General features: G+C 36.5%; 4 protein-coding genes across 4 annotated transcripts; 1 reads left to right on the top strand and 3 right to left on the bottom strand.

Annotated features, from left to right (window-relative positions):
• Positions 1-2,362: 2,362 nt before the first annotated feature.
• LOC129754521 (signal recognition particle subunit SRP72-like) lies at positions 2,363-4,844 on the bottom strand. Its single transcript, XM_055750646.1, has 3 exons — positions 4,624-4,844; positions 4,130-4,379; positions 2,363-4,073 (listed from the first exon to the last, which is right to left on the bottom strand). The coding sequence occupies exons 1-3, from the start codon at positions 4,730-4,732 to the stop codon at positions 2,447-2,449; spliced, it is 1,986 nt and encodes a 661-aa protein (XP_055606621.1). The 5' UTR covers positions 4,733-4,844; the 3' UTR covers positions 2,363-2,446.
• A 451-nt stretch (positions 4,845-5,295) lies between these two features.
• LOC129757196 (zinc finger protein 12-like) lies at positions 5,296-8,768 on the top strand. The gene is made up of 6 exons (XM_055754330.1): positions 5,296-5,528; positions 6,870-7,646; positions 7,703-7,922; positions 8,018-8,175; positions 8,289-8,347; positions 8,430-8,768. Exons 1-6 carry the CDS (start codon positions 5,421-5,423, stop codon positions 8,689-8,691), a joined length of 1,584 nt encoding a protein of 527 aa, XP_055610305.1. The 5' UTR covers positions 5,296-5,420; the 3' UTR covers positions 8,692-8,768.
• Positions 8,754-10,233, bottom strand: LOC129757197 (uncharacterized). The gene is made up of 3 exons (XM_055754331.1): positions 9,339-10,233; positions 9,079-9,282; positions 8,754-9,001 (listed from the first exon to the last, which is right to left on the bottom strand). Exons 1-3 carry the CDS (start codon positions 9,423-9,425, stop codon positions 8,792-8,794), a joined length of 501 nt encoding a protein of 166 aa, XP_055610306.1. The 5' UTR covers positions 9,426-10,233; the 3' UTR covers positions 8,754-8,791.
• A 17,646-nt stretch (positions 10,234-27,879) lies between these two features.
• On the bottom strand, positions 27,880-46,085 carry LOC129758002 (thialysine N-epsilon-acetyltransferase-like). The gene is made up of 3 exons (XM_055755422.1): positions 45,965-46,085; positions 45,670-45,884; positions 27,880-28,215 (listed from the first exon to the last, which is right to left on the bottom strand). The coding sequence occupies exons 1-3, from the start codon at positions 46,040-46,042 to the stop codon at positions 27,903-27,905; spliced, it is 606 nt and encodes a 201-aa protein (XP_055611397.1). The 5' UTR covers positions 46,043-46,085; the 3' UTR covers positions 27,880-27,902.
• Positions 46,086-63,009: the final 16,924 nt, after the last annotated feature.

Raw genomic sequence — 63,009 nt, 5'->3', positions numbered from 1 at the left:
TATTGATGTTCGCAGTTCGCACTATAAAATCCGAATTAAGAATGACCTTTCTGCACGAGCACTGTGTTCGCGCATTTCGCTGAAAATATGCTACAATCTAAGCAGTCCGTGCTTTTTTCATTTTCTCTGTCCGTCATATGGTCCCAGAACAAGGGTGCCCTCGATGGCGATTGCAACACACACAAAATTGATTCGCAAAATTCGAGTTTTCATCCGATTGCCATCAAATTTTCAGGGATTGAAAAATAACTATTAAACTTCATTTTACTCGTATTTTATTTGCAGTCCATTCGCAAATGTCCGCACCTTGGCCGCAAATGTCCGCACCTTGGCCCCGGTCATAAGATTCTGTTCAACCTGTGAATCAACCGTTTACTGCACGTAAACCTATACGGGGCGGAGCTCCGGAGTGTTGGAAGGGTTGAACATTTTCGGCACGAAATTGACCTTATATTGTCCGCATACCATTTCAGCACGTCCTTGGAGTAGTGGCATGAGGCCAAATCCGGTCAGAAGATTATTGGGACGTTGTGGGCCTTCAGGAGAGGAAGCAGCCGCTTCTGGAGGCACTCTTTCATGTACACCTGTCCGTTCATCTTGTCCTGGGTCACGAAAGGTGCACTCCGCTTCCCGCACGTGCAGATGGCTTGCCAAACCAGGAATTTATTCGCAAGTTTGGACATCTTCTGAGTGCGGACATGCTCCGGAACGCTGAACTTATCCTTGGCCATGGAAAAACGGGTTGCCGGGGATCTGTTTGAAGTCGGCCTTCACATATGTTTCGTCGTCCATGATGATTGTATACCGATTGGCATAAAGTCATTTGGCATAAAGCCGTTTGGCATAACGCCGTTTGGCATAAAAGTCGTTTGGCATAAAGTCGTTTGGCATAATGGCCGTTTGGCATAATGGTCGTTTGGCATAATGGTCATTTGGCATAATGGCCGTTTGGCATAATAGCCGTTTGGCATAAAATGATGGATAAAAATTTCGAGGAAGCCTACTCACGCTTCGCGTTCGAACTAAAATAAAATATGGTCCTTACGCTTCGCGTTGCGGACCAAGCTAGGGGATTGTCCCTAGCTTTGGGTAAACCTAGAAACACGGGACTTTCCTAGGGCTTTGAATTAACCTAGAAAGACATGGCCGTCCTAAAATGATGGATCCAAATTTCGAGGAAGCCTCCTCACGCTTCGCGTTCGAACTAAAATGAAGTATGGTCCTTACGCTTCGCGTTGCGGACCGGGCTAGGGGATTGTCCCTAGCTTTGGGTAAACCTAGAAACACGGGGCCTTCCTAGGGCTTTGAATAAACCTAGAAAGACGTGGCCGTCCTAAAATGATGGATCCAAATTTCGAGGAAGCCTCCTCACGCTTCGCGTTCGAACTAAAATGAAGTATGGTCCTTACGCTTCGCGTTGCGGACCGGGCTAGGGGATTGTCCCTAGCTTTGGGTAAACCTAGAAACACGGGGCCTTCCTAGGGATTTGATTAAACCTAGAAAATTGGTAAATTGAAAAAAAACTTACGTATTTTAATGTTTAGCAACATTTTATGTTACCTTATAAATTTTTATATTTTTATGCCAAACGGCCATTATGCCAAACGGACATTATGCCAAATGACCATTATGCCAAACGTCCATTATGCCAAACGGACATTATGCCAAACGACTTTATGCCAAACGACTTTATGCCAAACGACTTTTATGCCAAACGACGTTATGCCAAACGGCTTTATGCCAAATGACTTTATGCCAAACGGCGTAGGATCGTCCATGATGCAGCATGCTACATTCAACTTTTGTCAGCATGTTGAGGTACAACTTCCAGGCACGGAATTTTGAAGACTTGTTCTGCTTCTTATCGCGATTAGAGGCCTTTTGTACCTTGAACGTTCGAAGCCCAGCCTTTGTTTTGGCCTTCTGGACAAAACTTCGGGTTAGGTGCAGCTTCTTAGCCGCATCTCGAACGGAGGCGTTTGGGTTTCGGTTGAAGGCCCCAACTACGCGGTTGGGATTTTTGGTGCTGTACGGAATACTTTTTCCTTCACTCAATCATTCCTCGAACTTCGAACCGCTTAATCACTCGCGACACCGTGGAATTCGTGATTCCCAACGTTTTAGCGATGGAACGATGCGAGAGATCCTTGTTCTCTCTTGGACTTTAAAACTTGCAGGATGTAGACAATGCACTATGAACTAAATCCACCCAAATTTCCATTAAATTCTACCCAACGGTAAAAAATAATACTTACTTCCTAATTGTATACATATGTTTTTTTTATATATATATGTTTTTTTCTGTTGGTTAAATGCCTAGTTTAATAAGTCACGAGGGTCATCGCTAATAACCGGAAACCACTGTTATGCAAATATTTATTTGAAAAAGCTAAACTTTGAAATACCATTTCCGAATAAATGCTGTCCGGCGCGCAGAATCCACACTTTAGTGTTTGCCCTTCTTTTTCTTGTGCTGGCTCTTGCGCGGCAGCTGCCGAGGTGCCGGTCCGGAGGTAATCATTTCGTGTGCCGCCGGGGTGGCCGGCGATTGTTTGCTCTGGTTGTACGATTTGCTCATATCATACTGGTCGGCCTGGCCGGAAGCCGTACCCTGGCTTCCCTTCATGACTTCCTTCACCCTGCGATCGCGCTTCTTCCGGTAGCCGGTCCGTTCGTATCGGGGCAACCAGCGCTCCGGATCTGGAACCGAGCTGGCATCGTAGTTTTTGGGAAGTTTTCCTTTGCGTTTGCGAACGGATTTTTTCTTCTGCTTGGTAATTTCGCTGCCGGGAGTTCCTGGAGATTGGTCGGTTTTTCCGGAGGTGGGAATTTTCTTTTTGACTGCCTTGGCAATCATCATCCAGTTGGTGGCCTCGAGGGCATCGATTTCTTGGCTGGTTGCTAGGGTTTCTAGGGCAGGTAGTTTTTTGCTAGCTTCCTGAGCTTTTTTGGGGTTGTATTGGGCATAGGCGATGACCAGCTGCGCCAGGATTTTCATGTCGTTGGGATTGTTCTTGAGGAGTTCTTCCAAGCTTTTTGCGGCAGTTTCCGGTTCACCTCCACGCAGATGGAAGCTGGCTGCTTGACGCCACATATCGGTTAAATCGCCTCCGGCAGTTGATTTGTTCTTTTTGTACCATTCGACGGCATTTTTTAGTATGTCAGAGGCTGCCGATTTGTTGTCTAAACCAAGATATAGAGTAACGAGGGCAGAAACGACTCCAGCACGGTATTTCGCTTCTCCGAAGCTTTGAAGAATCTCCACTGCAGCCTTTCGATTGCCAGCTAAAAGGTGCAACTGCACAATCGCAAATTTCACTTCCATCTCCTGTTTGGGTTGCTTTTTCAAGTAGGTTTCGAGCAACTCGATACCGTCCTTGAACTTTTTGTCCCGGGCAAGTTGACTGACTCGAATGAGCAGTGATTGAAATTCTAAATCCGGGTAAGCATTTCCCAAACGACTGGCTAGCAGATGGCAATCGGATTGATTGGTGAAGAAAGCCAACAGACAATTGTTGAAGGCAATCAGTTTCTTTTGCTTTAGGGTCAGTTTATGTTCGGCTTGTTCTGAAGTTGCCGCCTTCATCTTTTTCTTGGAATCGAACATATTTTGGTCTTTGTTGATGACCACCAAATTGTTGCTGGCGACTGCCGTCAAAGCATGATCGTTGGTTTTATGCTTCAAAACATCAGTGTAAATAATAGAAGCTTCCTTGCTCTTGCCCTGCATCTGCAGACAGTAAGCCAGTTGAACTTTAATGATCGCCAGCTCATCCAGGATGTCCTCTTCCGTTGCTCCATCTTCTTCCAGAAAATCGCGGCACAGTTTTTCGCTGGTACGCAGCTTTTTCTCTGCCTCCGAAAACTGCTGCTTTCCCGCCACGGCACAAGCTGCATTGTATGTCAACTCATAGGTATCCTCGCGCAAAGCTGGAACCTCCTTCTTCGAACCCTCGATGCTCAGATTGGCGGCCACCGCACTCAAATTGGTGGTCCTTTCGTCATCGTAATCGTCGTGGGTGTTCTTGATGATGTCCTTGTACATATCGAAGCATTCCTCGAACTTTTCCAAACTATAAAAAAAAATTAAAATCATTTTTAACTGAAAATGAATCAATAAAAAACCCACCGATAGAGAATCTGGGCCTGCAGTTCCTTCAGATTCGGTGGCAGTGGTTTGATGCCGCTGTTCTGGATGGTTTTGAAGGCCGCCTCCGGCTGGTTCATCCGGTATTCGCAGTAGGCCCGCTCGAAGGTACAATCGTGCGACGGTTGGGTCCTGTCCAGGAACTTGATCACCTCTTCGAACTTGTTTAGCTGAATTAGACAAACTAGCTTGCACTGGAGCGCCTTCTGTTCGTTCTGTTCTAGGGCCAAAACTGTTGGAAAACATTTTGCAAAAGTTTTTAGTAAAGTCTCAATTATAGTTTTGTTAAGTTTAAATTATTATTTGTTGAATTTGAATATCATTTGCTAAAGTTATGATATATCATTCGTTAAATTGTAACTATCATTTTGTTAAATTTCAATATCCATTCAAATCAAGGTAACAAAATCAAGCACACCTTGTATAAAGAATAATGAACATTCAAATTGAGTCAATGATGATGATGATCGACTTACTTTTGTTGGCCGATTTGAGTGCCTTCTCATACTCGCCATTGGAACCCTGCTTGTTCAGCTCCGTGTACAGCTGCCGGATGGTTATTTCGCGATTTTCCGCTTTCGACATGTTTTCTCCGAGTCGCGGAACCAGAAATAGATCAGAATATTGCTTTATTCAACGAAATACAATCACAATTCACACCACTTTTGCTAGTCGATTTCCACCATGCACGAACTTTTCCGATGATGACAAGCTGGCAGGGTTCGGACTTGAAACTATAAATTCGGTTGCTATAAATATGTATCGGTTGAAATACACGCTGATTCTGAGATGTTCAAAACTGCACAAAAAATTTATTTCACCAAATTTTGGTTTAGTGATGCCCGTTACTGTAGAATGAACCATAGAAATTGTATAGTTATCCGGTTTGAATTCCTAACCAAAAGAAGCAAACAAAATTTGTTTGCATACTGATGCCCTTTGAAGTTTCTTTTGAAGACGGTGTTAGGTTAGAAAACCAACAATTCCTGAAAAAAATAGTACAATCGTTCGAAGATGCTTTGCATGTTTTGCTGCGTAACATCCTAATTTTTCAGTTATGGCATTTGGTTAAAAATAGTAATGTTGTGCTTAATCGTCTTTTGTGGTGTAGCTTTGTTTATTGTTTACAAAATAAATCAGTTGCAAAAACGTAAACAAGCCAGCAGAAATTTCGAAATGTTAACATTAAATTGAGTTTATCTACAGTTTCTGGCACAATTTTAAGTAACTAAGCCTAAACCCCAAAAAAGTAGATCCACATTGAGCCGGAATCATGGAAAACGGGACGGAAAAGTGTTTCATATGTGTCGAGGAGACGTCGCTCTTCTTCAGGAACCTGTTGCAGATTACGACAAAATATTCGGGAACTACCATTTATAAGGTAAGTTGAAATTTTCGAATATAAATTAGTTACCAGTTAGATATACAATGATTTTAAATTTATGTTTTTTCAAAAATTGATTAAAAATTAGTGGATTCAAAATTTTGCAAATAGATTCTCTTTTTTGCAGTCAATCAAAAATTGAGATTTAAATCCATCCAATACAAACTTATGTGAATAAGAAAACAATAGAAATTACAATCAGCAAAAAACTATTAGGGGAAAAATTTATATTTTTGGAATATGCTGAAACCTTGCATACAAAAAGGCGTTTTGGTTACATGCAGAAAATTTGAGGTTGTTTAATAGTATAAATTAAGGCGCTTTCCCAAATTTTCTTAAAGTATTGAACAAAAAAAAGCCACATTTTTCACACTTGCATTAAATTATTTGTCATGATATTGTTTTTAATCATATGTGTGTTTATTAAGGCGTTTTACTTCAAAAGATTTATTCAGCCGAGTGTATAAAAATGTTTGACAAATATTCTGCAAAATAAATGCAGATTTTTGAGCGAAAATATTTCAAGTCCCATACGTTAAAGACAAATTCCGTACCGCGTGAAAAAATCAGTCAATTTTTTAATATTTTTCAATTTTGTATTTTTTTTAATTTAGTCAATTTTGATAAATTTTTAAAATTTTGTCAGTATTGTAAATTTTGTCAATTTTATTAATTTTTTCAATTTTATCAATTTTGTCAAATCTAGCCAATTTAGTAATTTCTGCCAATTTTGTAATTTTTTTTCCATTTGACCAAGTTGGGCATTTTGATAATTTTTGTCATCTTTGTCAAATTTTTCATTTTTGTGTATTCCGTCAATTTTGTCAACTTGATAAAGTCAATTTGATCAATTCGGTTTATTTTTTCAATTTTGTAACTTTTTGAATTTTGTCGATTTGGATTTTTTTTGTTTTATCTATTTTTATTTTTAAAAATTTTTGTTAGGTTTTTTTTTCAAATTTATGTAATATTTTTAATATATAATTTTTTTTTTATTTTTGTAACGTTGGTAAGTTTTATAATTTTTGTAAGTTTTGTAACATATTTTTAAAATTTTTATGATTTTCCTTTTTTGTAATTTTGTATTTTTTGTTATTTTTTTAAATTTTGTTACTGTTGTAGTTTATATAAAACTTTTTTGTCATTTTTGTGATTTTTGTGATTTTTGTCAATTCTATCATTTTTGTAATTTTGTGACATTTTCTGAAACTTCCTCATGTTTGCCCTAGTTACCTTTTTTGGTATTTTTTTTTATCAATTTATATTTTATCATTTGGCTACTCAAGATTTTTACGATGAAAACTATAATAATTATCAAACAATAATTAATTATTTCAGGTAGTGGAACGTTTCCTGGAAAGCGATTTGACCCAGAACGAAGCCAGTCTGATGACAGCAGTGATTTGTCACGAGTGCATGGTAAAGCTGAACGATTACGATGCGGCCTACACCAAGGCGGTGATCATCCAGCAGGAGTTTACGGATTTGCTGCGCAAGAGCTTGGCAATGGCCGGGAACGACAGAGTCGTGCTGGATTCAGCAAGTCTGAAGGAAGAAGAAGAAGAAGAAGAACAGCGCAGTGAAAGTTCTTCGGCCGATTATCTTGTTGAGCTGGAACAAATTCCTGAAGAGGAGGATGAGGATGAAGCTTATAGTGAATCGGCAAAGGACGAAGACACAGTTACCGATACAATGACTGATAACGATACCAAAAGTGTTGGAAAGTTTGTATCCATGAAATGTAACACTTGTGGGATGAGCTTTTCGTCTATCGATGAAATGAAAGAGCACTCTCATCGAAAAACGAGTACATCCAGTGATGATCTCCACCTGGCTGTCCTTGAATATGAGGAAGTTGAAGACAAAGAAGCAGGAGAAACGCGTGAAGATTTTGTCGTTGACGATATTGAATATATAGATGAAGAACGACTGGAAGACGATGAAGCCGAAATCCACGAAAATTTTCCACAAATTCAAAAGGATGATGTGGAAGACATAAATGCGCTTCAGGACAAGTCGGAAGTAGTCAACAAAATTCCAAAGAAGCGAATTTTTTACAGGATTGTCAAGTGTTTGGAATGCAACGTTCAATTCAGCTCCAAAGTTCAGTTGAAGGTATCTTCGAACGTTAACAAAATTGTGGACTTTTCACTGAAATCTATTCATTCCAGCGTCATCAAAATGAGCATCACTTGAAAGAGGCTGATCTCGCGGACTCCGCGTTGCATGTTTCGCACACATGTGATATCTGTGGCCTAACAGTTAAGACCAAATCTGCGTTGGCATCCCACGTTGCCAAACATAATCGAACGTCCAACTTCGATTGCACGTTCTGCGGGAAAAAGTTTAATCACAAGGGAGCACTCACCAGACATGTACCTATGCATACCGGTAAATATACAAATAAACCATACGTTAAAGCGATATTCTACAAAATAAAAATTGAACGTTTAGAAAAACTCATTTCTACTTCCCATTTCTCGTAGGTGAAAAACCATACCAGTGCGATACGTGTGGCAAACAGTTCATTCATTATTCCTCGTTTCACATGCACAAACTAACCCACGGAAATATCCGAGAGAAGAAGTGTGAAGTTTGCGGCTACATGTTACGGTCTAGTTCTCATCTGAAGCGCCACATGCGGGTAAGCTAATTTCTCCTATAAAACCCATTGTAACAGAACAGTGCCAACTTTAAATTGTCTTTTACCGGTTTTAATTTTGCATAAGGTTTAACCCGCGCTCTTTCTTTCCAAAGGTACATTCCGGTGAGAAACCTTTCGCCTGTCCCACGTGTGGGCAAAAGTTCGCCCAAAGGTATGTGTATTGTTGTATTTAACGGAATGTTCGTGCTAGATACCTAACCGATGTTTATTTTTAATTTTCATTTTATTTCTAGGTACAATATGATGACCCACCTGAAGGCCCACCAGGGAATCTACAGGGAGTATGCCAAGGAGTACAAGTGCCCCCTCTGTGATGAGAAATATCAACGTAAACTCGCTTTGCAGGAACACTTAACACGTACACATAACACCGTGCTCGATTCTGCTTTTCTGAAACCAGCAGTCAAACCGCCTAATAAAAAGCCAGAGGTTAAGATTGAAATGGTCGAGTTCGTTAGTCCAGGACTCGAAAGTGATGGCGAAAATTTCGGATAGTTTTAGTAGTTTTAGGCATAATAGTTAGATTGTTTGGTTGAATGTTGTAATAAAATATTCGATTTGAACTTCAATTAGACGCGTTTTGTGTATCTTAAATTTATGTAACAGATCGATTTCTGATATTGTTCACAATAATTTGACATTTTTCTTCGGTTTCTTTCAAACTAAGCACGTTGAAGATCAAATTAACGAGATATACCAGAACAACCATGAACAGCGAAGTATTGTACAGACAATTGAAACAGCTGTCGGACAGTGGCGAGCTACAGCGAAGTCTTCCGAACAGTCCCATGAATCCATGGATACACTGAAATGGTCGACGTGATTTGAAAAAAAAAAAAGATAACATAAATCGATGAAGGTAAAACGATATCAGCCACTTACCAGCAAGAAAAGAGAAACGCCCAACAGTCCGAGCATTATGTAATACAGTATTCCCAGTTCAGGACCCACCTTCAGAATGTAACAAATTTGACAAATATTGATCGTGATCAAGGTAAGGTCAAAAATGCTTTGACTGAACATATTACTTGATCCATTTCGTATTCTGTGAGGTAATTTCTTTTCAGCATCTTGTGGGTTCTTGGTCTGAAAACAACAAATACCATTAGGTTTGAAAAATAAAATATAAACTTTTCCCTTACATCCTCTGCCAGTTCCATTTGGGGTACCGGTCGGTAGGTTTCGTTTGTATTCCAATCGGGCAGATTGTTGTGCTCCATATTGCTCATATTTCTCCGGAAAAAAAGGTGCCTAAATCGCTCCTAAATGCTAGCCGCGCCGACGAGTTTCTTCGGTATCGTATTTGAAACTGAACAAATGATGAAGAGAGCCTTTTCTAGCTCTGTCTAATTCTTATCATAACATCTAGATAACATCATTATCAGCTAGAGCACGTTCGGGCCGCTAGAAAGATTGATAGCTGAAAAATCGCAATGCAATTGCACTTGTCAATACATCGAAATCGCTTCATTCTGGGAATTGCATTCCGTAATTTTAGCAAGGAGTGATTCCATAACTTTTAATCGTCTTAGCGCTGAACGATCGATAAATGAGTGGATATGGGAAGAATCACGAATTTCCTCCATTACAATTTGACCTTTCAGATAACATTTTGTAAAGAGACCTGCAACAATGCTCAGGTACAGCAGATTGGGACTTCTGGTTTAATCAACAGTTGCTGTTAAGTATGTGGGATGCCCGAGAAGTTGGAGAACGGTTGCCATGGACGAAATGAATTTGAGGAATATTTTTTCATCAGGTTATGTCCTGAAACGGAAAACCATCTAAATAAAAATAAATAAAATAACTAACAGCATTAACAACTGATTGAGCTGGTTTTGAAAAAAAATGCCTTTCTGAAACTGCGACTGGTGAAGAAGTTAAAGAAGGATGGGACTTCTTCGTTCATTTATGTATAAAAAATAACCTCAACTTGTGTTAGTCGTGATTGAGACTTCTGCTTAAGACTTTTGGTTATTTTGTTAAAAAACGAGAGGCGAGTGAAACTTCTGCTTATGTAAAAAAACTGAGGTGGATTGAGACTTCCACCACTTCAAAAGGTTTAGATTTCTGCTTATGAAAAACAATCATCAGTAGCATTAGTTGTTTACTTTAGTTAATAAAAAAGTGATAGCTAATTTGTTAATTTTGCTTATGAAAAAGAAAGCTTTAAGCTTCGAGAATAAGTTACAATGAGGCACTGAATTGCAAGTGAGTTTTTTTATTAGTTGATTAATTCTTTTTAGGGATTGCATTCCAAAGGCGCGACGATCCATCGCGTCTCCCCAGTATGCTACTCTGGGTCCATGGGTGCAATTGGTCGACTCTAGATATTATGAACCCCTACGCCATAAACTCTACCTGGGCGATAATTCCCATCCGGACCTAGAACGAAGGCTATACCCGTGATGGGAGACCAAGTCCGCGCTTAAACGCTCATCGGCTGACTCGGTTTCAAGTCAAAACTCCTCCTTCTTCGAGTTCGACTGCGGAAAAGGTAAAGTCTTATCCCCGCAGCTTCCGTTGTAGGGAGCGCGTTTTACTCAGATACTCCGCAGCGATGGAGGTATCCTACACAACGTTCGCGACGCACACTACTCGAAGACTCCCCGCCGAAAGGGCATTCTATTACGACCGTGTTCCGGTCTCCCTCCATCCTTTGGTTGTGCCCGCCGTGTGCCGAATCGAGAGCAACTTTTCTTAGACTCGCGCCTGTCGCTGCAAACGTACGGGTGTTTTACGCCTACGACTCAGATGAATCCCGACGGTGATGTCATCCTACCCGGCTCGAGTAGCTCATCCAACGGCGACGTCAGACCACTCTACCCGAAAGTACTCTGCGACGTGAATACTCTACCCCCTACGAGTTCGACTGAGGAGAAGGTCACGTCATGGCAGCTCGGCATACGCAGAAGGTAAAGTCTTATCGTATGCTTTACTGCTAGGTTTGGTCACAAACTACTCAGATGCTTCCCGGCGAAGAGACACCATACACTGGTCGCGGACTGGTGCTGGCTCCAACTCCTCTGCAGGGCAGTCATGATCCAGGTGAACCCATCGCTGACCACGCGCCAAGTGTTGGCATCCTCACACATCCTCCGCACGATGTTGTCGGCTGTCGTGTCTGGTCCACTGAGGGCAAGAATGTTAGTGCGTACCCTTTCGAGCCTCGGACAGTTGAACACTACGTGCTCTGGTGTTTCAACTGTGTCACCGAAGGTTGGGCAGAATGGCGAGGCCACATGTCTAAACCGATGATCATGGTACTGCATGAAGCATCCATGACCAGTCAAAACTGCAGTTTTGCAGGCGTAGTCGACGTGGGTTGTAAAACTCAGCCGGTCGTCGATCATCACCCCCAGGTACTTGCGCACGGTCCAGCTGTAATAGTCCCTGATTGTGCTGAAATCAGGTTGGTTATAATAAGCACCTGCTCGGTCTTGTGTGAGCCAGACGCAAGCTCTTGGAGCGCATCCAACTTGGCACCTTCTCGATCGCTACTGTGACCTCTTCGGTTGATGGGCCCGATTCCAGGAAAATCACGTCGTCTGAGAATTCCACAAGTCCACTCTCGTGGGAAGACGCAGTCTCAGCAGTTCGTCGTAAACGATGTTCCACAATATGTAAGCGTCAAATAACACTTCCATCGAGGTTGTAGTGATTTGTCGCGGGTAATTGTAGTTTTTAAATATCGCAGTGAGGGAAAATGATGGGTGATGGTTTTCCCCGAATTATGTAGTCTTCAAAGCCGACGACAGCGCCACAAGCCACCAGTATGCAGCCACGAAGCTTCAGCACCTGACAACCAGAGGGCCATCTATGGTAACCCGCGCTGCTTGGTAACCATCCCGATCGGTAGCGACGCCCGACGAGTTCACGAAGGCGAACGATCGTGTCCGCCACAATGGAAGAGCAACGACCTATACTCGCGGTTCAAGGCCGGACAAAGGCGGCTTCCTGGTGCTGGCTCACTTCGATTAGTACTACGAAACTGTGAAGTACAAAGTGCACGACACCTCCAGCACACAAAACCCATATCTAAGTGATAAAAGCCAGACACCAGGTAAGCCAGGAGACGCCGAACCGCCATTTTGTTCCTTTCCGGAACACTAACGCCTGATTCATCAACAGGACCCCTAAGTTTTGGCCAAAAGAAACCATTTGGCGGGACAGTAGCCAACCTTTGTCCCTGATCCCTGGTCCCTGAATCGGCCTTGGTAGTTAGTCCCGGTCGTCACGGATAGCAGTTATCCGCCGGACGGTCCCACGTCGAAGGGGGTTGTCGATTCCGCAATACGAACCCTTCGGAACGACCAACCAGCTCTCCAACCCGCTAATTCGTCTTCGCCGTAGAGATTCACGGAAGGAAAATCCCGGTTGCCGGCCGGAATTGGACCGACAGAGTTGTTGGTCAGCAGTATCGTCATCATCGCCGTAGATCCGCCAGTTTCAACAGCGACAACCAGGGCTTGGCCCTTAAAGGTACCGTATATTTCTAGTCATTACTAGTTTGCGCATTGCAATTTTCAAATAAAGGTAGAGAAGTGCATAATTGGGGTTTTCCTGATCTTAGAGTTCGAACTCCCTGCGATTTCTTTTGGTAAGCGAGCCGCCCTGAGGCCTAATAAAGGGAGTCCCTGTAACGCCGGTGGGGTGGTAGGTTTTAAAACTTACAAATACCGGGCTAAGAATCGATCTTCGTGGAACCCCTGCCGAGACACTAGCTGTTTCCAGTCCCTCACTATGGTAATTATACTGTAGTTGGCGATTGCGGAAGTAACACTCCACCATCCTACAAATATATGCCGGAATCCTCATACGGATCACTGCCCAACTGAGGCTGTTGAAGGCGTTCTTAACGTCAAGCATGTCCACTGCGCAAAACCGGTCTCCAGTGAGTGTGACGAGATTCGGATAGATTTCCCACGTACCTCAGAAATAAAAAAATAAAAGCTTTGTGTGGAAATGGAATATTCGATGGATATTTTGGACTAAAATCAAGAAGTTGAAAGATTGAAACTTAAATGACCATTATTTCAGATTATCTCAGTGGTTCATTTTTCATCAAGTTTGAGAAGCATTGAGCGCTTTTGTTGTTTTCCGTACTAATGTTTGGTATGTTGGTCATATTTGTGATTTTTGTCATTAATAAGGCTGGAACAAATATCATTTCCTTCTTTTGTCACCCCCCTCCCCCCCTTCGAAATTTCCATAACTTTTAGATATTTTATAAATTATCCAACATCAGTTGAAAAATTTGAGAAATCTGTTTTTGTATAAATTTGAAAAAAAAAATAAATATTCGGCCTATTCGGCCTATTCGGCCGAATATCTAGCTCAACTATTCGGTGAGCCGAATATTCGGCTTAACGGTTTTTTGGTGGTATTCGGCGCCGAATATTCGGCCAACCGAATATTCGGTACATCTCTATTCTGCCCCTACTTCATAACGTCCCATATGCAAAAAACAAGCAAGCGAAAAAATCAGCTTTTTCTGTTTTGAAATATATTTTTTAATGATGACCACAACTTTCACCATAAACGAAAATCGTTTGATGGAATGTGTTCTAGGTGGTCATAATAAATCGTAAGACCTGAAATTTTAGAAATTGGGCCATCGGTATCGTCGGGAGCACCATTTTATTCTTTATGGGACTGTTATGCGAGCATATTTGAGACCTTTTTCAAATCTACTCGCATAACAGTCCCATACAGGATATGTTTTGCTAACCAAGCTTTTTTCTAAGACTTAAATTTGATCATTTTGAATTTATAAATGCAGTTAATCAGAAAAAACACACTTTTGGAAAAAATATTGTGAATTCTACATTGCTAAGTTGAATCTTTTTACGATTTTGATTGCAGTTAATTTTTTGCTCAGGAAGACATTCCTTCCTTCTTACTGACCTGCCTTCGAGAACTAGTGTGCATAATTCGACATCAAGTGAGTTTAAATCTTTTTTAAATGATTCAAAGCAATAAATCAAAGACTATTTCGCCGAAAGAAGCATTGAAAAGTAACCAAATCCGTGGTATTTCACATATGGGACTGTTATGCGGGTATATTTCATATGGGACAGCCACGAGTTGATATTTTTTTCGAAATTTCTAGAACAAAATCTCTTTTTTATTTTTTTATATTGAAGCCCTATGTTCAAAATGACGAACTGTCAGGTTAGATAAAAAATGACGAAAATTTAAACGGGACTGTTATGCGAGTAGAGGCAGTATTTATAATAGAAGGCACGTTGTGATTAATGTGTATAACTCTATAATCTATAATTAAAGCTATTTAATCAATATTTTCTTCAGAAATTGGTTGAACGTGCTTCAAGAACACTGAATCATAATATTTCTGTGATGCTAAGTTCTTTAGAGTTATTCAGTATGGCTAGACTAGAAGCGACAATATAAGGCAAAATAGTTATTTTTAAATCAAATTAGAGCAAAATAAATGACCACATCATGTCAAAAATTATATCAATAGAGACTTCAAAAATAACAACCAGAGGGTTGAATAATCAATTTGTCAGCTCTGTTTAAACAAAAACAGTTTTTTTAAAAATGCGGATTCATAAGCTCCTAGACTGACTTATTTTGAGTCATTATTTGTTTTTTCAGGTCCTGAGATTTTTTATTATTTTTGGTTTAAGTTCAAAACAAATCCATATTTTCAGCAAATTTTAAAGTAACGTTTTCATGAGAAAATCTCATCATTAAGGTTATAACGGGATTTTTTTTTAAATATCTGATAATAAGCATAATAGTTTTTTCTATTGTGGAACTGAGCTATCTAATCTTATACCTAACTTAGTATCTTTTAGTTACAAAAACTAAAACAAAAAATGTTGTACCTGAGGACCCAAGAAATTCACGAAAAACATTCATGAAATTTTTTCGAAAAATAATAAATTCAAAACCCGTATTGAAACCCTATTCGTGTGTGGTAAAACGTCCAAGCTCGAGTGAAATTTACGAAGCAAAAATGTATGAGGTCCTCAGAGTCAAAGGGGTAAAAGTGTAAACATGGTCGATTTTAAGTTAATAATCTCAAACTATTCTTTATATTTTAAATTATATTTGGTAAGCTTTTCAAATTTTTAGGATTTTAGTACTCCTACGTTCAACAGAAAAAAAACAAATTTTCGAGAAATATGTAGGTACATATATGGAAAATGGCCAAACATAACAATTTAAAACGTGTTTTCTCGACATATGCTTTTATGCATTTATATCCCTTAGACTTCAAGGGCCTCATATGAGACTTTAGAAAAAACCCTTTTGGAACAATTGATTATTGGAAAAAATCAAAATGTTGTATCTTAAACAAATTGATGTTCCAATTCATTCTCCTGAACATTAAATTCCACATTTTAATGTGTAAGCTCGTAATCTTTATTTTCAACTAAACTTCACTTTATTTTAGTTATTCCACTTTAATGTAATTAAAAAAAAACAAAGCAAATTGTAATAGAGCTTCATCGAATAAGATGAAAAATAAACGTTGATAAAAACGCGTTTTTATGAAAGAAATTGTGTCCTAAAATACGAATAATCGAATCAGCGGATAATCAAGTCCGACCTGTGGAATACAATTTAAAAAAAAAACATAGTTCAGATAATTTAAGAACCTACCTACAAAATTTGGATGATTTTTTTTTAAATAGTAACCAAATTTCAAAAAAAGTAACTGGTGAGTGACCACTGGTGACTGGACGATTTGTGATGCCAATAAGAAGATTCACCCTCATTCTCTATCAAAAGAAAGCTACAGCTTATATAATAAAAACGTGAGAAAAATGCAAAAGGACCTCTTTTCGAAAAATTATCATTTTATTGCCATCATAAAACCTTGGTCCATGTGTTTTTCGATCTAAAAAAGATTGTTGGCGGTTGAGTCGCCCAAATGTGGAAATATGTACAATAGACTGCCCCAAATTTGTATGGGAAATTCAGAACCTGTGAAATGTTATGCGCTGCAGGCTAAAATTGATTCTAGTCCTAGTACAAGATCTCATGCCAAATTTGGGCCAGATCGGATCACTGGGAAGGGGTTGCTCAACGAGCTTGAAGTTTGTATGATATTTCGAGACATTTTGCTCGGAAGAAACATGAAAAACCTGTTTTCATCAATAACTTTGGTTCTCGTTGGCCGATTTCTTTCAAAAACGGTTTCTTAAAGGATGGTATTCATCACTGTCAATGAATCGGGGCGGTCGAACATATTGACGCCTCATAAACAGTAATGAATACCACCGTAAAAAAGTTAGCGCATTTTTGAAGCCTAATAACTTTTTTATCTTAACTCTTATCGAAATGCAGTCCTCGGATGAAATATTTATAATAATTTAGGCTTTTAGAAAAATTGTTTTTGAAAGAAATCGGTCGACGGAAACCAAAGTTATTGATGAAAAACTAATTTTTTTTATTGGCATCACAAATCGTCCAGTCATGTTCCTAAGCCCCTGTGGATATGCAATTTTTCTTTTAAATTGTCAAGCGTTTTTCCGCCCTTACTTCTTTCCGAACTATCAAGTGTATATCATTCAAACTCAAATATTAAAAAAAAATTAAAAATTGCAATCGAGCGCAACATCAATGGTTAAAATCGGTCATTATTTGACGAAACGGCATGTATTTCAGATTGAGTGTCCTGGTCGGACATTTAGTCGCCTCATTAAAACAGTGATGAATATCACCCTTAAAAAAGTTAGCCAATTTTTGAAGCTTAATAACTTTTTTATCTTAACTTTAATTGAAATGAAACCTTCGGATGAAATATTTGTCATAGTTTAGGCTTCAAGAAAACCCGTTTTTGAAAGAAATCGGTCGAAGGAGACAAAAGTTATTGACGGAAAACTGGTTTCTCATGTTCCTTTCGAACAAAATGTCTCAAAATCCCATACAAACTTCAGGCTCGTTGAGCAACCCCTTCCCGTGGTCCGATCTGGCCCAAATTTGGCATGAGATCTTGTACTAGACCCAGGATCAATTTTAGCCTGCAGCGTATAACTTTTTCAAAAGTCGGGTCATTTGAGGCAGTCTAGTGACCAGCTTTAAAAAAGTGACGAATTTACCAAAAGTGACCAACTTCTAGCTATTGTTTAAAATGAACTTTTAAAAATGCTACTCATTTTGAGAAAAAGACGTATGTGGAAGATTTCTGTTCATCACAAAATTCAAATTAAGATTTAAGTTTGATTTTTTCCAGTGTTAGTGAGTTAATTTAGTAAAAGTTCTCCAAGAAAAAAAGCGAGACATTTTGAAGAAAAAGCGGGACAGCGGGACATGCCCGCTTTTGCGGGACGGATGGCAACGCTACGTTAAGCGGAATCTTGGATTTGAAGATGGCGTCGAGCAGTGATATACTTCTTCTACTCGTTTAGCCCTTTCACTCAATATCTATGTTGTGAGGCTTCCATAGGATTTTCAATCATTTACAACCAGGGTTGCCAACATTTCTTTTAAAAAATCAGGGAACTGGCGAAATAAAAATCAGGCAAAATCAGGCAACGTTAAAGTAACGGAAATTTCGTTCAAAGTGATGACCTTTTTTTTGACATTTTCACTCTAATATGTGTAGTTAGACTATTTCATTGAATAATTCTACTGCATAAAGCAATCGAAAGATTCCATTTAGAGCAAGTTCCCTGGTGTTGGGGAAAAGTGATAGAAATTTTGTCACTTTTTGAATATTTTGAAAATTTTGCCATTCAAAATCATTTTTAAGATCTGTGGCCTTCAAGTTTTTCTACAACACGTGTTGTATTTTCGCATGCTGTGATGCAAAAATAGCAATATTTCTATCACATACGGCTGAAATAGAAAAAGTAGGGGAGAGTGGGGATTCTTGATCCCCTTTTCTTATATTCACCATATCTTTTTGAAAAAAATTAGCAACTCGCACTCTTTTACATTTTCTGACAGCGTGTAACTTCAAGTTTCTATGATCCTAAAATTAGAACGATACTTGAACCCGTAGATGAACTAGAAGCATTTTCGTGGGAGTAAAAAAAAAGCGATATTTTTGAAGTTAGGGGAGACTTGATCCTTTATTCAGGAAGCCCTAATCCATGGAAAAAAATCAAACAACACTCCAAGATAGAATGTTAATTGACTATTTTGGTCATGTTTGTTTTCATTTCACAATCTATAATTGCCAGAAAAAAAATTCTATAGCTTATTCTCAACCCTTATGACATTGCATACTTACGGGCGCAATTTTTCATAAACAAGAAAAAATCAATTACCTTCTCTTCAGATAATTGATGGATGAATATTAGCTATTGGATAAATATCAGTAATCTCGTAATCAGCAATGACCACGATCCATTGAGAAGAAGAATATACCGGGATCATTTGTACCCATATATTAAAAACGTTCACACTCACATAGGATCTCAGTGAAACTTCATGTTTCTTTGAAGAGATCTTCTTTCCTTAACTCTAAGCGTACATTTTTCGAAGTTATGATGGCTAGCATTTTACAAATGCTAAAACCGCCAGTCCACAGAAAATATTAGGGATCAATTGTACCCAAAATCAACATTTTAGAAAACTTATTCTGAAAAAAGTTGGGAGTTTTCCATCGCTTTGAAAATATTGTATTTTGAAGTTCGTTTTACACTCGAAAGATTGATGTATTGGAATAAATATTTTTGTTATAATATTTCCATGTAAGGAACATTTTAAAATGATGAAAAAAAGATCTTCAAGTCACATTTTGTGAAATATTTCAAACAAAGTTCAATAACCCAAAAACTTATTTTCTTAAAAATTTTTGAGATTCAACCATTGCTGTTTTGTTCCATTTGGCACATTTTTCTAGAACATTTGATCTTTGTACGACATTCCAGTTTGGAGATATAGCTAAGGAATCAAGTATCCCCAGGGATCAAGTATCCTCATTCTCCCCTACTGTAAAAAAATACAACGTCCAAAGATCTTGAACACATTTTTGCATGGTAAAATTTTCAAAATCTTAAAATTTCTACCACTTTTTCCCAACACCAGTGAACTTGCTCTTAAATCTCTTTTTCAAATAAGAATTAACGGGAATGTTTCGATTGCTTTGATTCAGCCACATTTTCACTTTTTCACTTCAGCTATGGTACCAAATCCAGGTCCTCACTGCCCGTTTTTCAAGAAATTCCCAAAAATCAGGCAAAATCAGGCATATTTTCGAAAATCAGGAAAATTCAATGGCTTATCAGGTTGTCAGGCAGAGCCTTGAAAAATCAGGCAATGCCTGAAAAATCAGGCACATTGGCATCTCTGTTTACAACATTTTACAGCTAGGCGGAACCTGTCACCTTGGATTTAAAAATAACGTCCAAAATCTATTTCCGGGTGTCTGTTGAGGCAGCCCATAGCCATGTGTCAATTTAGAATGACCATCAAAACTTGATGGCAACTCTGGGTAGAAGTAGAACTAAACAAATAACAAGATAGATAGTTTGAGTGCTGAAAATCAACCACCTGGTGCAAAAGGCTTGCGATTTAGATTAAAATATAGTTAAAATCCTTAAGATTATCAGTGGCTTTAATTGCAAAGTGCTTTACTTCTAGAAGTATCATCCACGGTTAGTAATAATCACTTTCAAATAATAAAAACATAAAAATATACCCTAAAAATACTTACGAATATAGGACACGAGGAGATCGAATTGGCACGTTAGGCAATTATTAGCCCAAACCTGAAAATTTAAAATAAGGAAACTGTGAGTATAATAACCTAAATACTTACCTGAAATACTTACCTGAATACTTACCAAAATACTTACCTGATACAGCTAAGATAAATTCGCAAGTTAGTTTGATTAACAGATCAAACATAACCTCAAAGAAGTCAGAATTATCAATCAGATAAAAATACCTTCTCCGCTGTGCATAATAGACACAATCATTGTAAGTTATAACAAATCAATATTAAAAGAAGGAAACTAAATTTCTAAATTTAAATTAGGTTGATTTAAGGCAGTTTGGAGAAGAAGATCAAGGGAAGATTAAATCCTGTCAGTAAAAGCCTAAGGAGAGAAGGTTAACTATAAAATTTGTAAGTAATCTTAGTCTTAACAAATATTTTAAGCATCTAAAAGATTTAATACACTTTCAGTTGAGCTGATTTATACTGCTGCAAAAAATAGTAATCCGTCTCAAATAGATCCGAAAATACCGGAACAAACTCAAAAATTTTATATCGGATTAACGGATCAATACCTTTAAAATGGCATCAAGGCAGGATTTCACAATTACCGCCTGTGAAAAATGTGGCGAAACTTCTACGCAAGACGAAGGCATGGTAGGATGCAATGGTTGTGCTGGATGGTTCCACTATCGCTGCGTTGGAGTCACAGACGAAGTGAAAAAACAAAAAAAGTGGTTCTGTCCGAGCGAAGCGTGCCAACAATTGTTCTACAAATTTCAAAGAAAGCAAGAAGCAGGGCGAAAGGGTGCTTTGAAGAAAACAGAAGGTTCCGACAAATCAAGCACAACTTCTGAACAAAGAATGAGTCTTTGGAGCGAAAATAAAGATGAAACGATCAGAATGCAGGACACTAATCAGTCTGTCAGAGAAGAAACGCATGAGACTGAAAAACTACAAGCTTTGGAAAAACAAGATATGGAAATCGAGGCAATGACAAGGCAGTACGAATTGGAAGCAGAATTACGGGAACGGAAGCTTAAGTTAGAGGAACAGATGTTGAAAAAAGCTTTAAATGATAAACGGATGTATTTAGAGAAAGCCAAGAAAATGCGTGAATCCTATCAATCCCAAATGGATGCCATGGATAAGGAGTTAGCTGAGCTGAGTATCGGATCTAAGACCGGAATGGCGAAGGGCGGTTGTAGTAAAACTTCGACACCTGTGGGAAAATCTAAACTACACATCAGCAAAAATTCGTCCAAGCTTCCAAAGCGCGGAAGCTGCGATAAAGATACGTCATCAGATTTAGAAAGTAGCACTACTGATAGTATCATGGATAGCTCCTTCTCCGATTCAACAGATAGTGCTTCTGTTAGCTCTTTAGGGGAAAAGTTCATATAACGCCCCATGTGGCTAATACGCGCCACCTTTGTTTTGGAGAATCTGAAACATTTGAAGCCTGCAAAATATTACCAATTTGTTCTAAATGCTGTGATTGGTCATGGCAAGTATGATTTTTTCCTTAAAATGACCCTGTGTCGTGATAATTTCATAATTTGAGTTTTTCTTCATTTCGATCTAAATTTTAAAACACTTTCAATAAGGCGTCACCCAGCAGAGAAGAACGAATAAGACAATATTTTCTGACACATCGATAGAGGAGAATCTAAACTATGATTTTAAGCTAAAAAATCATACTGAACTCTCAAAGGTATGCTTTTTATGGGTATGTTCTATCACGGCCCATGCGCTCGTTATAACGCGCCAATCGTAGTAGGCTGAAAATAGCATTAATTTTTCAAAAAGGCCAATTTTCAATGAAAATGATCAAAAAGTCTAAAACCATATTTTGAGCGTTAATTCAGCCCAAAAAATCTACTTTTCATTTTTTTTCAAAATTTTGATTAGTCCATTTTGATTTTCTTTTCAGTCAAAGTGTCTGTAAGTATTGGTGTGTTTTTGGTCTTCGGCTGCTTTCGGGTGCGTTCGGCTGCTAGGCGCATATTGAATACACAGCGGCGCGTATTTGCAACACAGTTTTGTTCTGTGGCTATAAATATGGTTTTAAAAAATCAAATTTTTGAAGCAACTAAAGCAATTTGAGTAATAAAATATCATAGGCATTTGTAGAAAACACTTTTCTTCAACGATTGCACCCATTTTCAACACAATTTGTACGTGGAATACATAGAAAATCAGCGATTCGCTTAGGTGGCGCATAATAGGGCATGTTCCCCTATACAGTTCAAAAGATGCTTCACGATACCTTGGAACAAATCGAGACGGGCCAACAAAAACTCAGTTGACGGCAAGGAACGGGCTAACACGAAAGTTACCGTCATTTTCTGGCAAGCCAGAAGAATGGCCTCTGTTTATGAGTAGCTACACATCTTCAACTGAAGCGTGTGGTTACAATAATATTGAAAACTTAATTCGTCTGCAGGAAAGTATAAAAGGTCCTGCATTAGAACAAGTACGTGGGATGCTTCTATATCCTAAAACCGTTCCAAAAGTGTTGAAGAAACTTCGACAGTTATATGGTCGTCCTGAATTATTATTACAACACTATGTTGACAAGATTCGTAGTTTAGAATCACCAAAGGCTGAAAGGTTGAATTCTTATATCCCTTTCGGAAATGCCGTGGAACAGCTTTGCGACCATTTGGAAGCCGCTGAATTGAAAACCCATTTAATGAACCCCACGTTGATCCAGGATTTCGTGGCTAAATTACCAGCCATCAACAAAAGAGAATGGGCTCGTTACAAAAAGAGAAAGTCTGTAGTCAATCTTCGCACCTTTGCTAAATTCGTTTCCAAAATTGTGGCGGAAATCTGCGAAACAAATATCGACTTGAGTCAATCGTCAGATCCCCAAAAAGTAAGATCCAAAGAGAAAGCAGTTTTCAATCACATAACCGAAGAAAGGCCGAGGAATACTCAAAAGCCGTGCAAAGCTTGTGGGCGTACGGACCATCGTTTACGTTTCTGTGACGTTTTCAAAAACATGCCACAAGCGCAACGTCTAGAGTTGGCAGAACAGTGGCAAATTTGCCATACTTGCTTGAACGATCATGGTCAACTCACTTGTCGATTCCGTAGAATGCGCTGTAATGTAGGAGATTGTCAGGGGCGTCACCATTCCTTGCTCCATCCGTCAGATGGTCCAATCGTATCTTTAAATGCACACTTTCCAAACTCGTCAAATATCATGTTTCGAATGATTCCCGTAAGTTTACGTTTTCGCGGAAAAGTCGTGAACACGATTGCCTTCCTTGATGAAGGAGCGTCAGTCACCCTGATCGAGAATTGTCTCGCAAAAAGATTAAACTTAGTTGGCCAACTAGACCCACTCACCATTAAATGGACGGCAGATGTAACACGAACCGAGAAAGATTCAATTCGAGCAGATATGCAAATATCATCGAAGGCGAACAGTGACGGTTGGGTGCTACGAGGTGTTCGAACGGTATCTCAACTACTTCTACCTGTGCAAACTTTGAACGCTGAGGAACTTAAAGTGCATTATCCTTTTCTAACTGAAGTACCAGTTCAATCCTTCTCTGGAGAAAGGCCTGGACTTCTCATCGGACTGAATAATTTGGATGTGATGGCCCCCCTGGAGACTAGACTAGGAAACGTCGGTGACCCTATTGCAGTACGGTCCAAATTAGGTTGGTCGATTTACGGCCCAATCGGGGAAGCGATAACATGTTCGACTAGTGGTTATGTAGGAATCCATGTGGAACCTACTAACCAGGAAATACATGATTTACTTAAACTGTATTATTCTGTAGATGAGTCTGTTGAGTCAATATCAACTGAATCAAAGGAAGACCAGAGAGCGCGTCGTATATTGGAAACGACCACGATGAGAATCGGTGACCGTTTCGAAACCGGGCTTCTGTGGAATACAGATAGCCCCTGGTTTCCAAATAGCTACGGTATGGCATTTGGTCGCATGCAGGAACTCGAACGGCGACTAATAAATAAGCCTCAACTGTACGGAAATATTTGTTCACAAATCGAACAATACTTACAAAAGGGCTATGCTCACATAGCGACAGCTGAAGAACTGTCGGAAACCAACTCCCACCTAACGTGGTACTTGCCGCTGAATGTGGTTTTGAATAAAAATAAGCCCGATAAAGTTCGTTTAGTTTGGGATGCGGCAGCCTCGGTTAAAGGGGTTTCACTGAATTCTCAACTATTGAAAGGTCCAGATATGACGGTGTCCTTGCCGGCTGTCATCAATCGTTTCCGGGAGCGCCGAGTCGCCTTTGGAGCCGACCTTAAGGAGATGTATCATCAAATCCGAATAAGGACAGAAGATAGGCAAGTACAAAGGTTTCTTTTCCGCGCAGATCGCTCCAAGCCTCCCACAACTTATGTCATGGATGTAGCCACCTTTGGCGCAACATGCTCCCCGTGTTCGGCTCAATATGTAAAGAACCTTAACGCTAGTGAATTCGCGACAGAGTACCCCAAGGCATCGGCTGCAATTGTAAATAATCATTATGTTGACGATTATTTTGACAGCGTAGACACTGTAGAACAAGCGATTGAATTAGCCACTCAGGTACGATACATTCATATCAAGGGCGGGTTTGAGATTCGGAACTGGGTCTCAAATTCAAGAGAATTGCTTATTAAAATAGGTGAGCCTAATGCGATCCAAAGTATTCAAATCAGCCGAAACAAAGAGACCAACAATGAACGAGTCTTAGGAATTATCTGGAACCCGCAAGATGACATGTTTTCTTTTTCCACTACTCATAGAGACGAAGTTAGAAAATACTTACATGGAGATTCACGACCGACTAAACGTATCGTCCTCAGTTGCGTCATGGGGTTTTTTGATCCGTTGGGCTTACTCTCTCCATTCACTGTACTGGGAAAGATGCTTATTCAGGACCTGTGGCGCACTGGCTGCGAATGGGACGAAAAAATAGATGACGATTCATATGCCAAGTGGAAAAAATGGATCAGCATGATGTCCCAAGTTGAAAATGTTCGAATCGACCGTTGTTATCTTGGGAATTTACATTCTAGAGATATCGAATCTCTGCAGTGGCATGTGTTTGCGGACGCCAGTGAACACGCGTACGGCTGCGCAGTCTACCTTCGGGTGAAATGGTCTACTGGCATAAAGGTTTCTCTGGTGATGTCGAGCGCCAAAGTAGCTCCATTAAAACGTATATCTGTACCACGACTAGAGCTCATGGCAGCTGTTCGTGGGGCTAAAGTTTTGAAATCCGTTCTACAAAACCACACTCTGAAAGCTGAAAAAAGTTTTTTGTGGACCGACTCTAGGACGGTTCTTAGCTGGATCCGATCTGAGGCACGGAACTATCAACAGTTCGTATCTTTTCGTATTGCTGAAATACAAGAGCTTACAAATGTGTCGGACTGGCGATGGGTTCCCACTAAACAAAATATCGCTGATATACTTACGAAATGGGGCACTGGATTCTCTTTGGAGAACGATTGCTGTTGGTATCGAGGGCCTACTTTCTTATACGACCAGGAAAATCAGTGGCCAGAACAAGTCAATCCGCCACTCAATGTTTCCGAAGAAATTAAACCGTGTTTTTTGCTCTATCATGATAGCGATGAACGGTACCCACTTATCCCCGTGAATAACATGTCAACTTGGAACAAAATATTACGTGTAACCGCTACAGTTTTTCGATATGTTCAAAATTTAAAAAGAAAGAAGTTTGGAAAACCTTTACGTTGCGCGAAAGTTGACATTACACTCAAAGAAATATATCAGGTAAATTTTAGTCGTGTTCAATGCCCGCTTCAGACCGACGAAATACAAAAGGCGGAATCAATCTTATGGAAGCAGGCTCAGCATGATGCGTTTTCTGACGAGATACGTATTCTGGAAAAAAATTCAGAAAGTGACAACGACGAAATCAAATATCGTTTACCGACGTCAAGTAAGTTATTCAAGTTAACACCAACACTCGATGAAGAAGGTATCTTGCGCGTAAAGGGAAGGATGGAAAAAGCAAAACACATAAGCTTTGATACACGTTTTCCGATCATATTACCTCGTGATCATGTTATTACTCTGCGACTCTTACAACAATACCATGAGAAATTTGGACACGCCAATCGTGAAACTATATTTAACGAAGTCCAACAAAAATTCTTCATCTCAGGTCTACGTCGTGCTATTCGACTCATCGCCAAGAGCTGTATGTGGTGTAAAGTTAACCGCTGCATTCCCCAAGCACCGATAATGGCACCGTTACCAATACAGCGCATATCCCCCCAGATTGGACCGTTTCAAGCCGTTGGAGTGGACTATCTCGGTCCTATTGAAGTCACGATCGGACGACGTACTGAAAAAAGATGGGTGGCAGTTTTCACTTGCCTGTCGGTGAGAGCGATTCACTTGGAACTGGTCTACGGCCTTTCAACCCAATCGTGTCTCATGGCAATTCGCAGATTCATCTGCAAACAAGGTGTTCCGACTGATTTTTTTTCCGACAATGGGACTAACTTCACAGGAGCCTGGAATGAGATGCAAAAAGAAATCAACTATAGATGTGCTGAAGCATTCTCGAGCTCTCGAACAAAATGGCATTTCAATCCTCCTGGTACCCCTCATATGGGAGGCATCTGGGAAAGGATGGTACGTTCAGTGAAGGAATCAATGAAAGTGCTAAATGATGGAAGAAAGCTTACCGATGAGATTCTGTGGACAACGTTATCTGAGGTTCAAGACATGATTAATCTTCGACCTCTGACGTACAAATCACAAGAAGTGTTCGAAGAAGAAGCATTAACTCCTAATCATTTCTTGAGAACAGTCAAAGCGGACGATTTCAAACCCGAAAATGAGACTGAACTAGCAGATGCATTGAGGAGCATTTTTCGGAGGTCTCAGTACTTGGCAGATAAAGCATGGCAACGTTGGTTAAAGGAATATCTTCCAACGATAAATCGGCGTACGAAGTGGTTTCAAGAACAAAGGGCAATCAAGAAAAACGATCTCGTGTATGTCGTGTCTGGTAAAGATAGGAAGCAGTGGACCCGAGGAATCGTTGAGGACTTAATTGAGGGACCGGATGGAAAGACTCGACAGGCTCTAATTAGAACTGCAAGTGGAGTAAATCGTCGGAGCGTAGTTAACCTAGCTGTGCTGGAGTTAGATGGATAAGGTAAACCCGGACCAGGGGTTGGCCGGAGTTACGGGTGGGGGGTGTTGAGGCAGCCCATAGCCATGTGTCAATTTAGAATGACCATCAAAACTTGATGGCAACTCTGGGTAGAAGTAGAACTAAACAAATAACAAGATAGATAGTTTGAGTGCTGAAAATCAACCACCTGGTGCAAAAGGCTTGCGATTTAGATTAAAATATAGTTAAAATCCTTAAGATTATCAGTGGCTTTAATTGCAAAGTGCTTTACTTCTAGAAGTATCATCCACGGTTAGTAATAATCACTTTCAAATAATAAAAACATAAAAATATACCCTAAAAATACTTACGAATATAGGACACGAGGAGATCGAATTGGCACGTTAGGCAATTATTAGCCCAAACCTTACAAGGTTCTTACACCTTGTGATCTTTTTCTTAAGATTTTATACCACATTTACGGTGGTCTTGATCCCATGATCCTGTAATTAGCATGGTCCAGCATTCCTCGCGTAAAAAAGATTTTAGTGTTGAATGAAATCTATGAATCTATATCTCGACTCTCGAGTACTATCTCTAGCTAGCTTGTAAACCTTCAATTGCTGATCTACTCATACTGGAATGATGGTTCCTTTATTGGGAGCTGCTTTTGAAGCGAGCTACCAATATGTATTGAAACTCGTTGCATAAATTTTAACGGTCGCCATCTAATGAAAGAAATCATCATGCATCCAATCATTTTTCTCCAATCACTGTCGATTTTTTTTTCATAGTTATTACGTGAACCGGATCGCAGATATTCATCAACACAAAGCAACAAGCAGAATTCCTATTCAATTTTCGAAAGAAATTTCTTCATTAAAAAGAACTTTAATTATGGTTTGATACAAAATCTTTTATTCAGTCCTTCATCGAGATCCTTTTTGGCAAAGCTGATTCATTTTTTCACGATTCAATCGGAAGAACTGCCATTCCTCGGTTTCGGTAAGGTTTTCGGCCCCCATCCGCCGGTAAAATTCCTTAGCCGGGTTCCAGGCTAGCACGTGGAAATCGAACCGGGAGCAACCATTCTGAAGCGCGTGCTGGACCAGCGACTGGAAGAGCGTTCTTCCGTAACCGAACTGTCGGTATTCCGGTTTCACGTAGATGTCCTCCAGGAAGAAAGCCTTACCCTGCCAGGTCGAATAGGAGTAGAAGAAAATCGCGTATCCGACCAATTTGCTGGAATTGAGAAACGAGGAGTAGAGGAATTAGTTTGAATGTTATTTTAAATTGGGAATGCTTAAATGTAAAATATTTTCGATTGTCTAGTAAGAACACCTTAAAAATGTTAGAAATAATATAACCATACAAATTATGAATCCCAAAAAAAAAAAAGAATTTAGGAATTGAAATTCAGCATTATTTATTTAAAGCCTAGACATTTGGAATCAAATTTGTGAAGACAATTCTGTAAATGTGATAGTTCTGTATTTCAAAGTTAATAGCAAAGCGCTTCCAATTAATTTGATAATAAAAAAAATCATGTATGGCAGTGTTTAAAATTATGGGACAGAAAAGTATTTAAGATAATGGAAATGTTTTCAGTTCTCACTATTTTATTTAATCCTATAAACTTGAATTTCCCACAATTATGCGATTAGTTTCCCAAAAACCAAGCTTGATTGGTTCATGTGTTTGGGCAATAAATTTTGAATTTTCCCCCAACATGAAGCCTAATCAAACAGTTAGTATTTATGACCATATGATTCTGTTTGCATTCGAGTCCAGTCATAGGTTCTGAAGATGCAGTCAGTCCTGACGAAGTGTAACAACAAAAAAGAAGCATCAAATAGGAATAAATATAACTCATTTATGATGCATGTGTATGTCCAGTGCTTAAATATGTTCAATGATAAGATAAGGTGCCATTTGTCTCCGTTTGGGTCTAACATTTTCTTTTTTTTCTGTTGGTTTCTCATTCAGAGGGAATAAGACTTTGTACCCCGAGCGATGAATGGTGATGAGGCATCTTTGTGTTTCGTTATCGCTCGATTTTGCCCATTAGGGGATGTATTTCGTTTCTCAAAATCATTTGTTTAATGAGTAACTTGACGTCCTTTTAAGTATTGAACTCAAATATTGAACAACAGCTTACTTCAGATTCATGCATCTCCAAATTCGAAAATTTGGCGAAAATAGATTTGAATGCTCAACTTAAATTAGTTCAGATCAGCAGGCATACCGTAATCTGGGAAAATGCCGTAATTTTTTTATTTTTAAAAAAGGTAATTCAACGGACACTATGCATAGTGTATGAAGTTATAGCAATAGGGGAGAATTAGGATACTTGATCCCTGGCGACGGGGATACTTGATTCCTTCGCTATATCTCAAAACCGGTATGTCTTACAAATATCAAATGTTCTAGAAAAATGTGCCAAATAGGATAAAACAACAAAGCTGCTATCTCAACAAATTTTCAAAATTTTATTTATCGAGTTATCGAGCTTCGTTTGAAAAATTTGACAAAATGTGATTTGAAGATCTTTTTTTATCCCTTAAAAAATGAAAAAAAATGTAATGTTTATAATTTTTTTATCCAATATGTCAATCGTTAGGGTATAATATGAACTTCAAAATGTCATGGTTTCAAAGCAATAGTAAACTCTGAATTGTTTTAAGAATAAGTTTTCCAAAATGTATGTTATGGGTATAATTGATCCCTAGAGTCATAAACATATATTTTTATTCTGATTAGATCGTGATCATTGGTTATCATGAAATTACTAATATCTGACCAATAACTAATGTTTATCGAGTCATTATCTGTTATAAAGGGCTAAAAATTCTGTATTTATCTAAAAACTAGAAAATTGCGCCTTAAAGTATGCAATGAGTTTAGGGAGTAAACAAACTTTTAGAATTCTCTTTGTCTGATACTTACAAACTGTGAAATGAGAACTAATATGGCAAAAATAGGTCAACAAACCTTTTATCTTCGGATTTTTCTAGATTGTGCCTAGGGTCAGGGCAGCCTAAATTAAGGATCAAGTCTCCTTTAGTAGAGGATCAAGTCTTCCGTAACTTAAAAAATAAAGGGTGATACGGTCAAAATTTGGTCAATATCAACTTGACGTATTTCTTCCAACTTTAACACTCCAACATTTAAAAAACCTGAACACCCCTCATTTTGAAGGTGTGTTTGTGTAGAATGTTGCTCCTATTTTGAACTTGGAATTCACTCTTCAGTTGTCAAAATGTCGTCCAAGTAAAATGAGCAGCGTATCAAAATTTTGCTCGCGCATCGCGAAAATCCGAGCTACTCGCACGCAAAGCTGGCAAAATCGCTAAAAGTTGCCAAATCAACCGTTACAAATGTAATTTAAGGGTTTTTGGGGAACGTTTGTCGACAGCCAGGAAGTCTGGATCGGGGGGAAGTCGAAAACCGGAAGCCGCTGAGACGACAAAGAGAGTTGACGGTAGTTTCAAGCGAAACCTTAACCTCTCTCTCCAAGATGCTGCAAATAAGCTGGGTGTATCGTCTACAACCGTGCATTGAGCCAAAAAACAAGCCGGACTATCGACTTACAAGAAGGTAGTGACTCCAAATCGTGATGTTAAACAAAATACGACGGCCAAAGCGCGATCCCGGAGGCTTTACACGACGATGCTGACGAAGTTTGACTGCGTGGTAATGGACGACGAAACCTACGTCAAAGCCGACTACAATCAGCTTTCGGGACAGGAGTTTTATACGGCAAAAGGAAGGGGAAAGGTAGCAGATATTTTAAAGCACATGAAAATGTCAAAGTTCGCGAAGAAATATCTGGTTTGGCAAGCCATCTGTACCTGTGGCTTGAAAAGCAGCATTTCCATAGCTTCCGGGACTGTCAACCAAGAAAGAGTGAAAGAGTGTTTTAATAAACGTCTGCTGCCTTTCCTGAAGAAACACGGTTGTTCCGTACTGTTTTGGCCGGATTTGGCATCTTGCCGTTACGGTAAAAAGGCCATGGAGTGCTACGCCGCCAACAACGTGCAGGTGGTTCCCAAGGACAAGAACCCGCCCAACACACCAGAGCTCCGCCCAATTGAGAAATACTGGGCTATTTTCAAGCGGAACCTAAATAAGGCCATAAAAACTGCTAAGGACGAGCAACAGTTCAAGGCAAACTGGCTTTCTGCGGCGAAGAAGGTGGACAAGGTGGCTGTACAAAATCTGATGGCAGGGGTTAAGCGTAAGACCCGGCAGTTCGGATTTGGAAAAGCGGAAGCAGAAAAACAGAACAAAACAGAAATTTAATTTGATTTTTTAAATAAACGATTTCACCGATTTACACGCGTTTTCCTTACACCAAATTTTGATCGTATCACCCTTTATTACATTTTTTTTAGTCTCACGGAAAAGCTTCTAGTTCATCTACAAATTCATGTATCTTTCTTATTTTTGGAGAATATAAACTTAAAATTATACGCTGTCAGAAAATGCTGAAGACGGGGAGTTGCTAAATTTTCCCAAAAAGATATGATGAAAATAAGAAAAGGGGATCAAATATCCCCATTCTCCTCTAAGGATCAGCTTTATTTCTTTATGAAAATTGCACATCATGGATCCGTCTGTGGGCTCTTTATGTACATCGAAAGAGAAAACATTTAGAAGGAACTTGTCTTCTACACTATCGAGCACTTAAAAGTTTTTTTTATTTTTTTTTGCAATAACTTCAAAAATATATTTTTGGAAAGATTGGTTCATCGACTGATTTGAAAGATTACCCCTTCAAAAACATGAAAATTTTGATCGGCTATATCTCAGCCAACTTACACGAAAAATAATTTTGAAATTTTTTCTACAGGATTTTTCACGTAAATTGAGATTTTGTTGCATCATATCGATTCTACGTGAATTTTGTAGTAACCACCAGAGTATCAAGGATGGCCTGGTAAAAGCTGCTATACTATCACATAACTTACACATGATTTTCACGTAAATTCCAAGTGGATGATCTAAATCCGTTTTATACAATTGTCTCAAGCGAGTGGTTATTGATTCTTATTAGAAAAGAACTGTCAGCCAACTGTTGTGAAAATTTGTGTGTCCCCGGAAGAGGAAATTGACAAGCATAATTAAATTTAGCTTTGTCTTTTTGGTAAGTGTCTTTGACTTTTTGATGATTCTGAATAATAATAAATTGATTTTTGTTTCCATATTTTGATAGTAAGGGATGGATCTGGATGCATGTGCCTTTCCGAGACTGGTGCCGGTTACTGTTTTTTTGGTACGACTTCCCGGAATACGGAACACAGGACACCATATAGGCAACAACGGACAAGGTAAAATTATGTTTTAATTAGATCATTTATTTTTCATAACTGAATACTTTTCCATTTTTTCAGCATTCCACAAACCGCCCTGCGTTGCTGGAACTGCGGGAATTGAAGTGTTTTATTGTGGTAAAAGTGAAGTGTAAGCGAAAAATATTGTGAAAATAAAGTTAGTGCTAAATGAAATTTTGTTATATTTTCATTATAAACATAAACAAAAATACAAATTGACTTACATTTCATTCCGATTTTAAAAACACTCCTCGTAGTTTTCATAAGCACAGTGAGTTGAGTTCACTAAAAATTCTCGTAAATTGTAGGTAAGGCCCATGAAACACGAATTCTTACAGGGACGTGTTTACATATTGATCTCGTAGAATCTACGTGAAAATCAATTGGATAAAAATTATGTAGTTTTCACGTAGCCACGACGTGCAGATTATTTTGAGTGTATGACATATTGCAATTCTTTGGATATCATTCGAAAGATCGTGAGCAAAACCTTCTTTCTAAGTCTTTGACAAAAAGTACCGTAACTGGGGGAGCTTTGATCACCGGGGCAACTTCGATCAACATGAAATCATCATTTACTAAGTCTGAAGTTAAAATATCTGTAAACTGTTTTCTACGTTTTTAAAGCCTATGAATAGAGTTTCAAATAGGCTAAATTTGGTTTGTCGTTGGGGATTGTTTTATCTAACTTAAAATGTAGTATTAAAGTTTTAAAATATCTGTTTTTTCGAAGACTCACAAACAAACAATCTCCTGATAAAACGATAGCATTTAGAAGCAAATAGGTTGTTTCATACGAAAGTTGAACTTTTTTCCTTTGTATATGTATATTTTTAGATTTTAATTTGGAGCATAACTCAAAAACTATTCTTCTGAGATGTTTTTGTATTCATTTTCGGATTCAGCGCCCGGTTTTACATTAAAAATATAAGTCGGTCACGGTTTTTTTTTTATTTTGTAAACCAGTGTAGTTGCAAATGGAATCATAAATTGTTCTTAAACAGTATTATGGCTGAGATTAAGCTTTAAATCTTTTACCTCCGGAACATGAAATCGTATTTTTGGTTAAACATTCAATTGTGGCTACAGTCAGGAAGTTCGAACATTTAGCAATTAACAATCGGGCTTCATACTTCTTACACTAGCAAGTGTCTTAAAACTTTCAGGTGCTACAAAAAAGTAACCCTTCCAAAATATTCGAAAATGGATTAAAAAACCCGATTTAATACACTTGACAGTGGATTGTAGCCTTTCTTACAGCCTGGAAATTATATTTGAGTACATATAAAACAAAATGAACTATGAATTATGATTAATGAATTTCATACGCAATAAATCCAAAATGAATTTAGGAAATAAAGATTCAAAGTTTTTATTAGGATAAAAGTATTTTTATGTAATCATAAATTTCATATAAATAACCTTATTTGCAACTAATTGGAGATTTTTGAATGACTAGATTCTGGAATATCATGTATGATTCCGTTTCTATGACATTATAATCTAACTCAATTTACTCCTTTTGGAGTTACAGCATATGATATCTTCAAAATTGAAGGGGTATAAAAGTTATGAATACAATTTGAAAAAAGATGCCTGACCATGTATTTCAAATAATTCAACCTCTCAAGTAGAGGAAACAAATACATAGAAAAAATTATTCGAACAAAATTTCAATTGCTAGAGTAAAATACGATACCAAAATGTAGAAAATCGGTAGAATAAATTTTGAAAATTAAAAGTATTGAAAATTTTGAAAGCGTAGTATTTTTAATTTTATTATTTTCAGATTTTTATTCTGTTTTGTTGATTTTGTCTATTTTGTTAATTTTGTAAATTTGGTCATTTTTTCAATTTTGTCAATAATGTCAATTTTTTTCAATTTTGATAATTTTGTCAGCATTCTTAGTTGATAAATTTTGTCAATTTAACCAATTTTCTAGATTTTGTCAATTTTTTCGATTTTAACAAATTTCATGATTTTGTCAACTTTTTCAAATTTGAAAATTCTGTCAATTTTGTCAAATTTGTCAATTTGGTTAGTTTTGTTAATTTTGTCAATTTTGTCAATTTTGTCAGTTTTATCAAATTAGTCAATTTTGTCAATTTTGTCAATTTTGTCAATTTTGTCAGTTTTGTCAATTTTGTCAATTTTGTCAATTTTGTCAGCTTTGTCAATTAAGTGTATTTTGTCGATTTTGTCATTGTCAATTTGGCCAATTTTCTCAATTTTGTCAATTTTCTTCGATTTTGTAAATTTTGTCAATTAGTCAATCTTGTCAATTTTGTCAATTTGGTCAATTGGGTCAATTTTGTAAATTTCGCCAGTAAATTTTGTCAATCTTTTCAATTTTGTCAATTTTGTAAATATAGTGAATTTTGTCAATTTTGTCTTTGTCAATTTTGTGAATTTTGACAATTTGGTCATTTTGGTCAATTTGGTCAATTTTGTCAATTTTGTCGATTTTTGTCAGTTTTATCAATCTTGTCAATTTTGTCAATTAAGTGAATTTTGTCGATTTTGTCATCGTTAATTTAGTATTTTTTTTCAATTTTCTCAATTTTGTCAGTTTAATCAATCTTACCAATTTTGTCCATTTAGTGAATTTTGTCATCTCTTTTGTCAATTTTGTTAATTTTGTCAATTTTGTCAATTTTGTCAATTTTGTCGATTTTGTAAATTTTTTCAATTTTGTTAATTTTGTCAGTTTTATCAATATTGTCAATTCAGTTAATTTTTATCCAGTTTTTCATCGTCAATTTGGTCAATTCTGCCAATTTTCTCGATTTTGTCAATTTTATAAATTTTATGATTTTTTCAATCAAGTGAATTTTGTCAAATCAATGAATTATGTCAAATTTGGCAATTTCGTCAAATTGGTCTATTTTGTCAATTTTTTTCTGTTTCTTCAACTTTGTCAATAATGATTATTAGCTTTTTAGCTTTATATGCATGTTCCAAAAAAAATCCCAAATGCTTCAAACTCTACTATGGAGGGCTTGGTGGCGCTACTGTTTGGTTGTCATCTTCCATTGGCTTCAGCAAGTGAAAGTTCAGATTGACCTCCAAGCCGTCATCGTTTTTGCAAGACACCAACCCCAACAACAACAACGCAACGTTAGATCTGAAGAGAGGAAGAAAAAAGGGAACAAAAAAACAAGGTCGAGAGCTTAAAGCTCGAGAGGATTCAGTAGCATTTGTCTTATTAGATTTAATTTGCTTCCACGGGCGAAATACTCTCCTGTCGTTGCTGCTTGAGAAAAAGCTTCGTAAGCACGAACGGCACGTGAGAAGATGAGAGGATGTGCATACATCGTCCGCGTACCCGTGTTGTTTTCCCCTTCTCAGAGCAATCTGTGCCTGAATATAATGTTGGGCGAAGTTACTATCCGCCTTGCCAGGTAAATTTTTTGACGTTTCGGAGTTAGGACAAATGTATGGCCGTTTTCAAAAGCTTTCCAAAAGCTCCCTAACTAATCGAAACTTTTCTATGGAGGACATGGTGTCGCTAGTGTTTGCTTAATAACTCCCATCGCTTTCGTACCATGCAGTGTGGGCATGACGTACTCATCAACGACTTCATAAATTTCGGGGTCGTACCCCATGGTGAAAACCATTTTTATTTTAAATAATTCGGAGCTTCGGTTCCGAAATTTTTGAAATGGTTCGGTTTCATACTGAACCATTAAAATGAAAAATTACAACCATTAGCTGGGAAAATTTAAACTGTCGTCTTCCTCCTACACGGTTTCTGTCACGATGACATCAAACCTGAGTGGGAGTGAAGCCTGTCTGTTCTCCCTTCCACACATCGACAGGTCCATACTTTTAGATAGCAAGCGCGTATCTATGACGTCACGTATAATTTGACGTCATATTTACGATAATCTTGATTTTAGTGATTGCTGGTTGTGGCTAGCAAGGCCAATTGACACGTTTTTTGGAGTGATGATTTGATGATAATTACTATGAAAATTTATTTTTCAAACTATTTTGTTTTTTTTTCTTTCTTTTATACATTGAAGAGGGAAAAAATCGAATTTTTTAAGACAAAAATCATTTTTATTGTACTTCCCAGTTTCGCAAAAACGTGTGGACAAAGTTTACAAAAAATCACACCAACACACACAAATACACTGACATCGTCTGAACTCGTCGAGCTGATTCGATAGGTACCTATAAAGGTATATCTAAGTCCCATAATTAATGATCTCCCAAATCGACCGATAACTATACCTTTCTGAAAGAAAGGCAAAAAGTGATCAATGTTCCCCCAGTTTACGGTATATATTAAGTTTATGTTACCTAAACTTAGCTTAAAGTTCAGACTTTTTCCAAAAACTGCTCTTAAAATTCAAACCCGATCATCTCAGAGTGGGGTGGACCAAATTTCAAAGTTCGAGTTGCTCTGAATCCTTTTTCCATATTTATCATAATACAATCTAGTCATCCAGGGCCGTAGGAAGAACCGGGTCATGGGGGGGGGAGGGGGGTTTTGATGACAATTTTTTTCCTATAAAACTTTTGCTCAAACAATGCATGAATTAAAAAAAATTAAAGTAGGAGAGAGTGGGGTATCGTGGGCCATGGGGAAACGTGGGCCACTTTTAATATCTCAGATGTGTGTTGAGATAAAAATCTCAAATCAACTGTCATCGTCGTCGCTTTGCGTGAGCATGTATTCCTTTATGTTGTTGACTGAAATACGCATCATATGCTTCTTTTATTTATCAAGCTAAAAAAGGTAGAAAAATTTACTTACATAATTAAAAAAACACCCGCTTATTTCATCAATGGGGAGCCTAAAGTGCATAACAAAAATATGCTCATACGCTTATGATCTTAGTTTTGTCATGTTCTTTCACGTGGAAAAGGAATTTTTGATGAAAAATCAATAAGTCACACAAACGCAACCAATTAGCAAATCATAGCTTGTGGGGAATCGTGGGCCACACATATTGAATCACCTTTATTTTTATGTTTTTATACACATTCAGAACTTAAAATACGTTTTACCTTTCTGCAAAGTTTTCTTATGCCAAATGAAGAGTATTATGAAAAATATTTTGTCCATCCTATATAAGAAATTTTGCCAAAACGTTCGCGAGCTAGGTTTTGGAATCCATGCGATCATACACAGCTCTCTTTTCTATTTCATCATCTGAAATTGCTTTTAAATAACGAAATAAATTAGGAAATCACAGTTTTGGGTCAACTCATGAGCTTTGCATGTTATTTGGTCAATTTGGATTTGGTGGCCCACGATTCCCCACCATTTTTCAAAATCCAAAAAATATTGCTTTTTTTCAAACAGTCAGAATTTGAGGGAAATAACTTATTAAAAAATTCAAAAAATACCTTATGATACCTTGAAAATGTAGAAAACCAAATCATTTTTTATTTTCATTTTATCTTTTATAATAAAAAAAGTTATGGAACAACGAAAAAAAGTGGCCCATGATTCCCCACTCTCCCATACTTATTATTTTCAAATACTATTTTATTATTCATTTTTAAGTTCGTTTTTCTAGTTAAATAGAAACAAGTTTTTCGTGTTAAAAAGAAACGTTTGAAAATATATAGGGGAGAGTGGGGTAACGTGGGCCATGGGGAAACGTGGGCCACTTTGAATATCTCAGATGTGTGTTGAGATAAAAATCTCAATCCAACTGTCATCGTCGTCGCTTTGCTCAAGCAAATTTTTCTATATATTGTTGACTAAAATACGCATTATGAGCTTCTTTTATTTATCAATTTCAAAAAAGTTTAAAAAAAAATTCTTAGGGGAGATGAGGCCATAACGAGCACCCAGGGCATAATGAGCACTACTCTTTTCTACGAAAGTACTTATTTTCTTAGATAAATTTTCATGAGGATTTGTTTCGTACTTCCTATAGTATTAATTTTTCACAAAAAAAAGGAATCTCCTTATCATCATTACAGAGATATTCAAAAACAACTAGCTTGGTTCTCAAGTTACGAAAATATTATAATTTTTGAGCACCACGAAATAAGCTCTTATGATCTTAAAATAACCTTGATCTATAATGTACGCACTGCAACATGATGTACACATTGTTTCTCAATTTTTACCATCATAAAATTTTTGATTTTTCACTTTTATCAATTTTAAAACACGTTTTTACTTAAATTTGTTGACTAGGGGCATATAGAGAACCATATTATCGAGGCATAATGAGCATTTTCTGCCGTAGAATCTAGCAGCGAATTAAAATTGATTTATAGCGCCACACCTTGACTAGTTTTCATCCGACAATTTAGCCTATTGGTAAGGTGTCGGAGAGGTAATCAAAAGACTAGCGTTAGATTTCTGTTCGAGGTGATTTTTTTTCCATTTACAATTCATGATCGATTTTTTTATTGTTACATTATTCGGCTAGTAGCATCATCCTCCGAACAAAGCACATAATGTATGAGCGTGCGTGAATTGTTTGTATTCTACAAACAGACCTAGATTATTTTGTTATTGCTTTGTTTGATGAATCTACGACTCACCTGACTTCATCGAATTGAATTCGCTGCTAGATTCCCCGGCAGAAAACGCACATCTTGCCCTAATTAATGGTGCTCATACTGCCTCAGGGGGGGTTCTCATTATGCCTCCACAGTGGCTGGTTTTCAGCTTTTGGCAAAATTTATAAAAATGCATTTTTTAACGTTTTCATCTAGTTTTTCACGTTTCTGCCCGTTAGGGAATAGGCTTTTCAAGTGTCTGAACACGAAACAATAATGTAACCTCCATATTATAGCTATTTTCTATGGTTAAATAACCGTTTTCCTTAAGGTGGCCATTATGCCCCCATCTCCCCTACATAATTAAAAAAGCACCCGCTAATTTCATCGACGGGGAACCTAAAGTTCATAACCAAAATATGCTCATACGCTTATAATCTTGTTTTTGTCATGTTCTTTCACGTGGGAAAGGAATTTTTGAGGAAACATCAATAAGCCACACAAACGCAACCAATTTGCAAATCATAGCTTGTGGGGAATCGTGGGCCACACATCTTGGGCCACCTTTATTTCTATGTTTTTATACACATTCATAACTTAAAATACAAATTCCCTATCTGTAAAGTTCTTTCATGCCAAATGAAGAATTAAGAAAAATATTTTGTTATTCCTGTATAAGGAATTTTGCAAAACGTTCGCTAGCCATGTTTTTGAATCTATTTCATACACATGTCTCTTTTTTATTTCATCATCTGGATTTGCTTTAAAATAACGAAAAGAATTATGAAATTAAAGTTTTGGGTCAACTTATAAACTTTGCATGTTATTTGGTCAATTAAGATTTGGTGGCCCACGATTCCCCACCATTTTTCAAAATCCAAAAAATATTGCTTTTTTTCAAACAGTCAAAACTTGGGGAAAAAAACTTATGAAAAATTTAAAAAAGTTGCCAAATGATACCTTAAAAATGCTAAAAACCATACCATTTTAAATTTTCATCTTTTAAATGATGATTAGGATTTGTATCAAGATTCGCGAAGCACTAAAATAGGAAACTTACTTTCATTGATGGTTGTAATCTTTAGTTTGCATTAAAATCTGGTGAACTTAGCTTAAGATTGCCAGAAGTTCTCCCGCAGGTATCCGGGCCGGGTAAATCCGGGCTATTTTATTGAAAACCTGGAAAAAACGGGCATTCTATATCCAAATTTTCCAACTAAAATCCGGTCAATATTCGGAAAAATTTGACAAAAATCCAAAAATTATTCAAAAAAAATCTTAGAAAAAAAATTAGATTCTGAATCGTATTTAAGTTTCCAAAAAATCGTTTGTCTTTATTGTAATAAACCTAGCTTGTAAAATTTAATTTTTGGGGCGACAAAATTTAAAATTATAATGATGCAATTTAATTTTTTGTTTGATTTTCCAATAAAATGTGAATAAAACCGGACGAAAACAGTTTTTTTTTTCAACAAAATTTGGACAGCCGAACCTTTCTCTATTTGTTTTATTAAATATCCGGGCAAGTCCTGGTAAAACCGGATAATCTAACCAGCTTAATTTTGCTTATTTGATTTGGACTAAAAATAAGTTTTTTTTAATTGATCCAATTCTAAATGGTGGAAGTGAAAGATTAAAATTTTGCAGTACAAATCGGATTTATGCAAAATTAAAAAAAATTTGTTAATGATTTTAGTTTGAAATTTGGTTCTTGAAAATACTGCAGTATTAATAATGTTTAACAATACGCCAAATCAAATGGAAATACCTGAAATTTCTTGAAGAGAAGATACAAGTTTCTCTATGGTATCATCAATTAATTCATGAAAAATTGATTCCTGTGGATGGATTTTTTTTTGTAAAATGAACTATAATTCAACTAAATTGTGAAGAACCAGAGTAAAATTTAGTGTAAAGAAATAAATGACTTTCCATAAGTGAGAAAATTTTGAAAATCTGTAGCTGAATTCTGAATCTGAGATTAGTTTTCGAGGTGTTGAAGTCAGTTTTTAATCAAGATCGTACTATCGAATAACCTTACTCCATCATCAAAATTTGTTTAAAAATTTAAAATTTTGAGTGTAGATTAGAATTGCTTTTGCTGCTCACTTGCTTTTGATGAACCCTCATGGGGGGGAGGGGGGTTTAACCCCCAAACATCTCCCCCCCCGTTCCTACGGCCATGTCCACAGATAATCATACCGCTTATGCATAAAATGTTTTAAGGTTAATGGGACATCAAATTGGTGTAGTCAGAACACACTGTGTTTATTTGTTTATTTGTTTATTTGTCTAAAAAATCAACGGATCACATGTTGATCCAAATGATAACATAATTCTTAATAATGAAAAATCCAATGAAAACGTATAATAATTTATATTTTTGATAAGTTTGTGATGCCATAAAGGCCATAACGCATAAAAATACCAATTGCAGTAATTTTTGGTTTTGTTAGGTTAACACTAAATTTTACATTTTTCAGTCAATAAAGGGCGCTGCATTAACTATTTTTAAGTAGCTAAACGAACTTTAAAGTTGACAAAAAGTTCGTATAAATTGCTAAACAACTTCTAACCAGCTTCAAAATGCACTTTTAGAAGCAATAGAAAATATCGAAAAAATTCCTTCTTCGATCCTTCATATGCCACCTTCTCAAGCTCCCTAATTTTATTGAAATCAATCAACCATAATTGTTACTAACCCACATTTTAATAACATATTCTTACCAAGTCTCGAACCCGAGCTCACCTCTATATGAACGACATGTGTAGGCACCGATTTAACTTGATGTGAGGATTTTCTTTAAAACGACTTTCCAGTTCATAATTTCTACTTCATTCCCATTTTCAAGCCGTGAAAAAGTTCTTCCGGAACTAAATGTGTACCGTAAACTGGGGAACTTTGATCATTTTTTTTCATTCATTTTTGAATATTTAGGAAGGGGTTGCTTTTTTGTAATACCTAAAAGTTTTAAAACACTTACTGAGGTGAGGAGTATAAATCATGATCATTGATTGCAGTAAATTCAAACGACTTTACTGGTTATAATTAAATGTTTGTTACAAAACCAGGGAAGGAAAAAGGAAAAATCTCGATATATCACACACACATTTGCATTGTGCTATTTGTTTTTTTACATCTAGCGAAGAACACGGTCGTTTTTGATTACCTACTTTTGATAGAAAAAAAAATAACACGATATATTTCGGAAACCACTAAAGAACCTTTTTTGAATTGGAGCGCATTAACCAAATGTGGTTAGAATTAAACCATAAAGCTTATAAAAAATACATCGACTTCGACAGAAATGAAAATTGACTGAAAACTTGAGATTTTCTGCTCCACTTCCTCATAGTGTTGTGGTTGAAAAATAACCATTTTATGACATCTTTGGCTTCATTTGTAAAGATCACTTTCAACTGCAAGACTTCGTTAACCCCGAAACCTCCGTCAAGGGTAAGTTCAAGTTTCCCGAGTAGATTCTTACAAAATTTTGTTGAACAATCTGTTTCAGTTAGAGTTTCTCAAAACCCTTCACCTAGCCGAATTGCCGAATTTATAGAGGTTTACAAAAACTGAATTAAACAAAAGTAGAAGTGATATTTACAAAATTTGTAAAGCAATGTTTTGTTAACAGAAGAAGCTTAATGAAAATCGCAACAACGAAATAAACCATTAAGTCACCATCTACAACAAAAAACCGGTGTCAGATTTTTATTTACTTTTTCCTCCAATAAATCCTAAAACTTCCTTTTCTATGAAAAATTTAGTCACATTCGAAAAATGTCTTCTTTTCAAAATATCTAACTAAACTTGGATATCAAACTAGGCCTTTTACTGCCCACTGGAAGAGGCAGTTGTGGCAAAAAAAAATTTTTGGCTTCGAGATGATGCATTTTCCATCATATTTAGTACAATTTCTAACCAAGTGCGTTGGTTGACATAATGATGATTCTTGATAAACAATCTCAATTATCCGAGTCTGTTTATGTTTAGCTATTCTTAGCTTAGCTTTTCCTGTTCTGTTGTTAAGTTATTTTTCATTATTATTTTTTTGGTTAAATTTCGAACCATTTTTTGAATATCGCACGTGTAATTGATTTTATCCATGGGTAAAATAAAACAAACGTGAATTCGTCACATCAAAATCAAAACATTAAATGAATTCACTCACACAGACATACGATATTTGACATTCAATAAAACGACAAGAAAATAAAAATGACTTTCGTTTGCATCAAGATAGTACTGTTCTTTTGCCATTCAAAATTCGTTTTGGTGGTGTGGAAAAGCATTGAAATCGATATATAAGTTTAGTTACAGCGAAGTTATTTCTTATTTACTGAGCATCGGTTAAGGAACATTAAAATGACCCTTATTCAAAATTATAGTTTTTTAAAGAATGGATTCATTTAGTAAACTAATTACTTTCAAAATATGGTTTTAACAAAACTTTGAATCAAAAAATTTGGTTGAATGTCAATGGTGAAAAATTTCGGAAGTAAAGAGAAATGGATTTGAAACCTACATTTTGAAATATTCCAAATTCAGTGCAGTTTTTCAACAATTTTTTTTCGAATAAAAGATATTTAAGTTGACATTTCTCACGCGCACTTGCTCTCGTGTACGGATTAGGATGAGGAAAAAAGTCTAAAAACATGGTCGCTTCTATTTCCAGTCCAGTCCAGAATTATGCCAAATCAGTTGTTTTTTGACATTTCTCACGCACATTTGAGCAGGGAAAAATACCCGGTCGACAAACACGGTCGTTTCTGAGGTTATTTTTCCAAAAATTTATAAGTTTGCGTGAAACTACAAATAGGATGTAATATCTTATCAATACATTCATCACATTTGAATATTATTAGATATATGTCAATAACTTATTTCACTCCTCAAACCTATCTAGGTACGAACCAAGAAACTGTTAAGATAAATTAGACTTCAAGTTTTTCAAGGATTAATATATAGCTTGTCTTTTTGGTCGCAGTCAACCTTTCAGATTAAGACAAACAATTCCGAACTCAATGAATTATTTATAACAGACATTATAATTTTCATACTGTTATTCAGCCTGATAAATTAATTTTGAAATCAAAACTGAATCTCAAAATTAATTGGCTCTGAACTAAGGACCACTATAACGTTGCGATTGTATTTTTTTTTCATCTCAATCGATCAACAGTCATTGTTTGTATAACATTCATCTCTTATTATGATACAGTAAATTAAAGTAAACAATTAACATTGAAGACAAAAACGATAATGAAAATATTTGAGATAGAATTTCAAATACTAATAGGTGATTCAATCAAGACGGTTTTCATTTGGCTTGTTAATTATCAAGTGTAATTTTTTTTCTTGATGTAGCACAGTAGTTTCACGATGCCCCGAAAGATGGCGTATGATTCTGGGCGACTTTTAGTTGTATGGATTCAAGCGCCACTGATCAGTCTGAGTATCTGGTGTCTGCGAGTAAATTCAAACGACTTTACTGGTTATAATTTAAATGTTTGTTACAAAACCAGGGGTGAAATTATGAATCCTATTCGATTCGAGATACTCGTTTCGAGTTTTGACTCGAATCGAATTAGAATCAGTATTACGTATCTCGTTCGAATTCTAAATTTTAACGTAATAAATTTCGAGTAAACCGGGTAGTAGATCATCTCGAAACGTCCCATTCGAATCAAGCTCGTTCAAGATCGGTAATGCCAAAGTCGGTCGAATCTAACGAAACTCGATTGTTTCGAGTTCCATAATCCCGCCCCAGATTTCGAGTTCCGTGGTAAACTTGATCACTATGGCTTTTACGTATCTCAACATCTTCAAAGTTATTGTTTTGATGCCATATAGCACAGAAGGCTTGAAACATCAATAACAATATGTTTTGTTTGGACTCAATTGAATTTTCAATGTTTTCTTCAAAAAACAAATATACTCAAAAGATGAACAATGTTGTTGCATACATTTAGGGACAAAAATTATAAAAAAATAATATGTTTTGGCCTTAAAAACAAATGAAATTTTACCTTCATGCAATTCCCTAGGTCCTCCCATTGCACAGTGGTTTAAAACTCGAAAAACGTTTTCATGAGCTTTTTGAAGGCTTAAATGTCAAAATAGCTTTATGGTCTGTTCTACAATGTTTCATCATTTTCAAACGCGCATATTTTGTTGTAATTTTTTTCTTGATCAATACGTGTCTTTGGAATCTGTGATATTTTTTAACATCATCCCGTTCACTGTAGCTGAAGTCGAAAATTATGATTGATTCTTAAGGGAACCAAAAATATTATCAGATGGTTATCTTCATATTAAATCTTTTTGGAAAATTTGAAATTTCATACGAAAGTTTGAATTTCAAATCTCATTGAATCTTCTTCGAAATTATCTCTTAAAAACATTTGTTTTTTTTTTCTAACGAAGAGTCAAAAACCGTACAACTTTTCATTTTTCATTACCGTTATTCCATAGAAGTCTTACTATTCCAGTTTATTTTGCTCTTGTTGCCACGTTTTAAATCGATTCGAAATATAAAATAATTGCCGCTCGTTCCACAGAAAGCTTGGGGAAAAAATCTAGGAAAAAAAATCTTAAAATTACTGAACTGAAACAACAAGAAATGATCGTCTCAGCTCACACGACGACGAGCTACGGCCCGTTTGCGGTTTGTAAGTTTATTCTTATCAGCAATTTTGTTACTGTTGTTCCACCCGTCAAGTAACCGAGCTGAGCTGAGTTGAAACCTGCCATTTCCTTTTCGAACGTCTTATACTTGCCTATAGGCTATGTACGTTTGTACGTCTCAAGTGTTCCATCATATTACACGCTGGATTTCAACATTCAAAAGTGTTTTTTTTTATATTTATAAATACGTCTCTCACCGGGTCAAAAGTTCAGCGGTCGACGACGACGATGACGGCAATTTTTCTTTATTATTCTCGGTCTTGGCCATTTGCCGCTGTTGTTCTTCTTCTGTCAGCTCCAGCACCATGCTTTGGAACACAGCTGGGCCGCCGTTCTCGAAACCTCCGTCCCGGGCTAGATCCTCAACCGTCAGTTCCGGTCCACTGGGCATCTTCTCGAAATCGGCCAGTTCCTTGTGTGGGGAATGGAAAAAAGTGCGATGCTCTTCAATGGACGAGAGTGGTCACATGTCTCAACGACGGGATTTGTTACTTGTATCATGGCCAAAATGGCGCCGAGATCCTCTTTCTTTGCGTTCCGGACAATTACACTGCTATTAATCGATGCCATGACTGGTTTCACTTTCAATTTGCATCTGAATGGCACAAGAATTCCCTGCCGACTGATACGAACGAACGACTCTTCCAATAGGTATAGGAATTCAGCTTCCCCTGTCGCATCAGTATTATCAGTACTAAAACATAATACAGTCTTTTATCTAATCTAGAGCGCTTATCAAGACACTTAGGTTCACAATACAACAATAGCTTAATGTTGTATGAAAAGTAAGAAGCCATCAATATTCTGAAATTAAATTCCTTTACTTAGGTATTAGATTTCAGATTTCAGTATAAAGTATAGGACAGGGGTGAGTAACCTTTTGAACCAACGGGCCAAATTTAAATTTGAAATCTTGTCGGCGGGCCGCACTCATTTAAAATGACTTAAAAAAATTAGCAGAGCTTCATGTCGTTTTTTATAACTAAAATTTTTTTGGCGAAAACAAATCTGGAAAAGGGAAGATAAAACGAATTCACGTGTTTAAACACATGATTTCAACACGACTTTTTAAATACCCGATATTGAAAAAGTACATCACTAAATCTTTGTCACTTTTTAATTCTCTTATTTTTTTTATAGTGCTTGTTGGTGAACGTTTATTTTTACAACCGATGGTACTATTTCCATCAACTCCATTTAAAAATTTTCTGGAACTTACCACAGTGATAACTAAAAATATATATTATAAGAAATCACCGTTTTCCTAGCGTTGGACGCCGCTAGGGATAGGATTTTCAAAACTTTATTATGACTTTGGCAGTGTGCAGCACTGCCGTTCTCCGTTTTTGTAACATAATTTTTGTTTTTATTAATTTTTTTCACCAAACTTTTGTACTAGCGGATAAACTCCACCAAAAGCAATCAGTCAAGGAAGAATGCTGATACATGCTTTTTTTCTAGTGTCTGACGATAAATCGCTAATCGCTTATTAGTCCGCTACTTTTATGTTGACAAATTTATTCTCTCACGAGAATTTTGGTGAAGTAACGGATATTCAAACTCCACTAAATGCAATCATTCAAGCAATGTTGTTTTCTACAAGGCAATGGAGTTTGGTCATCCATAATTCTCTAAAAATAAAGTTAAAAAATAAATATTCTAACAAAAATGTAGCAAACTAATTAGCGAATAGCGTTTTAATGCCGGTCTCTGGACTTTCTTAATATGCGTATTATAAGAGAAATAACTCAATTGATAGATGATTGTTATAAATTGTCTATCAAATTTCTGAAAAAGATCACAGATAATCGTCAAAGACCTTTTGAGTCGAATCACAGAATTTCAGATGTCTATTGTTTTATCAAGAACTATTATTTTTTGTCGGCAACTTTGATGACAGCTGATTCATGTTGATAAAAAAAAAGAATCTAAAATCATCCACCCAGGCTTTGTTATTAAACTTTCGTAGTTTCGTGAATATTCAGAAATAAAAAATATTTCACTAGGTTTTGGTTTAATTCTTGTTGCCAGTATTGGAATGCTATCAGAACAAGCCTTTTTGCCGAATTGGATATAGAATAGTAAAATAAAATATCTTCTGAGCATATTTTCTATCCTCCAACTTTATTTAGATAAATATGCTTGAAACGAATATAATGATTTTTGGCAGCTCTTCCGACTCACTTTGATGGATTTTGCTTTTCAAAGTGGAAGAAGTTAAGTTATTTATTAGGAAAAATGTATCCTGAATAAAAAAAACTCCAAAATTACGTTATGCCAATAAACAGTATTGCATTTATACCTTGAACAGGATATAAAATATAAATTTAAATATAAAATGCCAGAAAAAAGTTAAGAATCTGAATGGTTGTGGGGCAAATGCAGATAAGTACATATTTGAGAAAGTCACAAAAACTTTCCACACAATTTATTGTTGAAAAAAGTTTAGGCATTAAAATTTGAAAAAAAGCTTCGCGGGCCGCAAAAAAGAGTATGGCGGGCCACATGCGCCCCGCGGGCCGCTGTTTGCTCATCCCTGGTATAGGACATAAGACATAATTCTGGACTCAGAATTGATCGTAGAATGATTCATAACACTAGTTTACAGCATTAGTAAACTGAAGGTCATTTTTAATGTAAAATCGGGTTATGCTTCAAATAGAAAATTTTGGAAAAATAAAAAAAGTTTTTGTACTTAGATGAAAATATCTCGGACGGCATAACAGTAATTTTAAATCCCTCTTTTGCATATTGAAGGTGAATAAATTTTCTATCGATCATCTGAACACTATTTTTGCGTATGATCAACAGTATTGTTTATATTCGTGAGTTTATCATAGAAAAAATTATAAAAAAACGCATTTTTTTAGAGAAAATTTTGTTTTAGCGAAAGTTTTAGACTCGATGGTAACATTTAAAAAATCTGATTTTCTTCTGCGCTTGAATGTCAATTTAAAAGAAAGATTTCAAGTGGTTATTTATCAAAATCGGTTGAAAATTGAAGAAGTTATGGCCAACTTTACCATAACAGTATTTTTTGTAGTTTTTAATCATTTAACGAACTGCAGTACACTTATCATAGTATAGGAAGAATGAAACATGATAAATCTCACTCGCTTCAAGTCAAAATTATTTATTAGTTTGTCAAAAGGTCACATGCCAAATTTCAGGAAGATCTGACCATAGGGAGGGGTTGCTTGAGTCTCAAACGTGAATAAAATTTTAAGGTATTTTGCCCGGGAGGAACGAAAAATACTGGTTTTTCATCAATAACTTTTTTTCATCACTAGCCGATTGATTTTTATGGTTGATTTTCTTAAAGCCTAAGTTGAAACAAATATTTCACCCGAAGACTATAACTCGATTATTACTATAATTTTGATATATAATTATTAGGATAAGCATTTCCTCTCTTTCATATTTCTATTCGAGAACATAAATTGAATATTCTTCATTGTAAGGTTGTTTATTATGAACCATTAGTTATATTATTGGGTCCAAATTCTGGATAATCAGCTTTGAATTCTTAATTGTTCATTAGTCAGCCAGTTTATCTAAGTTTTTTTTTTGGTTTCAACAACACTAAACTAACATTCCTTTGTACTTTTCAGGCGATTACTTTATCTGAATATTTTATTCGAAATTAAACATTTTAAGCTAATCTCGGTACGTGCGTCATTTCATTTGCTCGGCCATGATCATTTATCAAAATGGAAATGTGCGTAGAAAATCAGTAGAACTAGTGCCAATTTCACTTTCAATGACACTCGGAAATGGATGCAATGGACCTGCCATTGAAAAATCTTTTGAATTTAATTCTCGCAATACATTGGAAAATCCTACAGCATTCATAAGAAGCGCGCCAAACAAATTTATGGAAGTGAAATTGATTTTCTATCACATCTTCAAAACCATGTGATTTCAATATTTTAAGGCATGGGTGGCCAACATTTTAAACAGGCGGGCCAATTTTTTTTCAAATTATATTTTTTCGCGTTCCACACTATTTTTTTTATTAAAAAAAACAAATTTGTGAGTCGAACCTTGTGAGAAACTATGTCATCATCATTTTGTTATCAGCTAATGATAACTTTATTACATGATATTCAAATAAAAGCTGAATGAGTGTTAAGATATATAATATTGCAATCATTTGAAAACCCCCACTTTAGATCAGATTCCTTGCAATAGTTTTAAAGTACCGTAGACCGGGGTGACATTGATCACCAGGGTAACTTTGATCGACATGAAATTTTTCCACAAATCATCAATAACTAAGTCTAAAGTTAAAATATTTCTAAACTTTTTTCTACGATTAAAACCTATAAGTTGAGAAAAAACTAGTTCTGTTTGTAAAAATTTCTCATAAAAGTAAAAATGTAATTTGAAAATCTTAAATATCTATTATTTCGAAGGCTCGCAAACAAACGCCCTTCCTGATGAAATCAAAGCATTTAGAGGCAAACAGGTTGATTTTGAGAGTTAAATTTTTTTCCTTAGAAAATTCACGTGTCGGAACTGGAAGACGCGTTTTTACGTTTTCTCGTTGCGGTTGCGCTGAATTTTTTGGTTTTTTTTCCTTATCGTTGAAATACAAGTGATTTGAGAAATTATTGAAAGTGAAATTTGCAAGGAATTGAAGTACAGTTTAACGTTTAACCCTGTCAAGAATAGCTGGCGTTTAAAAATGAATTTAAAAGAACTCGAGTGACTGGAAAGAGGGGCATGCGAGCAAAAACAGCTGTCATATTGCGGAAAGCGGTAGTCGGCATGAACAACAAGAACAGGAAAAACCGGTGAGATCTTTCCGATTAACCTTTATAACTTAGACATTTGCACTTTCCTATCCATTTGGCTGCTGTGCATTTTATCAAATTACTTCGGATAGGTCCTGTGTGGAGCAGAATTCTCTCGATGCTATCGTAAACGTGGGTTTTCCTAATTTTTTCCCATACACAAATACCACTCTAAACAGAATATCGATGAAAATCCAGGTTATATAGAAAGAGAAGGATTTTATTAAATCGTATATTGTTTGAGGCAGCGATGTCATTAATATTGATTAGCAGAAGTTTGGTAGACAAGAGAGGACAGCCTAAAATTTCAGAAATGGATTTTTCCATGTTTTTTTTTTTCTAGTACCTGATTTCATTATTGTCACAGGTTTCGGTTGCTTTGATCGATTAAAAAACAAGTGCTGACAGCCAAAATGTAAAGTAATGATCTTAACATTTTTTTCTCTAATAATTATTTCACGGGATTATAAGTATATTTCTTTTATAAAAATTCTTTTCAAATTTTTAAGTTAAAACTTTTCCATGAAAATTGAAAGCTGTCGTAGTTATTACAGCATCTCTTAAATGAAGTATAAATTTTTCATGCATGTAATAAGACCTAAAAAGTGTTTTTGTTCAATGTTATACAACCACAGTCAAGTTTGTTTTGTACTGGTAGTTTCATTATGATTGTTATTTCTTACTATCATTTCAGTGTTTGAGTAAAACGCAGAGCTTGACCTGAAACAAGGTTTAGTAAACGTGCTTCACTGGACATTTTTATCTTGTTCATTCTATTTTTCATGGGTTTGTGTTTTATTATAACATTTTCTATTCAGTTTTGGTCAGTAATTTGTGTTTAAAAATATGTATGATAATGTTATCTGCTTGAATTGGTAAAATTTATTAACTTGAAGTAGAGTTTAGCATCGCATCGATTGATCACAACTATCTTCCCAGATTTGTACCATCGAATTATGAAATTTCATTATGGTTTTCAAACAGACAATCAAAATCAAATTCAAATCGAAATATTTAATGAAAAATCTACATGAGGCCTTTAGTCAGAGTAGGGACTTGAATTCACGGATTTAAGACAAAGTCTATTCATATCAATACGAAGTTCGGTAGGAAACAGGAATTTAAAGAGATTAAAACGGTAAAGATATGAAATGATGGAACCAAAGAATAAAAAATCAAATTTAGCAAATGCAAAACAGGTTGTTGAAACATTCTTTAAGTTTACAATTGGATACTTTTAACCTTCTTAGGCCTTTATAATTATTTAGGAGTTTCACTAGGAAACTTAGGCATTTCAAGAAAGTAGGAGAATAGGTTTCAAGTGGTCACATCACTTACCAAGGTGATTTCCATACCACATTCCCTTGCCCCATACATTCAGCGTGAGATTAGTGGAGGGATGGCGTAAAGCCGGTCTCCGTAAGACAAATCATCACATGTGCTGCTCTTCCTTTCCTATTATCGACTACACGGACTTGGCCGGCGTCGTTATTGATTCGTTTAAAGTAGGAGGTTCTCAAAACTGTACAGTGAGATTGTGTTGCTTGTTCCCAGCAAACTTTCATTTGGTTCATTGTGCAATGTTGATTATCTCGAACCAATCACGGAGTGCAACCATTATGCCATTGGCAATGGGGCCGTAGGTGGACCGTAGTTGATAACAAGCTCAAGCTCAAGCTCAAGAAATTTCACGTGTCGGAACCAAACAAAAGAAAGGGTTGCCGATTGCCAAGGTGTTTGGTGAATTTTTCATCGTCGCTGGTTGGTAAGGTTGCCAATCATTTCAACTGCATTCACAATAACAACTTCTGCATATGGCTCAAGTTCATCATTCGTCTTAGTTTCATGCATTTTAATATAAGTTTTTTTTTCATTGAATAATAGCTAGTCAAAAACTTGTTGAGATATTGCTTACGAACTCACAAACGCATTACGCTACACTTAAATTGCAAATTTCTTCATTTATACATCAAATGTTTTTCTTTCTTTTCAAGGGATTTGAAACCTTCATTATGTATCCCGTAAATGTCAAATATTATTATGACAATGGACATTCAGTCGATCTCAGCCAAGTTCACCGTTCTCCCGAAGAAAAATTTGGTATTTCGAAATAAAATTTAAAAAAAAACAGCGCTAATTAATTTTCAAAAAAATAAAATAAAATTGTAGATTCTATTTAGAGAAGGCCAAGACCAAAGGCCCAATCGTCGGATAATATGTAAAAGTGCTGTTAATTAATCAATGCTACTTTTGAAAGAAATTGCCAATCGAAAAATCTGCAAAAACCAACCAGTCGTTAAACAATTCTATTGAAAATTTCAACATGGCGCAACCCGAAAGAATCTTTTCACTTTTATTACAAGACAATTTGGACATAATCCGGATTTAAAACTAAAAACCTGTATAAAATTTCATAAGCTGTTACTATAATTTTTAGGATGATCGATGTTTTTGAAACAAATTTCAATCAACGAATAGTTGAAGTTACTACAAAAATATAATTGTGTTATCGGTTGAAATTTTTAACGATTTTTAATCGATAGCTTGATATGATCTGTCTTCCTGAGGCCGTCTTCCTCAAAAATCCTCAAAATTGAATCAAGTGTCCGCTCGAAAATTCGTAACTGCTGAGATTATTTTAAAAAACCAATGGTAAGAAACAATAAAAAAATCAGAAAACATTGCCGAAAATGTGTTGGAAACTACAGAGAATGTGACAAATATTGTATAATTTTAAGAAATTAGAAAATTTTGGAATTGTAATTGATTCTTTATTCACTGTCTCCGATATTTATTGCGAATGAAGTAGATGTAGCTTAAGGTACATTTTTTTTATAAATAATATTATCCCAGAAAAATATGTTTTTTTTTTAAAAAGAGCTTTGCGGGCCACAAAAAGACAGCCGCGGGCCAAATGTGGCCTGCGGGCCATGGTTTGGCCACCCATGCTTTAAGGCGTATTGTAATGAGATTACAATTACCGCATCACTAAAGTCTATCTTGAAGCGATTCAGCTATAGCTACAAAAAGTAAAGTAGTGTGTTCGTAATCTAGCAAGTTTTCTCTCCAGCTCAGATTCCTGACAGCAAATCTCACAAAGCGTTTCTGTACTCCTTCCAGTCTACTCATATGGACATTGTACATTGGCCTCCAGACTATGCTCGCGAAATCGAATCAAGATCTTACCAAACTGACATACAGGCTTTTGATGGTGTATGGATCTTCCAATTCCCCAGCTAAGGCCGCACTACACCGAAAAGTGTAAGTCCATCCGATACCAAGTTATTAATGTGGTCTCTGAAACTTAATCCGGAATCCAAAGTGACGTCTAAGTCCAATACGTTGGTAACTCTTTGAATGTCATCGCCGCCGAGGGAGTACCTGAACAGGATCGGAGTATTGCTTCTGGTAAACGAAATCGTTGAGCATTCGGAGTTGTTCACTTTTAGCTTGTATCCGTTCACAAAAGCAGAGAACGCGTCCAAATCTTTTTGAAGTTTCTTACAATCTTCTTTTTTTTACGGGTAAACATAATTTCACGTCATCGGCGTAGATCAAAACGAATGAATCATTTAGGAAGTCAGGTAAGGTATTCATTAACAAAATAAAGAGAAGTGGACCCAAGTGACTACCTTGAGGCCCCCAGAGGACGCTTTATAGGATGCAGATATAGCCGACTTTACGGAAACATATTGAAGCTTACCCCCTAAATATGATTTTATCCTATTAAGGATGTTTCCTCCTATACCAACATTCGATGATGCCTCCAGAATTTCCTTTATTCCTGCTACATCGAAAGCATGGCCGTATAAACGCAGTCACTTGAAATCCTTTCACCATCCAATCCACGAGTACACGAGTAGTGAACTCGCAAAGATGTGTTACCACCGATCTCCTCTTAAGAAATCCGTGTTGACACGATGAAATTTTATTTTCCGAAACTGGATACAACCGTTGATATTTATATTAACATTTCAAATAGTTTCGGTGAAGCAGATACTATAGCCACTCCTTCGTAGTTTGTTGCTAACACTTTGGAACCTTTCTTGTGAATAGGATTAACTCGCGATATTTTCCAAATCGATGGAAATGATCCGGTACTTAGCGACGTATATAGAACAAGGCGAGGACACTTGATCTCGTTGCAACAAACCTTCAGCAACATGTTTGGAATTCCATCGGGATTTTATTTGTTTCATTTTGTTTAAAATGTTCCGAACTGCCTTAGCAATCGACAAAGTAGTATTTGTAAATGCTATGAAGGTGTTTTGTATCATTTATGATCAAGAATACTCGTTAACACCGTCAAAATAGAGACTACTCAATGTTACTCCAAAGCATCAAATGCTAAGCAGAGACGAAATCGATTTTTAAATCAAATTTAGTGTAGTCTTATAAATTTCTATAACCATTTTTTACGTTCATAGGAATCCAGTGCTGGTTTTAAAAATATGAAACATGCCACATTCCCCTTTACAGAAAAATAATCAAAAAATGTTGGAAAAAGTGATCAATCTTACCACATTTTACGGTTCCAGAATTCTTACCACCGTTTTATATGCTTGAATGCCTACAAATTGAGTTTCAAATAGGCCACATTTGGCATGTTTTTGGAAAATTTTACCTGTTAGTTCAAATGGAATTTCAGAATCTTTTAAAATCTATTTTTTCATAGGTTCGTACACTTCTCCTGATGAATTCAAAGCATGTATAAGCAATATAGTTGATTTTTTTTTGTGAAAGTTCTATTAGAAAAATAAGGACATTTTCTAATAGTAAGCATTTATAGGGCAAATGGCTAAGGTCCCTACAAAATGGTAAAGCTTGAAAAAAAAAACGTGGTAACAGTGGCCTAGGGAATCGTATGAAGGTATATTTTCATTCGTTTTTGTAGCTAAAAATTATTTAACAATGTTTATAATTTTGCCCCTAAATGTACGCAGCGTCATTGTCCATCATTTGATGATAAATGTTTTCGAAAGAAAACGTAAAATTGCAGTTTGGTCATAACAAACAATAACTGTAATTGATGTTTTTCTACCATCTTCTTCCAAACAAGTTTTATTTTGAGATACTTTGTAATAAACATTTAATTGTAGCTACTTATGTCGTTTAAATAATATGCCGCCAATGATCATGGTTTATACTCCTTTCCTCAGTAAGTTTTTTTTTACAAATTTTAGGTGTTACGAAAAAGCAACCCATTCTTAAATTATAAAAAGTTTCATAAATTTCTCCAATTTACGGTGTTTGAAATGAAATAAGGATTGCATTTTTATTTTTAATATACTTTTTCTTGGCTATTATGTAAATGAGGGAGATTTATAAGAAGGGGTGAATCATCTTAAAGGATAAAAATCCCAGAAAAAAGGAAGACATTTATCTGATTCAGTCAAATGTGGAATTGCTTAAAAAATGATTCCGGAGTTTTTTTTTCTCTTAAAGCCATTTAATACAAGACTGCTTCGAAAATTAACCTTCACATCACATAATTTAGACAATTAAACAAAGCTTCGAAACCAACCATGCTTGCTCATTGAGACGCTTTGAGCGCCATTTTATAAAAGAACCAGTTGTTGTTTTCCACCGACCTGACCGAGTCTATCTTCTTCGGTCGTTTTCCCCCAACCAATCTGTCAGAAAACACCAGGCAAAGCAGAGGTTAAAAATAAGTAACTATAGTATACTATACCTAACGTACCCGGCCACACAATAATATTGTAATGAGCGGGCTGTTTCGATTTTGATTGGCCACCATCACCACATAATAGCGCCGTCGTCGTCGTCATCGCCATCGTTCGGTTGTCGTTCGCTGTTGATTCTGACTGACTGTCTGAAATCAGCCCCCGACAACGTGCTCGTTACATGTGTCGGTCGGACGATCCGCGTTCAGCTAGCCGGACTCGATTGGTCCAGCCAGTGCACACTCGAAAACGCACATGCGTTCCGTTGCTGCTGCTACTTTTTTTTCGAGCATAGATTATGTGGGTCCAGCACAACCGAGTCGTCCGACACCATGTTGATTATGATGGTCGGGAGTGAGGGAAGAAAAGAAATCTGGGCGGACATATTTTCCTCGGTCGAGATGACTTTTCCTGAACACTTGCGCGTCTCGCAATTAGCCTGTTGTAGGCCTGATGGACTGAATCCCTATTTACACAACACAGCACACAAATCTCGTCGTAGCAAATCAAACGCCACCCGGACTCATGTCAGCTTTCTGACTCGGATTCGGACTCGGACTGGAGCACTCAAATGTTTATGTGGTGCACCTAGAAGGAGAGTTCATGAGTGGAGGTACTGTACGAGTAGGCGTACGGCATGAAAGATCCTCCACGACAACAAACCGCACAGCCACAGGTCGCCGATCGAAGCAGAGTTAGTTTGGACGCGAGTTCGCGATTTGCTCTAGCGAGTACCGGTAGTACCGAGCCGTGTTGATCAGTCCGGAATTGAACAATCACTGAACGGCTAGAAGCTCCCAAGTGTCCGCTGCAGTGGCCCCGGATTCGTATATGTGAAAACTTGTTGTGACGAAAGGAACTGATTACAAATTTCTGCTTTTTATCAAAATATACGGTTTGTGGCCAGAAGGAAAACGTGTTCCGTTTTTATCTTCTATATATTGATAATAGGCTAGACGACGTCGTCGTCGTTGTCGGCAAACCGTGAGTACGTCGCGTTTCAAGTCAAGTTCCGCCTGAGGCCGCGCGGGTGTGTTCGTGTACCGTTTGTGGATTGTTTCGTATGTAACGAAGAAAAAAAAATTGCTGATAAATTTTATCACCGCTTGTTGTTGTTTTTGCCGGCCTAGCTCCTCTGTACCGTTAACCTCTAGAGTTCCAGAGAAAGTCCCGTGGGTAAACGTGTGTGCCAATCTTGATAAGGGTCAACCATTGACTAAGCTGGGCAGATTCGATCGAACTAGGCACAGACAACAACCTAGAACCGACTGCAAGATGTCTGGTAAGGATTATTTCGGTAAGTGACTTCTATGGGCGATCTCGCCAATCGCACTCCGTCTGTCTACCAATCAAAAGGCCATATTTATAGATTTTGTTATCACCTACCCTCTCGAAAGCAGACGCTCTCCTGAGATTGTGTTATCTTCCGGTCGCCGCCGGCAGGGTGGTGGCGTTATGATAACACCACTGCCTGGCAGACAAACATGCTACTAACTGATACCCGACGGATCCTCACTTCATTTGTACCTAAGTATTACTACAATTTATAAGCGAATCTACTATCGCTCTTTCTGGGGGCCAATACCGAGACTCTGCCCAGTTGATAACGGGATATCAGCGGGTAATCAATGTGAAAATATGGTTCTGGGTTTCACAATATCAACCCCAACCAACTACTAACTAACTGACTGTGACGTTGCAAACAAAATCGGGATTCTCGCGCTGGTCGCTTATCTTTTGCTTATCTGTTTCCATACATATTAGCATACAAACTAACACAGAAGCGATGGCGACGACGAACGTCCTTGAGGGGAATTCCGTTGCCGTGGTAGACTAAGTTAGCGCGATAGCTTATCTTTCGATTTTAACTACATTTGCCATAAAAATGTACCCTAGGTCTACCAATGCCTAAACATATCGTTGCAGGAACTGAGCCAGGTGGCACGTTTACTACTGATTGCTTCTGACTGAACGTAGTATTTTTCGAAAGTTTCAATTTCGTATTTTTTACGACAGGATAATGATCTTGAAGTGCCTACCTACTTACTGAAGTAAAATTCGATGCGTACATTTTTTCATACTACAAAACAGCACAAATTCAATCCTTTATTGTCATTCAAATTTGCTTTTTGGCAAATTGTCGTGCAAACTTGAGCGTGTTTGAGTGACCTCTTAGTTACATATTTGCGAAAATTCCGTTGAATTGCCAGTGGATATTATTTAAGAATCGTTCTTTCGATTCTGAGTCTTGAATGAAGATGGCCGGGTTAATATGTAGAGGTGATGATAGCCAACTGTCAACATTTCTTATGAAGGAGCTGATCATTCGAACGAGACATGCATTCTCTTGATGATATGTTTGTTTATTACAAAGAACTCCATTTTAATATTTTATGATTTTAGTTAAAAGAAAATCCACCATTGAAACAGATGTTCACATATCTTACTACCTTAACTTCTATTACGTGAAATTTTCTCAAAAATTTCAATGTGCCGTCAGATTTGACTAGATACTAGAGCCATCTGAGTAGAGTGTTATTTGACCTTATTTACACAAAAATAAGCTTTTTTCTTTGTTCGTCCTATAGCAACATGGAATTTTAAGCCATTGAAATTCCATATAACGAACTTAAAGGTAACACTTTAAATCAGGGCCGAATTAATCCATCGGGGAACCTGGAGCAATTTTTCACTGGAGACCCCTATGAATCTTTTTTTTCCATATGCTGTCGCAGAGAACACATAATATTTTAAACGTACAAAGAGACTGTAAAGAGTTCGTTATAAATATTGCCTTCAAATAAACTTTATGTTTGATATCTTCAAACAATAATTGTTAATCCATCACTGGCAAACATTGCGTAAGGATTATCTAAAATGAAAATGCTGATTAGAGCTGTAAAATGCAAAATATAATTCATCATTTATTCAATAACTCTATCACCATTTAAAAATCTCTTGATAAGAAAAAAAATGAGATAAGAAGATATTAAAACTCGTTTCATTTAATTAATTGTTAATCACTTGGTATGATGGGCTTGTGATATAGCTCAGTTGGCAAGTCTGTTGTCTCCTGAGCCGATGTCCACGACTTCGAGCCCAAAAGTAAACATCGAACACAGTTGTACCGGATAAGTTTTTCAATAACGATCCGCCAACTGTAACGTTGATAAAGTCGCGAATTCCATAAAGATGGTAAAACGACTATAATCGAAACAAAAAAAAAACCTGGTATGACCTTCATCGAAATCAGACTAAATATTTCCTCATGACTTTCTTGAAGTAACATTAAGACTTCAGACAAACAATATAAAATTTGAAAAAATACAACAGAATTAAATTCAAATTCCATGGAGATAGAGATAGACAGTTCAACAGTGAAATTCAAAACCTAAAATCAGATTTTATTCAACCCTCAATTTAAAGTCTGAATATAAAATCGTAATATCAAATTACAAATGAAATTCAAATAGAAAATTGAGAATCAAAGTTACAATCAGAGTAAAGCAGAATTTGCAAAATTAATAATTCAAATCCACATATTTATTTCACTTTTATATCTTTAAAATACAAAAAAATCGTGTTCCTGCAATGTGTTGAAATTTTTAAAATGTTATGCGAAACAACTAAAATTTATATCGCTGAACGTTACCTACTTCAAATTAATCAAATTTCTGGAAGTATTGAAGAATCGAAACTACAAAATTTGAGATTGAATACAATTTTTTTTATTTTATCAAATTAACAACTAAAGCTCAATTATGCGGCGGCTATGATTGGGGTAATAACCCCTCCCCCCCCCCCCCCAAGAAGGAAAACCAAAATGTACGAAAACTTTCGAACTTCATAAAAATTTAGAACTTTTCCTAGTCATGTCAATATACCCTTGAATTTTCAAAATTTTCCACTCCGTGGGAATGTTTCCCGATCAAAATGTAGTCAAAATTTTCATTGTGGTGATCAATTTGCCCATACGGGCTTCAGAAGCAAAGGACTTCTACTGGCAGTCTAACTTGCTTATCTTTCTTTTAACATTGCAACTATTATTTAAAGTTAAACTCATTTTTTATGAGCTAATCATATAAGTTTAGTCTTATGACTGCATATCATTTTAATTCTACGAAAAACTTTATCATTAAGGGAACAATACATATTTTTTTTCAAAAAGAAAAACCAGAATGGTGGGAAGTTTAAGGCTTTACTGATAATAGCTATTTTAGATTGAAAAATACGTGGACCGAGGATTTCTAACGTGACCAAGATTATACTTTCATTTCCCGTTTTTTCATGTTGAAATTTTCTTTGATTTACCTTTTGACAACTGTTTGTCAAATAGTTGCCATTAGAATAGGTTGTGAGACCTTTTTTTATCATTTTGCGTAGTACGTTTTTTTTTTTTTTTTTTTTTTAAATATGTCTTTATTTGTATCAAATCATGATTACACTTATATTACATTATTGCATTAAACTAGGTGTTCAGCTCAATAATGAACTGTTCATAGCCCTATAAGTAACTAGATTATAAAAATTTATTTATAAGATTTAAATTTGCTGAGCGCAATCAAGTTTTTAATGTAGGAGAACATCCTGTAATAGCAAAAATATTTTATACTTAAAACTAAACACTATCTTAAAATTAAACTAAACATAAAGAGAACGAATCTCTGCGATGGAAGACTGCATCGATTTGCCTCTGAAGTTGGAGATGATTTTGTTGGCCATCTCTTCGATAGATTCAATGCCTGCAATCCGATGAAGATCTTCGGTGCTGTGCCAAGGTGGAAGCCGCAAAATCATTTTCAGAACTTTGTTCTGAATCCTCTGGATGACTTTCTTCCTCGTCGCGCAGCAGCTAGACCAAATCGGAACTGCATACATGATCGCTGGTCGGAAAACTTGTTTGTAGATGAGCATCTTATTTCGCAGACACAACCGGGATTTCCTGTTGATGAGAGAATAAAGAGATTTAGTGTATTTATTACATTTAGATTGAATATCTTCAATGTGATTTTTAAAAGTAAGATTCCGATCAAGTGTAAGTCCCAAGTACTTCACGTGATCAGACCATTCTAATGAAACCCCATTAAAAGTTATGGAATGATTTTCATTAGGTTTTAAAAAATTTGCTCTTGGCTTATGGGGAAATAAAATAAGTTGAGTTTTGGAAGCGTTAGGAGAAATTTTCCACATTTTCAAGTAATTCAAAAAGGAATTTAAATTTTGTTGCAATCTACTGCGTACCACCCGTAAATTTCGACCTTTGGCTGAAAGCAAAGTATCGTCAGCAAATAATCTTCTACCTTTTCCTTCTGGGACATCAGGAAGATCAGAAGTAAAAATATTGTATAAAATTGGCCCAAGTATACTGCCTTGAGGGACACCAGCTCTAATGGGTGTCCTTTCAGAGCATGAATTTTGATAGCTTACTTGTAAGGTTCGGCTAGTCAAATAATTTTGAATAATTTTTGTGAGATATACAGGAAAATCAAATCGAGCTAATTTAGCTACTAAACCTTTGTGCCAAACACTGTCAAAAGCTTTTTCAATATCAAGAAGAGCAACACCAGTTGAATAACCTTCAGATTTGCTAGCGTTAATCGTATTAGTTACACTCAAAAGTTGATGTGTAGTAGAATGTCCATGACGAAAACCAAATTGTTCATCAGGGAAAATGGAATTCTGATTAATGTGAATCATCATTCTATTCAAAATAACTCTCTCAAATAGTTTACTTAAAGATGGAAGCAAACTAATTGGTCGATAACTTGAAGGCTCTGAAGCACTTTTTCCAGGTTTCAAAATTGGAGTTACTTTGGCATTTTTCCATTTATTGGGAAAATAGGCCAAGTGAAAACATTTGTTGAAAATTTTAACTAAAAAATTTAAAGTGCTTTCAGGCAACTTTTTAAGAAGAATATAGAAAATCCCATCTTCCCCTGGAGCTTTCATATTTTTAAATTTTTTGAAAATCAATTTAAGTTCATCAATATTTGTCTCACAAGAACTTTCAAACACATTTTGCTTAGAAAGAATATCATCAAATTCTAGGGAAATTTGAGCATCAATTGGACTTACAACGTTTAAATTAAAATCATGAGCAGACTCAAATTGTTGGGCTAATTTTTGAGCCTTTTCTGAATTAGTTAAAAGAAGTTTATCCCCGTCTTTCAAAGTAGGAATTGGCTTCTGAGGCTTTTTCAAAATTTTAGTTAATTTCCAAAATGGCTTTGAGTAGGGTTTTATGTCCTCTACTGCTTTAGCAAAATTTTCATTACGAATGAAATTTAAACGACGTTTGATCTCTTTTTGAAGGTCGCAATAAATTAATTTCAAATAAAGATCTCTAGTACGTTGATATTGGCGTCGACGAATGTTTTTCAGTCGTATCAAAAACTGAAGATCATCATCAATTAAAGGTTGATTGAATTTATGTTTAACTTTAGGTATTGAAGCGGCTTTAGCATTGACTATTGCAGTTGTCAAATTTTCTACAGCCAAATCAATATCTTCAATTGAATTCAGTGGAACGTTTACATTCAAATTACGTTCAATAAAATTCATATATCACTCCCAGTTAGCCTTTTGAAAGTTTAAAGTTGATTTTAAAGGGTTTTCAATGGGACTTTGGGATAAAGAAAATGTTACTGGAAGGTGGTCTGAATCGAGGTCCGCATGAGTAACTAATTGACTACAATGCTCGCCTAAATCCGTTAGAACCAAATCAATTGTGGAGGGATTTCTAATTGAAGAAAAACAAGTATGCCCATTAGGATATTCAACAGTATAATAACCTGCAGAGCAGTCATTAAACAAAATATTCCCATTTGAATTTGATGAAATATTATTCCAAGATCGGTGTTTTGCATTAAAGTCACCAATAATAAAAAATTTAGATTTATTTCTGGTGAGTTTTTGTAAATCTCCCTTCAAAAAATTTTTCTGTTCACCGCTACATTGAAAAGGCAAATATGCGGCAACAATTATAATTTTCCCCATAGAAGTTTCTAATTCAATTCCAATTGTTTCTAAGACTTTTGTATTGAAAGAAGGAAGAAGT

The sequence above is a fragment of the Uranotaenia lowii genome, chromosome 3 (assembly GCF_029784155.1).
Source record: "Uranotaenia lowii strain MFRU-FL chromosome 3, ASM2978415v1, whole genome shotgun sequence".
In the NCBI taxonomy this organism is placed as follows: Eukaryota; Metazoa; Arthropoda; class Insecta; order Diptera; family Culicidae; genus Uranotaenia; species Uranotaenia lowii.
The sequence above is the reverse complement of the archived record's forward strand: the minus strand, read 5'-3'. Positions and strand labels throughout refer to the sequence as shown.

Coding starts and splice junctions, on each gene's coding strand:
- LOC129754521 (XM_055750646.1), bottom strand. CDS start 4,732: ATGTCGAAAGCGGAAAATCGCGAAATAACCATCCGGCAGCTGTACACG. Junction 4,380..4,623: donor ACTCAAATCGGCCAACAAAA/GTAAGTCGATCA, acceptor GTTTTCCAACAG/TTTTGGCCCTAGAACAGAAC. Junction 4,074..4,129: donor CAGGCCCAGATTCTCTATCG/GTGGGTTTTTTA, acceptor TTTTTTTTATAG/TTTGGAAAAGTTCGAGGAAT.
- LOC129757196 (XM_055754330.1), top strand. CDS start 5,421: ATGGAAAACGGGACGGAAAAGTGTTTCATATGTGTCGAGGAGACGTCG. Junction 5,529..6,869: donor CGGGAACTACCATTTATAAG/GTAAGTTGAAAT, acceptor TAATTATTTCAG/GTAGTGGAACGTTTCCTGGA. Junction 7,647..7,702: donor GCTCCAAAGTTCAGTTGAAG/GTATCTTCGAAC, acceptor TATTCATTCCAG/CGTCATCAAAATGAGCATCA.
- LOC129757197 (XM_055754331.1), bottom strand. CDS start 9,425: ATGAGCAATATGGAGCACAACAATCTGCCCGATTGGAATACAAACGAA. Junction 9,283..9,338: donor AAATGGAACTGGCAGAGGAT/GTAAGGGAAAAG, acceptor TGTTGTTTTCAG/ACCAAGAACCCACAAGATGC. Junction 9,002..9,078: donor GCGTTTCTCTTTTCTTGCTG/GTAAGTGGCTGA, acceptor CGACCATTTCAG/TGTATCCATGGATTCATGGG.
- LOC129758002 (XM_055755422.1), bottom strand. CDS start 46,042: ATGGCATCGATTAATAGCAGTGTAATTGTCCGGAACGCAAAGAAAGAG. Junction 45,885..45,964: donor CCATTTTGGCCATGATACAA/GTAACAAATCCC, acceptor TCCCCACACAAG/GAACTGGCCGATTTCGAGAA. Junction 28,216..45,669: donor ACCGCTGAACTTTTGACCCG/GTGAGAGACGTA, acceptor TCTCAATTCCAG/CAAATTGGTCGGATACGCGA.